Here is a 72,089-nt window from a genome sequence, read left to right as displayed (position 1 = left end):
AGTAATCACAGTTATTGAACATACATTGAACAGTACAAATATAATCTTCTATTGTTACTGAAATAGAAATTACATTGACAAGACTATTGCTAAATCGAGACACGTGCCTAACAATCCGACGTTTTCAAAGGTATAATAAAAATAACAGAGAGCCTTCTGAGCGAACATTTCTGACCTTCTAAATGACCTGAGAATACATGCATTAAGATACGTCAACAAAATTGTTGGTGAGTTCTATAGGTTTTGACACAAAGTATTTTTATAGCCAAAAGTGTTTTATAAAATTTAGCTGGATGACCAGCTTTTATAAATACTTACTTTTCTATCAAAAGTATAAAATAAATTAGTTATAAAATTTTATATTAATCTCATTTAGAAATATCATTTGTTCAGATCCAACAGTACCAAAATTTGGCAAAAATACATATAAGTAAGTTAAACTTATATCAAATTTCTACGGTTCTCGTGACCAAAAATACATTTTTATATAAATATTTTGAATATTAAATTATATAAAAATAAGGTATGTTACCCTATGTGAGAACATAAAATGACTAACTTTACGCTTGAAATTTCGTACAAGAAATGGTATAGTTTATGTGTAGAACTCATAGTTTTGAATTTATAACTTTTGTAAAATTGTGTCGTGGTATTAATTAAGTGCTATCTACTTAATTTGGGAACCGACACTTAATCAGTGGGGAAAATTCCTCCCGCATAAATATGGTGTTTTCGTATAAAAACAAAGGGTTTTTATAAATAACTTATTAACTGTAAGTTATTAGACCTTAATCGGTCGTGTCATGATATTATTTAAGTGTTATATGACTCAATTTCTGGTATTGACACTTATTGTTTTAGTCACAAACTATTCCATTATATACAGTCTATTTCAGCTAGTATAAATGAACAAAAACTCCGTATAAACCCAATATTTATTATATACGGTAACTATACAAATTCGGGATCTATAATGAACTCATAACCGAACTGTGACACTACACTTTTTTTGCACCGGCTCCATGGTAGGGCAAGCTAAAGTCATTCACCTCGTTATAGCACGTGGTAATGTTCATGGAAACTAAACGTCAGTGCCTAAATTCGTCTCGTCAGACGTTAGTTGTAGCTAGCAACACCAAGCGGGCAGTCGAGCCGTATAAGATCAATAGTATGACACTTATACTTGGCGTTAGTAATTCCTTGCATATTAATGGTTATAAAAATAGAGGGTTTTCATCAAGACACACAGTCTTAGTATACCCAACAACATAGCCCAAATGGCTTAGGAAACGAACATAACTCATATGGATTTAGAAACAACGTGACACCTACAGGGAGACCCTAGAGTGTTGGATCTTAACAATGTGTGTAGGCATCCTAGTCCTAAACTTCCCATTATAAGATTGTTGAATATTTATGATTTTGTTGTTTAGGAATAATATTTGATTGAAGTCTTAGTATTTGAGATACATAAGACTTAATGGATTTCCAAATTTCTATTGTCTGTTATGACAAAATTTGGGCAGCATAACGACTGCTTTTATAATATTTTCCAGGTTTCAACCAACGTGAAACCAACAATTCCCATGATATTTATAATTCACGTGATCAATATAGTACAATATTTCGCAAATAACGACTCTTAAGACTTTAAGCCGATAATGTTATTTATTGCAATAGAAACTCATAACTTAGTAAAAATGAGTTATATTTTTATAATTATTATAAAATATATATTAATAAATTTTACATTCATTATTACATAACTTATATATATTAAAAGTTCATTTCGATAATTTTAAGTATTAATTATACGATTTCATAAATTTGACTTTTCTACTAAATATGACAATGTACTTTCATTTTATACGCGAGTAATATTTTTGGTTATTTTCATTTTTGTGACTAATAATATCAATTGTGTTATTATAGCAATTTACTTATAATCTTGTGATTTTTCTTAATAATTATATTCATATTTCACGTAAAGTATAAATATATCATCTTTTAACAATCTACTTTAACTTAATAGATTTATTATCGATTTATCACATTTTTAGATTGTTATTTCATAAACTTTTGACCATTAATAAAGTATGATGCTATTTTGTATATAAAACTTGAAAATCATCAAAACTTTAATAGGCATGCATATATTCTTCCCCAAATATTAAAACCATAAAAGAGGGGCCATAGAAACTCACTTTCGATGCGTGATCTCGATCTATGTTTGTTTTGTTGAAGCTTTTCGTGAAAAACCGAAGTCCAACAATTCTTGATCTTTGAAACGCTTTCAGGACTATTTTGTAACAAATCAAACTAATGGGATTATTTTTGAAATGATTTAAATCAAAATGATTGTTTTAAATCTTGTAATCGGATCGGAAGAGCTGATTTGAACAATAACCACCAATGGAGGGTTGATTTTGATCATCAAATACAAGTGGGGTTGTTCTTGTCAAACAAATCAAACAAGGAGCTATTTCGTAACATTGACACAAGAGGGGTTGATCTGATCAAGTCGTTAAACACAAATGAAGGGCTGACTTTGCCCAATCCATCAAATGAAAAAGGAGAGGTGCCTTCGTTTTCATCAGATCGAGAAAAGAATGGACGAAGCAGCAAGAGAGGTCGTATAGTGGTGGATCAACAATCGCGAGGAGGGAGAAGGTGGTTCGTCGAGATCGGAGACCCTTTGTGGGTTTACTCTTCATCACTGGCGGCAACTGTGGTGGTCGATTTCATATGCGGTGGCGAGGGAGGCTGCTCTGGCGGTTTCCCTTGGCTGGTCTCCTCTTGTCCGGTTAAAAATGCAAAAGGAAAATGGACCAAGGCGGATTAGCGACTTAAGAAGGGGTGTTTGGCTTTGAAGTCGACTGGTAAGGTGGAGGGTGGGACTGAAACTAATCTCGAGTGATCCAGGCTTCAATTGGGGTTGTAGAGATTGAGAAGGATATCAATAGTCGCAGGTGTTGCTCCGGCGGTCTCTAGACTGTTCCCTTCCAGCCCGATCAATAGGTGTACTACAATATCTCATAGATCATTACTTTGACATTTTAGGTGTACTACAATATCTATTAGGATTTATGCATGCGGTTGATGGTTTTGAAGTACTTGAAGAAATATCATATACACACAATACATATACATCAATGCATTATGAGTTTAATCGATATGTATAATCGAGATTTGGAATTAGATATGCTACAATTGTCACGCTAGTATTTGGTCTTTTGAAATTATACATAATACATTGTAACACCCCGACTCTCAGGTACAAACTTTCAATCTTATATTTCCATTGAAAAGGTCGACTCAACTAGTTGGATGCCCTGACTCGTCGAGTAGGCACGGTTTTGGTTGCGGGTCTTAAGTGACCGACTCGACGAGTCGGAGGACAGACTCGACGAGTTGGAGCTGGAATGAGAAAACCCTAATTTCAGGGTTTGCACCCTATTTAAAGGACCTTAAGTCCCTTCCTTCAGCCCCCTTATCACTTGTTTACGGCTAAAAGGAAAACCTAATCGATCTAGACTCCATTCTTGAGTGTGTGAGGAACTAAAGTGTGTTTTGGTGCTTTCATTAAGAGAACTCAAAGATTTAGAGGCTTGGATTGAAGAAGAGGAAGTGGATCTGCCATCTACATCGTTTTGGGAGCTAGCCTAAGGTAAAAAGCTTGTAACTTGACCCTTTTATACATCTCCCATTAGCACCTTGCATGTACGTAAAGTTTGCAACTTTACGTAGGAAGTATGCTCTAGGAACTCAGATCTGCAATATGGAGCTTTGGGGTGGCTTATAAGCATCTGAAAGGAGAAAGGACTGAAGAGACTCGACGAGTTGCTTGGCCAACTCGACGAGTCCGATGAAGATTGGCCTTAAAGGTTTCTGCATGGACTCGGCAAGTCAGTAGGGTGACTCAACGAGCCAGTTAGGGTTTCCTTTACTTCAGATTACGCATAGACTCGACGAGTTTGTGGTAAACTCGGCGAGTCAGTGAGGGTTTTATGACCTTCTGAACCCTTAAGGAACTCAACGAGTTGCTAGCTGCACTCGACGAGTTGGGTCAACATGGACTGTTGACTTCGACTATTGACTTTGACTTTGACCAAGGATTGACTAGTTTGACCTCTGGGGGTATTTTGGTAATTTGGAAATTTATGGAAATGATCTTATGGTAACTATAGGTGGTGGAGTTAGTGGCGGTGGTTCGAGAGTTTGAGCTTTTCATTTCAGTTCGACAGTTGCGAGGTGAGTTTTCTTCACTATGCTCAAGGGTCTAAGGCACCAAGGCCGGCCCTTTTTTATTGTGACTCTGATATGTTATGCTAGTATTAGATTAGCATCCTGGTAGAAAGGATGGTATTATGTTGCTATGATCTGTAGATCAGTATCCTGGTAGGTAGGTTGATGTTATGCTGGCATGATCAGTTAAATCGGTTTGTATGTCTATAGACTATTACGTGATTATCTGATATATGTGCACATGTTGATTGGTGGTTGAGGCTCCTCTGCTTTGTGCGAGAGCCAACAGACATGGGAATTCCAACCCGATGGTTGTTAGCCGTGAGTATTCCATCCCGAGGATGATTGGACTCGTAGTATGAGGGCATTCCAACCCAATGGTTGTGGGCCTAGGGTATTCCATCCTGAGGATGATTGGACCTATAGCATGAGTGGCATTCCAACCAAATGGTTGAGGGCCTGGGGTATTCCAACCCGATGGTTGATTGGACCCATAGTATGTTGTTTGTGTTATATGTATATTGATGTGCGTATAGGTATTTTAGGGGAACTCACTAAGCTTCGGGCTTATAGTTTCAGTTTTGGTATCAGGTACCTCAGATGATCGGGGAAGGCAAAGGCGTGATCATACAGCTCCTCACATTTTATGACTATGTTTCTGGGATACTCTGATATGGAACTATTTTGAAAACAAATTTGTAATAACTTTTGGTTTCTAAATGTTTTAAAAAGTTTAGATTTTGCTTGATTTTTTTTGGATGTTACATACATAATCTTATATGTATATGTATTTAGGTTTTCATATATAAATACGATTATATATCATACACGTATTCGAGTATTTGCAAGAGTATATAACTTATATATGTTTTTATAGAGAACTACGTTATTTCAGTCATCTTAATTTACAATATATCAACTTGATTCCTATAATCATCTCATACATGACTAACATGATGATTCAAAAAATATACATGGGAATGAATTTCCTATACCTGAATTCATGTTTAAACAACAACTAGAGTTTCACGTTTAATTTGGTAAAATTCAATATATTTCACGAAACCGGTCAATCTTCAGGATATAAATGTTATTAAAATAAAATCAATCTTTAGACATAAGTCAGAGTTCAAAAATGTGTTCAAAAATAATTTATGAGATTTGTAGCTATTCCAAACGAAGCAGTGTAGAGTTAGTTTCAGGAAAATCAAATAAATGTTGATTTTATAACTTAAAATGAGCATAACTTCTTCATACGATCTCCGTTTTGGACGTTCTTTATATGCACTGAAATCTGGAGAACGTAATCTATTCGAATTTCTTTTCCATAATCTTAGATATACTTAATGCAAAATTTTGTTTTTAACGTCACAATTAAATATATTTTTTTGGTGATTTTCGATTCGATCTTAAACGATAGATGGTTTGAGCAATTTGAGATGTTCTGAAAGTAATTATGTATATAATACTTTTTAATATATATTATAAACATAATTTACAAATAATTGGTCCTTAATGCATAACGGTTCGCGGTGGTTTTACAGCCGAACTCTAACTAATTTTTACCAATTGTTATAGTAGATCCCATAAGAACTTCATAGTTGAGTGTGTCCGGACAAGAGCAATCCCAGGATGGGTGAACTCCTTGGAAGTCTTGTGTCGGGATCCAAAGCAGACAATATTATAATACGTATTATAGGGTTGTTCAAATGATATTTTAGCTAGGGCGCGAGTCAATGTGTTTGATAGGGACAACAAACCCAATAAAGGAGTGAAGGTGGGTAGCTCCCTGCACCTAATCCCACATCGGTTGGGAATGAGAACTAAGCATTATTTATAAGGGGTGTGAATATCTTCCTTAACACGACACATTTTAAAACTGCGATGGAAGCAGCTCCCATAAGAACATTGCAATTAAGCATGCTCGTGCAAGAGCAATTCCAGGATGCGTAACCCTCTGTGAAGTTTTCTTGTCAAGAGCCCAAAGTAGACAATATTGTAATACATGGCAGAGAGGGATGTTATAGTAATTGTAGCTTATCTTTTGTTGTGTATGTCTTAGGCTTAGGTAGACTCGTTATAGCTTATCCTTTGTTGTGTATGTATTTCAGGTTCAAGTATACTCGGTAGAAAGGTGTGAAGTTGGTAGCACCCAGCTTCGATTCTTATACAAGAATGCCATAAGATCCTTTTGATAACTTCTAGTATCGATTTCGTAATACGAATGTAAACCAGAATTGCTTTAATTGTCGAAGATCACCATATTCAAAACTTGGATAATTTATTCTGATTATCGGAGGTCCAAAATTTGGCATCCCCATATTAGTGGATTTTCAATGAGAATGGAGGTATTAATCTCATTATACAATTTGTAAGCTCATTATATAATTTGTGAAGTTGAAAGCCAAATGAAAAGAATAATTATCTTCTATAAACCATGTTTAAATGGTTGTTTAGTGCCTGTTTTACGTTCATTAAATTATTCAAAAAACCTATTTTTACCCCCAATTTTAAAAAATTTACATAGTTTTTGAGCTTAAAAAGACAAGTTTACGTTAAATTTCCTGATGGATTTCAAATCTACTGGTTGATGTTTCTTTGTCCCATTCAGTTGGGATTGACCTGCTTTGGTGGGTCCATCATCGGCTATTCGATAGGTTGGTGGGAGTTGGGCTTCCTTTTATGAAGTCCAAAGTTATTAAATGGATTGATGGTCCATTAACTTGTTTTTATAAGTTCACCTAAGTCCTTTAGGTCCCCACCACCTACTCGATGGGTATTGGTGGTAGTTGGTTTTCATCTCACGAAATCTAAATATAGCTTTTTGTAAGCTTTTTAATATGAATTGACGGCTTGCATCACCACTTGTCATTACAAGTGCAACCCTTACAATGTGGTTTTCATCATATGAATTGATGGTTTTCATCTCACGAAATCTAAATATAGCTTTTTGATTTTCATCATAAATGCCATTGCGATGATATATAAAGTAAATAAGATAAACAAAAAAGTTCACTTTATTGATAAAATGCGGAAAAATATTTATCCTTACAATGCAAATATATGAAAACTACATATTTCCGAAGCAATCTATTAAACTATCATAACTCCTAAGCAGCAGCTCCAAATTCTGATCATCGAACCATGTGACTGAAATCCATTTCTTACGATCAGAATTAGATTTCTATTCTTAAGCTTCCTTCTTTCTCTTAGATCCTGGAAAAACATCAAAATATGACAATCACATCATGTAATAAGCATCTTCGAATAGGAACTTAATAGAGTTAGATAGTGGATGTACCTGAAGTAGAGTCATACAACTTGACTTTACTATCTCCGCGATCCTTCAGGTAGTCAGGGCAGCTTCGCATCCAATGTCCCTTCAATTAGCAATAGAAACATATGGACTCTTTAGGAATGACACATGGGACTATCTCAGAATTAGCCTTTCTCTTTATCATATGGTCAAACAGTTTGACCTTGGCTGATCCCTTTCCATTGGGAAGAGATACCATTTCTAGATTACCAATGTTGCTATTCTTAAGGTCCATGGAAATTTGGGAGATTGATCCTTCAAACTCATTTTCTTGACCATTGCACTTTAGCATTTCTGCTTCATCAGCAATTAGCAAATATATCAGATAAATAAGGGTCACGTCGTTGTCAGTCAAATAGTAGTCCTTAACAAACTGACTATATGACTCAGGAAGTGAGTGAAGAACCAAGTCAACAGCCAACTCCTTTGGGAAAACGACACCCAACATTCCCAATCTGTCAATGTGCGATTTCATTTTCAGAACGTGTGCACATACAGAATCTCCATCTTGATGTTTGCATGCCAAAAGGGCTTGAGTAACCTTGAACTTTTCAATTTGACAAAAATGTGGGTCGGGGAGAATCATTGGAGGAGGTGGAGGAAGAGTTGGAGAAGCATGATTTCCAATTCCACCATTTGAAGAAGGGAACATTTTTTCACCTAGATCAACTTGTGGAAGATCATCTTCAGAGTGAGAAGGAAAACCATTTCTAGAAATATCAGAAATGCTATTGTTGTCTGAACTTGACATCTATAAAGGGAGAAAAGAATTCAAGTTAGTTGACTTATTTAATCCTTAATTATTAACACAAAATTTTAAATTAAGGCTAGGATCCATATTTTTGATTCGAATTCTGAAGAGGGATGTCGTAATCAAATTAGAATCTATTTTAGGTAGGTAAGCATTTACCAGTTTCAATCTAATGAAACTTCTAGATCTTTTGAGATTCATTGAACTATTCAATGTCATGTTTAATCTCGATTATGCTCTCACTTTGTGACTGGGATGCTGAGGATCACAAACGAGATGTGAATAACCATGAAAATTAGCTTGGTACTCTCGATGTCATTTATCACTTGAAATTAGCGTGCCGGTTAACCACACGTGCTCCATTAACTCAACGATAATTTACGAAACACCCATTGCCAACAATATTAGTCCCACATTAGTTTGTCAGTTAACCACACACACAGTCCACTAACGACCAATAAGGCACAATGTGCAATTTAATGGATTAGCATCAAATTCACATTTTCCTAAAGTAATCAAGATTGGGAATTTTTATAAAACATTTAATTACTTTATATATTTCATTATACTTATTAATGAGAGTTTAGTGTTGTAACACCCCGTTTATTAAATAAATAAATAAATAAAATTAATGGATGAATAGTATGTTGGATAAGGTGTCTAAGTCAATAACTATATTTGGTATTTACTTGACCCGACTTGGCATGGTCCATTTGGGTTGCATGGCATCAGAACAATTTGGATAGACTTTTGTGAGAAGAGGATATTTGAGATTTATTAATATATTATAAGTTCTAATATATTAATATGAATTATTTAATTAGTATTGATCAAGAATTAGTTTGGAATTAATTTTGTGATCAAAAGAGACTAATTAAATAAATGGGGATTGATTTGGTAAATCATTCATTCTTATATAGTGGCCTTATGATCCATAGTTCTTCATGTTGGGCTAAACCCATGTGGTTACCCATGGATACTCCATGGAGTCTAAAACCCATGGATCATGAGGAATATGGAAAGACATGAGTTACATGGTGTAACCCTAATATGCATACTATATAAAGAAGCCTCATCCTTGTAAAATCGGCACTTAAGTGATTCTAGTGAGGGCTAGTCGATTTTGGTGCATATCAATCTTCTCTCAAGTTATTCGAAGGTGTTGGTGGTGTTGTGTGAATCATTTGAGGCATCACATTTGGGGTGCTAGGCTCACAAAGTCTTAAGGAATCCAAGCTACAAGAAAGGTATGTCATTCTACTAGTTTTTTATATTACATATACCCCAATCATATGCTAGTTAGGATGAAACTTTGGAAAAATGAAAGTTTGCATGTATAATAGAAAAAACATAGATCCAAGGTTTCTAGGGTTGCATGTACACCATAGGAGTGTTAGAATGCTCAAAACCCATCATAGTAGCCCAACAATCCATAATATTTATCGGGGTGTTGATTTCGGGGAGTTGAATGGCATGATTTAGATTTTCGGGGGCTAAAGTGTAATTTCGGGATTAAATTTGTAAATATTTTTAGAAGACAGGGGGTTTTGGTAAGTATCAGACTTATTCTGAAAGGATTTTTAGAGCTGGGAGTTGTTGGGTAAATTTTGGACTTGATTTGAAAGGGAATTCAGAAGGCAGGGTTTAAATGGTAAATATTGGATTGAGTTTGAAAGAAAAAGGGAAAGGAGGGACTTTTTTTGGCATTATGGGAACTAGTTAAGGGCATCGGGTATATAAGCATCACCCTTCGTAACCCTAACCCTAAATGAGTTAGCAGTCGTCACCCTCCTTATACCCCCCACCCCTTCCGGCTGTCGCCACCATTGAACTCGTTCGTTCTTCGGCCACCAAGCATGTAACGCCCGTAGATCCGGGCTAGTCAATTTGGAGATAATAGGGGTCGAAAACGACTTTTTGACAAAAGATTATTTAGAATAAATAATCTTAACCAAGTTGTATAATACGTCTCAAGGGTTCCGTACATATAAAGAACGTTGAAATCCGAGCTATAACGAAGAAGATATGGTACGTCGAAGTTTTATGGCAAAACCGGCACGACACCGGAAGACGTAAATAGTGAATTTACGATGGAGGACTTTTTAGCCTTAGAAATCTAAACAAAAGTTGTAGTATACGTTAAACCGAGAACATACAAAAAAAGAACGCCCAAATCTGACTTCGTATGAGCAAGTTATGAATTTTCTAAGATTTGGCTTAGCAATGCACAGCCCGAAACTCGAATTTTAGATCGAGCGGTTTTTGGCCTACGCGACCTAAATGATAATTGAAGATCTCATTAATAGGAACTCAACGGTAAAAAGACAGATGAAAACAGATTCTGTATGTAGAAGTTATGAATTTTACGCGGACATTTAACAGTTTAATCTCCTCGTACTGTTAAATTTAAGATCGGTCGAGAATTAGCCAACGGAGTCAAAATGAAAGTTGTAGATCTTATTTTTACCTACGCGTGGATATAAAGAACGTCAAAAACGGAGGTCGTATGTGAAAGTTACGGATTTTAGAAGTCGGAAGTGTGTTGTGCGAAAATGGGTGATGTGGCACAATCTTGGCCATTGCTTTCTCCCCAAGTCTTGCCACTAGATGGAGACATGTGGCACCAAGTTCATCCATTTTTCACCCTATAAATAGAACCGCTCCCACCCTCATTTTCTTCACACCTTTCCCATTCTTTCTTCTCTTTACTCTCTCTCTAGAAGCTCTCTCTAGCCCCAAACCCCCCCCCCCCCCGAAAAGCCTAGAGAACCTCCCTAGCACGAGGCGGAAGCCCCAGAGTGCTCGACGGCTCTGAGAAGAAGAGCTTTTTGGCTCGAGAACGCTGCTCCAAGCAAAGCCCGATTTTCTATAAAACCCGTTGTAAGTGAGGTACGCCTACGCTATTTTTAATATAGCTTTTATTTAATTATAGTAACGTTATTAGGAACTTATAATAAGTACTTGGGATATTATTATGGGTTATATAAGTATTGTTTAACGCTTATATAATAGTAATAATAGCTAGACTATTAATTAGTCTCGGCGAATAATAGACTAAACTCTAGTGGTAATAATACTAGGTTTCGTCGAAGGAAATTATTTTTTTAAGAAGCGAAGCGCTGTCTGAGTTCGGAATCACCACCTTTTCAAGTGAGTGCATAGTTACTTTCATCTTACACATAGATATGAAGTATTTTATATAAATTACGTGTTATGTGTGCATATTATCTGTATACTTGCTATCTATGTTGGATGAACGATTTTATACGAGTTTTATATGATTTAAACTGTATATGTATTTATATCTACATAATATGTTGGGTAAAACATGGGTAGATGAAATATGAGTTGAATGATGAGTTGAGAGGTGATATCGACCATGAGGTAAGGGTGAGAGGTGGACGATGTGAGAAGCCTTGTTCCCAAATGCTGGCCCCGTCATCTAGCAGAGTATGGATGACAACCACGGACTATTCTAGACAGTCCAGTGGAACACTAGCAGACTCGCAACCTGTAGGTGTTGTGAACGATGTGTTCACCCGATGCACTCTAAACCCTGGCGATCATGCAGACTTGGTGCCTAAACCTTGGCGATCATGCAGACTTGGTGCCAAAACCCTGGCGACTATGCGGACTTAGTGCCTGTTGTATAAACCATGGCGACTATGCAGACTTAGTGCCTAAACCCTGGTGACTATGCGGACTTAGTGCCTATTGTATAAATCCTAGCGACTATGCAGACTTAGTGCCTAAACCCCGGTGACGATGGACTTCGTGCCGATTCCTTAGGATGATCCTTAGGAATGAATGAACGAGGAATAGTTGATTCTTAGGGTAGATCCTTAAGAGTAAAGAAGATAATGGGGATGGGTAATTGGGTTGATTGTTTGATGTTTAAACATAATAATTATATTATTGTGGGTTGAAAACCCTATGTACTCACCAGGTTTCCCAACCTGACCCACTCAAGCTTATTTGTATCACAGGTGTCAATATGAAGCTACTTTAGACTGAGAGATTTAAAAGAGATGTAGATCACTAGTGTAAATGAATGTAAGTTATGTTTATGCTTATGTCTTTGTATTGACGATGACATCCCAAATGTTTTAAAATGAATAAAAATACATTTCTTCGGAAATGCTTTGATAATGTATTTATCATGTTTTACTGGGAACTAATTCCGCAACATTTTTATTAAAAGAAGTACTCTGATTTTTATAAAGCATACACAAAATCGGTCTTTTCTGGCCGTGAAAATGGGGATGTCACAAAGCACCATCAAGCTGTCCTTGTCACCGGAAACATCGAAGACTGACGATGAGTGGAGGGCAGCCTCCAGGCGCTGCTGCTTCGTCACTCGCCATTAGCGATCGCTGCTGCCGGATCTTGTCGTCTTGCTGTTGCCGCTGCTCTAATTTCCGACGAGAATAGAAGTCGGGAATCAGAGCTGGATGATAAGGAGGTTCTATGGCATTCATTCCATCGGAGAGGGCGAATCCTTCTCTTCCTTTCACTGCTGTGGTTCTAATGACTCCAACCGCCGCCTTTAGCCACCGTTGTGGCCGTTAGGGCTGCTGCTGTCATCGTCACGCACCACCAAGTGGTGGTTGCGTCCAGATTTCCAAGCAAGGGCTTACCGGTGTCGTTGCTGCATGACTGGGAAACAAAAGAAACCATCACCACCATCATGAGGTGGTGGCTGCCATCATAAAATCATCACTGTCGCGGTCGTGAGCCACCAGGTGGGTGGTTGGAGTGTATTCTGCAATTTGGAGTGTGTGTGTGTGTGTGTGTGTGTGTGTTTTGTGTGGCTGGAAAACCAAGGAAGTCACCACCACCACCGTAAGGTGGTGGCTGCCACCACGTGCCACCGCCGGCCACCACTAGGGTGGTTGTGTGTGTGTGTGTGTTTAGCTTAGCTTAGTGTGTATGTGTGTGTGTGTTATTGGGATTTTGCTTTGTATGTTGTAATCTGTAAAAGGATAATCAAAGAAAAACTCAAACCACCACTGTGAGGTGTGGCTGCCGCCTTTTGCCGCCACCAGCCGCCGTGTAGGGTGGCGGTGTACCTTGTTTGTGTTTTGACTCGTTTGGGATGTTTGGAAAAAATAGGCTAGAACCATAACCACCACCGTGAGCCGCCGTTGACCACCACTACCCGAGGTGGTAGTGGGTGGTGCTAGACTAGTGAAACCCTAACGAGCCTAGTGAAACCCTAATTGGCCTAATGAAACCCTAATTGATCTAAAGATTTATTTTTGGGCCATTTGGACTATGATTGGGTTGGAAACCCTAATTAGGGTTTAGAAAACCCTAATTTTAGAATCATTGGCTTGGACTTATCGGGACCTGCATTTTGGGCCATTGGAATTGGACTATGTATTAAGCCCGATCACATCATATGATTTATTTAGTAGAGTAATGGACTTAATGGATTAAGTCCTTAATGGTTTAAGTGAGAAACCCTTAACCCTAATTGTCATTTTATGTGAAAACCCTAATTTCACTTGGGCCTTAAGTTGGGCCTTTCTATTGAGCTTTGGTGATTGGGCTATTGATGGGCCATCCAAGAATAATTATATGGACTAAGAATTATGAATGGGATTTAGGGTAAGGCCCATGTGGGGTTTTGGGCCCAATTTGGAAAATTGGGCCATAATTGGGCCTTTATGATTATGAGATATTGGGCCATTAGAAATGCCAAATGTTTGGACTGGACTAAATAGTTGGGCCTTATAATAAGACCATGTAAAGGTTTGGGCCCAATTTGGAAAATTGGGCCATATGTTGGGCTTTGATTCATAGTTTAACTTTTGGGCCTTTGGATTGGGCCTTGAGTTTGAATCAAGCTAAGATAGAGGTAAAGCAGTCTTTTACCCCAAGCATGGACTTATGATTTTCGTGTTGGAACCCAATTATTAATTGGGTGTTGTTTTGATTTAACAGTTCGGGAAGTTGTCATCCAGTAGCCAGAGTTGTGTCTACGGGACTTCAACAGTGTGAGGTGAGTTACCTTCCAGTAGAAGTGGATCTACGGCCATCATACCGGCCCACTACTAGGAGTTATTTGATTAGATGATTGTCTTTGTGATAATTATCTAGGGTTGTTACTGCTTGATATGTTTTATGTGCTACCGTTATATGATGTTATGTTATAGTGGTAGTAGGGGGAATAGTCCCCGTGTCACGGTCGTAAGGACCGAAGGGTAGGTCGGGCACCCCAGAATTTCCTGACAGTATGTTTATGCTATGTTATTATATGGTAAGAGTAATAGGGGTGAAATAGTCCCCGTAGTCGGTTCAGATAAACCGGAGGGTAGGTCGAGCACCCCAGAATGGCCTGACATGGGTAGGTCAGCCACCCCAGAATTGCCTGGCAGGATAGGTTGAGTACCCCCGAATGGCTTGGCATGGGTAGGTCAGGCACCCCAGAATTGCCTGGCAGTATGTTGCTTATATGGTATGTGGTATGATGGGGGAACTCACTAAGCTTCATGCTTACGGTTTTCAGTTTTGGTTTCAGGTACTTCGTTTCAAAGGAAAGAAATCGGCTCGATCGCAGCGCATCACACTATGAATTTCCACACATGAGAGCTTTGGGATTACACTCTGATATTATTTTATGATAATATGTTTTGATTACTGACACTTTAGTTTTGATATGTGATGTTATTATGGATGTTTTTATACTATTGGTCTTATAATAACTTAATTAAAAATGAAATTTTTGGTCTTGAATTTTGGGATGTTACAAGTTGGTATCAGAGCCTTAGTTTGAGGGATTCGGGCACACTCTCGGGTGTGTCTGGACTCAAACTGAGGACCTGGTATGAAAATTTTCATAAGAAAAATCAATTTTATAAAAAGAATTTTGAAAAGAAGAAGGTGTGTGATGCGTGCAATCAGCCAAACTCAAGTAAGTTTTCCCCAAGATACTCATACATGTTATGTTATGATATGAATTGAGAATATGTGAACTGCATGCTAGATTAGGGATAAGGATCTACGAAGGATGCCTTATATGCCTATTGTATGTGCTTGTAGACTTGCATGCTAGTACTGATCAGTTAATGATAGGATAGCCTGTTTAGGTTATGCATGATTGTATGAGCCTTAGAATCTCATGCCAGTATAGAGGACAAAATGATTTGATTGGAATATGTTGGTTAGATTTTCCATTGTCTGAATGTTGCTTGCTTTGTGCTTTGTGGGACTCTTCGTAATGTAAGCTAGCTATTAAGTGAATATGTTAAGTCACATGTGGCACAGGCTGGATAATCTCAAAGTGATAGATTTTACCCTATTGCGCAGCTCTTGTTTGAGTCCAACCATTCTAGGGATGGGACTTTTACTCGAAGGATTATCTTATATCTGTTGCATGTGGCTATATTCATGAGGTAGCTAGTTGACATTACTGAGAATATTTCAGCAGCTGAGGACGGGGTTAGTTTAGGAACCTAGGAAAGCCTAGGATATGTTTCACTGGGTTAGTAGTGATGATTAGTGAGACTTGGGTGTACCAGTTTGAGGAAGTGACTTGGAGGATTCAGGAGGATTGTTGGGGAAAGTATGGATACGTGTGGAAGGTAGTATTGGGCCCGTACTATTGAAAGAACAGGATCCATACTCGTATCGGTGAAAGTCTTGGAGAATCTGAGAAGCTTCGGGGAGAAGTTTGCGACCCGATTTGGGGACAGAGGATGTTCCAGCTGTTGCAGCTCAGCCGTTGGTAAGTGAAACAGTGAGCGTGACAGGGTGTCAGACCCTGGAGGATATGACTTCTAATCCCGAGGATGCGAGATCGATTTGGAGCACTTTGAGAAGAGAGGGGCGTGCCAAGTGCATATAGTAAAGGGTCCCGGAGAAAGACCCAAGACTTCTGATCATTGGATGAAAGGCCAGCAGGGTCGGAGTCAGTACAGCACGTGTGGAAAAGTACACAAGGGAGTTTGACATTCCAGGGGTTAGGCTGTTACAAGTATAGCGGGGTTGGTCATGTTAGCAGAAGGAGTCAGACCCTGCAATGTCAGACAGGAGAAGTCAGAACTCCAGCAGGTGACGTTGCGGGTATGTAACCTTGCCTTCTTTTAGTTTTATATGCATATTGTTGTGGGAATTGTAGTGTGGTTTGGGATACTGTAGTAGGATGAGTAAGTGTATCCCTGGTTTATTTCTTTGCTCCTGTTGGGTTAGACCATCAAATATCGTCATATGCCAATTGCATACCTTGAATTACTAGTGGTTAGTGTAAGACCGAATCCCTTTTTCTGGTTCGGTGTTCAGTGTTCTCTCGGGTCATAGTATAGAATTGTCACGGATCAGTTAGGGGCCTATCGGAAGCCCAAAGCCTGTGAATCCTTAGAGTCCTTCAGGAAGGAGGATCCTATTGTTAGTTCCTGTCATCGGGATCGAAAGGGAGTTTTGCACCATGATCTCAGGATAATCGAAGTATCTTTGGAGAAGGTGATCAGGATCCCTCCAGATGTTGCGGGTATATCATCTTCTACTGCTACTAGGTGGATGTCGGGAATCTGTATCGCTTTGGAATTTTGATTGACTTCAAACCAGTTAGATTGCGGGTCGGTTTCTGCTATTGTCTGGGTTATCGAGGATTGTTATATGTCATTCTGCATGCCGATAAGTCCTTTATGAACCTACGGATGGGCGTGTCCTGCAAGCTGGGATTCCGCGTGTACCGTTATCATTCCGTGTCTTTCCCGGGATCTGTTCAGGAGTACTGCTCAGGGGATCCTTGGTCATAAATTCATGGGATAGTTCTCTAGTGAATTCAGAGTCCAATGGTTCTATTATTGTTTGGGTATGGTCGATAATTACCTATGGAAGAACTTTGTAGTTCAAAGCACTAACATTGCTAGGAAAGGGCTGGTAACATGAAGATGGTGGTGTCAGTTGTGGGTGTTCGATGCATGAGTGTTCGATCATTGGATGTTCAAGATAATTACATTTCTCGCATGGGTTGTGTTCGGTTAGAGTTCAGTGATCCTGCGAGATTAGAAGTGAGAACGAGGATTCGTCAGCCAGGGTGAAGACTAAGGCCTCCATTTGTCAGCATGGGAGGTGGACTGAGGTGTCAGACTAGACCAGATTTCAAGAGTACTCTTCAAGATTTCAGAGGATGAGCGATCTTAAGGTTTGACTGCTAATTGCTCGCTAGCATTGGTAAGCACAGATTGTCATCGGTGGATTATTAGAAAGCAAGAAGGATTGGGAATCCTTCGATTCTCACGGGTCGTGAAGACTTAGTCGAATCTAAGTAGGCGAGAATCGACCAGGTACTTAGGAGCAGTAATAGGTGTGAAACTAGGATGAGTTTCGCATCCTCATCAGGACGGAAGGCGGTCGAGTGGCCGTCTAGGTTGAGGATTGGGTAAGTTCGGAGTTTAGAAAACGTTCCAACTTTTGGTTCGTGTTTTTCCTTGGCAACAGATAGCAGGTTTCAGAAACCATGTTAGGGCTCCAGTTAGGACTCAAGTTCAATTGGGTGTTAGGTCGAGTGCGTGTTTGACCCAATATGGAAAGTGTTGTAAGACTACAGGGGTAGCTGTAGCATTCACTAATAGTCAGACAGTATGGAAAGTGTTGTAAAACTATGGGGGTAGCCGTAGCATTCACTAATAGTCAGATAGTATGGAAAGTGTTGTAAGACTACGGGGGTAGTCGTAGCATTCACTAACAGTCATTTAGTATGGAAAGTGTTGTAAGACTACGGGGGTATCCGTAGCATTCACTAACAGTCAGATAGTATGGAAAGTATTGTAAGACTACGGGGGTAGCCGTAGCATTCACTAACAGTCAGATAGTATGGGAAGTGTTGTGAGACTACGGGGGTAGTCGTAGCCTTCACTAACAAATAGTTAGCATGGAAAGTGCGTAAGTCTACGGGTGTAGTCGTAGCATTCATGAGGTTGGAAGATAGTGATAGAGTGTCGTGAGACTTCGGGTGTAGTCATAGAATTCACTAGGTTGGTAGATGGCATGAGCGTGTTGTTAGAACGCGGAAGGAACAGTTGTACCCACCAGTTCGGGTGCAACAGTGAGAATATGGAAATCCACGGATCGAATTTCGAAACTACCCAAATGGATTATATCTGGTTGAGCCAGTGATAAGACTGTAGGTGCGCCACTACAGTTATGGGATCAGGGAAGCAATGGAACGTATAAGGTCGTTTGTAATATAAGGCTACCATTGGTCAAGTAGCAATCACTTTTAGCCTTGGATTTGGTGACGTTAGGATTCGACGCATGGACCCGATCGGTTGGAGACTCGGAAGGTCTCGGTAGATTTTAGAAAGCAGCCATGTGGCAGCATACTGCTTCAGGCAGTTCAGGGTTCGGGCAGTTTCAGCGTTTGGGAAGTGTTAGTATTTATGTTTTAGGTTGCAAGTACGGATGGAATAGCTGTTGATTGGGAAGTGACAAGTCACTCACAGTGGGATTAGCTGAGCCTTGGCCAAGTATAAGTGATCTACAGGGATAATTAGGTTTGTGATCATGTTTTATAGTGGGAACCTCAAGCTATTAGAAGTTGAGTAGTCAGTTGAGGGATAAACGGACTGACTTCAACGATAATGATTCAGTATGAGTGGTCTGTTAGGGACTCAGACCATCTCGAGACAGCAAATTTCAGACTGAGTAAATGCGACTGTTGCAAGGGGTTCGTTTATTTTCGGGTTTTAGAACCCTGTGAGGGATGATTTGGATTGCCTTGGAAAGGCTAGGGTGTACCCAGGATTGTGGCCATGTTACTTGAGTGGTTTGGCGCGTAAGGAATGGTAAGGAATGATTTCGAGGATGAAATCTAATTTAAGTGGGGGAGATTTGTAACACCCCGTTTATTAAATAAATAAATAAATAAAATTAATGGATGAATAGTAGCCCTAAAATCCATAATGTTTATCGGGGTGTTGATTTTGGGGAGTTGAATGGCATGATTTAGAGTTTCGGGGGCTAAAGTGTAATTTCGGGAATTAATTTCTAAAGATTTTTAGAAGACAGGGGTGTTTGGTAAGTATTGGACTTATTCTGAAAGGATTTTTAGATCTGGGGGTTGTTGGGTAAATTTCGGACTTGATTTGAAAGGGAATTCAGAAGGCATGGTTTAAATGGTAAATATTGGATTGAGTTTAAAAGAAAAAGGGAAATGAGGGAATTTTTTGGCATTATGGAAACTAGTTAAGGGCATCGGGTATATAAGCATCACCCTTCGTAAATGAGTTAGCAGTCGTCACCTTCCTTATACCCCCCACCCCTTCCGGCTACCGCCACCATTGAACTTGTTCGTTCTCCGGCCACCAAGCACCATCAAGCCATCCTTGTCACTGGCAACATCGAAGACCGAAGATGAGTGGAGAGCAGCCTCCATGCGTTGTTGCTTCTTCACTCGCCATTAGCGACCACCGCTGGCGGATCTTGCCGCCTTGCTGCTGCCGCTGCTATCATTTCCGACGAGAAGAGAAGTTGGGAATCGGAGCTGGACGATAAGGAGGTTCTATGGCATTCATTCCATCGAAGAGGGAGACTTCTTCTCTTCCTTTCGTTGTTGTGGTTCCGATGTCTCCAACCGCCGCCATTAGCCACCGTTGTGGCTGTTAGGGTTGCCGTTGTCGTCGTCACGCACCACCAAGTGGTGGTTGCGTCCATATTTCCAAGCAAGGGCTTACTGGTGTCGTTGCTGCTTGACTGGGAAACAAAAGAAACCACCGACACCCCCGTGAGGTGGTGGCTGCCATCGTAAAATCGTCACTGTCGCCGCCGTGAGCCACCAGGTGGGTGGCTGGAGTGTATTCTGCAATTTGGAGTGTGTGTGTGTGTGTTTTGTGTGGCTGGAACACCAAGGAAGTCACCACCACCACCGTGAGGTGGTGGCTACCACCACGTGCCACCGTCGGCTACCACTAGGGTGGTTGTGTGTGTGTGTTTAGCTTTGTGTGTGTGTGTGTTATTGGGATTTTGCTTTGTATGTTGTAATCTGTAACGGAATAATTAAAGAAAAACTCAAACCACCACCGTGAGGTAAGGCTGCCGCCACCAGCCGCCGTGTCGGGTGGTGGTGTGCCTTGTTTGTGCTTTGACTCGTTTGGGATGCTTGGACAAAATGGGATTGAACCATAACCACCACCGTGAGGTGGTGGCCGCCGCCGTGAGCCGCCATTGACCACCACTACCCGAGGTGGTAGTGGGTGATGTCGAACTAGCGAAACCCTAACGAGCCTAATGAAACCCTAATTGATCTAAAGATTTAGTTTTGGGCCTATTGGGCTATGATTGGGTTGGAAACCCTAATTAGGGTTTAGAAAACCCTAATTTTGGAATCATTAGCTTGGACTTATCGAGACCCGCATTTTGGGCCATTAGAATTGGATTATGTATTAAGCCCGATCACATCATATGATTTATTTAGTAGAGTAATGGACTTAATGGATTACGTCCTTAATGGGTTAAGTGAGAAACCCTTAACCCTAATTGTCATTTTATGTGAATACCCTAATTTCACTTGGGCCTTAAGTTGGGCCTTTCTATTGAGATTTGGTGATTAAGTTGTTGATGGGCCATCCAAGAATAATCATATGGACTAAGAATTATGGATGGGATTTAGGGTAAGGCCCATGTGGGGGTTTGGGCCCAATTTGGAAAATTGGGCCATAGATGGGCCATAATTGGGCCTTTATAATTATGAGATATTCGACCATTAGAAATGCGAAATGTTTGGACTGGACTAAATAGTTGGGCCTTATAATAAGACCATGTAAAGGTTTGGGCCCAATTTGGAAAATTGGGCCATATGTTGGGCTTTGATTCATAGTTTAACTTTTGGACCTTTGGATTGGGCCTTGAGTTTGAATCAAGCTAAGATAGGGGTAAAGCAGTCTTTTACCCCAAGCATGGACTTATGATTTTCGTGTTGGAACCCAATTATTAATTGGGTGTTGTTTTGATGTTGACAGTTCGGGAAACTGTCATCTAGTAGCCAGAGTTGTGTCTACGGGACTTCAGCGGTGTGAGGTGAGTTACCTTCCAGTAGAAGTGGGTCTACGGCCACAATGTCAGCCCACTAGTAGGAGTTATTTGATTAGATGATTGTCTTTGTGATAATTATATAGGGTTGCTACTGCTTGATATGTTTTATGTGCTAGCGTGATATGATGTTATGTGATAGTGGTAGTAGGGGGAATAGTCCCCATGTCACGGTCGTAAGGACCGAAGGGTAGGTCGGGCACCCCAGAATTGTCTGGTAGTATGTTTATGCTATGTTATTATATGGTGGTAGTAGTAGTAGTAGTAGTAGTAGTAGTAGTAGTAGGGGTGAAATAGTCCCCGTAGCCGGTTCAGATAAACCGAAGGGTAGGTTGAGCACCCCAGAATGGCTTGACATGGGTAGGTCAGGCACCCCAGAATTGCCAGGCAGGGTAGGTCGAGCACCCCATCATGGCTTGGCATGGGTAGGTCAGGCACCCCAGAATTGCTTGGCAGTATGTTGCTTATATGGTATGTGGTATGATGGGGGAACTCACTAAGCTTCGTGCTTACGGTTTTCAGTTTTGGTTTCAGGTACTTCGTTTCAAAGGAAAGGAGTCGACTCGATCGCAGCGCATCACACTATGATTTTACGCACATGAGATCTTTGGAATTACACTCTGATATTATTTTATGATAATATGTTTTGATTACTGACACTTTAGTTTTGATATGTGATGTTATTATGGATGTTTTATACTATTAGTCTTATAATAACTTAATTAAAAATGAAATTTTTGGTCTTGAATTTTGGGATGTTACAAGTGTCCTATCAAACCCGTTCGGCTAACGACCCTCCACTAGTCACGAGTATGGTGGGTAAGAATGGATACCCAATGGCGGTCATTTTACAGGCCGCTTCCTTAAACACCCCTTATAGATCAGCTTCGTGAATGAAGCCTACTAACGGTAAGACTGACTTTTCTTATACGTACATATATATATATATATATATATATATATATATATATATATATATATATATATATATATATATATATATATATATATATATATATATATATATTAAACTTTTAATTCTATAATATTGTAAGGGTGTATTTTAAACTTTTAAAATACTAGGGTTCTAAATTTTAAGATTTCAAAATTAAACTATTTAATTAAATTTTAAATTACAAAACCACAGGGTGTATTTTTTAAAACATTTCAAAAATACTAGATCAAATTTTAAATAATTAAATAAACTAATTTTGTCTTTATCCATAAAATTTGACCAAATCATTTATTTTGATAAGGATATACAATTACCTTTTCAGAAAATTCTATTTTAAGCAATAAAAACAAAATAAGGTAATTATTGTAATCAAATCAAGATATCAAAATCGAAAAATCATGGATCTAACGAGTCAACTCGTCGAGTCAGGCAGTGAACTCGCCGAGTTGAGACAACTCGTCGAGTTCCAGTATGAACTCGTCGAGTTTGATGAACAGAATGAGGATTCTGCTCCCTTCTCCTTTGAACAATTCACAATTGCATCATATTCAATTGAAAAACATCCTAGGCTCTGATACCACTGATGGGTTTAGAGCATAACTACAAATCACATGTGTTCATGCAGCCCTATTGCTTTGGATCTAGGTTGTCACTAGTTGAACATACAAATTTGAATACCAAAGCAAAACCCTAGAATCTAGTACATAATTCGAAATTTGAACAATGAAATTTAGATGTTTACCTTACTTGTTATGTAGTAATAACAAGGACACCTTTGAAGATCTTTGACTCTTGAAATCAAGTGCCTCAAATGTGACACCTCTAATGGCTTACAAACACTCTTTGCAAGAGGATGAGAAAGAGAGGGGAGGGAATGCTCTTAGAAATTTGGCTCTTCTAGGTTAGAAGCATACGGCCGAAAATCCAAAGGGTTAGATCCCTTTTATACATGAGGTAACTTAGTCCCAAAGCTAGGGTTTGCAGATGGAAACCCTAATTCCCTGCATAAGGCCTAAGCAGCCCATGGACTCCTCATTAGAAGGCCTTGGACGAAAACTTATAGGACCAACCTATAGTTTTCGTCCACTCCTATCCAAGGAGTCCAAGAGCCCAGTTTCACAACTATCAATGATTTGCAAAACAGCCCCTGTACTTTTAATTAATTCCTTTAATCCCAAAATTAATTCCAAATTAATTTCTGATTAAATATTAATCAAACAATATGATTTCTAATTAATATATTATTTTCATAACACATTAATAAATTATTTATATCAGTTTATTATTCCAAATAATAAATTCAACTTCTCTCCAAAATTCATCATGTCAAGTGTTTCTATCAATTCAAGTATATACCAATAATAGTTATGGGATTAGACACCAATCCAACAGTGCTTCCTTGTGTCTTTAATTCAAGTGAGTTTCCTCACTATACTATGTGTTACAGTTTATATCCTTGTATGGTAGGATATAGGAGTAGTGGTGTGCTGGTTAGAGTACTAAAAGGTCGGTAATCGTTTAATTGAGTATCCTAGGGGTTGTATTGCCACACCCCCGAACCGTCAGAAATAACGGCGGAAACGTTCGGAGGCGGGTGACGTCATACGTAGTATCACAACAGTTGTATCATAGTAAGCAAAGTAAACACAACCATTACATTGCAAACTAACCTCTAAACAACAACCTAGGGGTTGTGACTTCCTAGACACGCGTATGGGTCATGTGCTTTCAGTAGTACGGGCCCATACTACCTTCCACACCTACCCATATTTGTCTCAAGTATCACCACAACGCCTTAAGCACAAACATTCATAACAAGCACTCAATCCTCACTCCTTGAGGAATACTGAAAATCTCATATCAAGAAAACCCTAGGCTAGCAGGCATCACAATCAGGCAACTCTATCATGCAATTCCTGAAGATCCCTAGCCTAGTACTAGCATGCTGTTCTATCATATCACATAAACAAATAGCTTGTATGGTATTTTGGGGTTACTTACTGGCTCCGGCTGATCGTACCCTTTGCGTCCTCCTTTACTTATTTTGAAAACCATTTGGAAACCACTTTTGAAAATCTCCCCTTGATTTGAGACTGGATTCACACGAATGTTCCTCCAATTCACTCAACCCAAGGCTCTAATACCAACTTGTAACGACCAAAAATTTCAACCAATTAAAACATTTTATTTCATTCAAAAACCATTAAGTTCATACATCTTGTTTTCAAAATAGTTTAGACATCAGACTATCCCCCAGAACCATATCACATAAATCATAAAACATGAGGAGCGGTACGATCACGCATTCGCCTTGCCACGATCTCCTGAAGTACCTGAAACAATAAACCACAACTGTAAGCCCGAAAGCTTAGTGAGTTCCCCCAAAGTACCCATACGCACATAAACATACATACAGCAAAGAACATCATGCTATGGGTCCAATCAACCTTCCGGTTGAAATGCCCCTGGCCCTCAACCTTCGGGTTGGAATGCCAACATACTACGAGTCCAATCATCCTACCGGGATGGAATACTCTCGGCCCACAACCATCGGGTTGGAATGCCCATACACCTATACATACTACTACAACCACTATGGGTCCAATCATCTCGCGAGATGGAATACCCCAGGCCCCTCAACCATCGGGTTGGAATGCCAATCTACTATGAGTCCAATCATCCTACCTGGATGGAATACTCCTGGCCCACAACCATCGGGTTGGAATGCCCCACCTCCTATCATACACTAGCAACTACCATGGGCCCAATCATCCCTCAGGATGGAATACCCCAGGCCCCTCAACCATCGGGTTGGAATGCCAACCTATTATGAGTCCAATCATCCTACCGGGATGGAATACTCTCGGCCCACAACCATCGGGTTGGAATGCCCATCTACTAGCAACATGAATACATAACAGGCAACCACATAACATTCTACAGAATCAACATACTAGGGCCCTATCATCCTACCGGGATGGAATACCCTCTGCTACGGATCAACAAGCACAAGCCACAGGTAACCTCCTACCAGCGTACATAAGGCAAGACCAACTACAGGTCTATACTCATAACCACTACCCAACTACCAGGGTGTTGATCCAACAGAACTAGCCATCACTTAACTACCCTATCCTCTAGGATACTAAGCTAACCAAGCATATCATCATATCATTATCCTATCTACCAGGATACTAGCAAGCATATCATCACAAAACATAACAAGCTCTAAACAACAATTCGAAGGGCCGGCCTTGGTGCCTTAGACCCTTGAGTACAGTGAGGATAACTCACCTGAAATGAAGAACCGAACCACGGAAGCACACACCCGAAGCACTGCTCCAAACTCCAACACCTATTGCCATCAATTGACCATTGACATAAATAACCAATTACCAAAACATCCTTGAAGGTCAAAGTCAAAGTCCAGGCCAAAGTCGAACTTCCTGACTGACCCTACTCGTCGAGTCAACCCGTTGACTCGTCGAGTCCTTATACTCTGAAAACTCTTAGAACACGACTCAACTCGCCGAGTCACCCCAAGACTCGTCGAGTCCAACGATCTCCGAGTCCCATCCTGTCCAACTCACTGAGTCACCCCTCGACTCACTGATCTGCGTCTTAACCAGAAGAGGTTAGGGGTTCTGCGACCTGACTCGCCGAGTCCAAGAACGGACTAGCCGAGTCCAAGGCAATCTTCAACAGAGTCGCCGAGTTGTTCTTCCAACTCGCCGAGTCCATGCACATGTTCATACAACTCGTCGAGTACACCCATGTGACTCGCCGAGTCTCTCCAGTTCTCAATCCATACAGTGGCTTTTCGAACCATGCAGGGGCTCCAATCCATAGATCCACTCTTCCACAGTCTAACCCTCGCATAAAGTGGCAAACTTTACGTGAAACCAAGGAGATATAGGCCCAAAACACTCTAGGGCTAGGGTTAAGGACTAGGGGGCTTCACCAACAACTCTTAGACGGGAGCTTTATGACATTTTGGATCATCTCAAGCCTAGATCTGAGGTAGCAACCTCAGATCTAAGCCTCTAACTCGAAATAGCGCTCAATCATATCAAAAATGCCCCAAATCTCAATGATAAAAGATTTAGATGCAAAAGATCCCAAGCAACAGATTCTTACCTCCAATATAAGCTCCAACTGAAGTAGATCCCGGATCTACACCACTCCTTTGCAGCAAGCCTCTTAATCTTCAAGCCCCTTTCCAAGATTTCCTCCTCCAAAGCTCTATCCTCTCTATCAATGGAAGCTCACTCGATTTCTAGGGTTTACAGGCTCTCAAGAGTGGTAAGGAGGCTGAGGAAGGGATATAACATTCTTTATATAGGGCACAACCCCCGGGATTAGGGTTTTCTCCCTTCAGTACCAACTCGTCGAGTCCCAGTCTCCGACTCGGCGAGTTGGCCACTTATTCCGCGACCCAAAACCCGCTCCGACTCGGCGAGTAAGAAGGCCTACTCGTCGAGTCCCTTCCTTCAATTACACTTTGAGCCCTTTGATGATACTTCTGAAATTTGGGATGTTACATAAGTATTTAGTTCTGGTGAAATATGTTTCTTTGCCCCTTTGAAAAGTGTTTCCCCAAGAAAATCCTATATTGTCTTATGAAAAATGTTTGATTATCCATTAGTTATTTGTTAACAGTCTGGTTATGAAAGGTTGAGTTATCCCGGGAAAATCCTATATTTTCCTTAAAAGTTGATAGTTGGTTATCTGTTCTTGCCTGAGGTGTACAAGTATGTACCATACTTGTGTCGTTAGACGTACTTTTCTTGAAAAACCATGTTTGCTCCCTGTGAGGTGTATTAGCCTTATTACATAAATAAAGCTAACAAATAAGTGGTGAACTAAATCCTCAGGGTGTTATTAATACCCTCTAGTAATCGAATCATTTATTACTTTGAGGTTACTTCACTTGATTCATTATTACAAAAGTAAATTCCTGTTATCTGGGTTGTGGGTGTCATAACCGTACTTAAACTTGATATGGCACGTAACGGGGCCAGTATCCTTTTATGACTTTGTCACCCCAAGCACGTATGTCTAACTGTAGCTAGCAGTTTAGGTGCGGGATAGTCAGTCCCGTATAGATCTATACACAACAGTCACGCTCTCCCTACAAGAGATTCTGGTTACAAGTGCTAGTCCTACACTCTCGAATTCGGTGGGAGTGTTACCAATGACGTGTCCCCAACTTTAGACTAACAATTTACAAGTAATAACACTAAAAATCCCGTTTATAATCTGTATGATATACATTTTACGAAATGTTTCACGAGTTCATTGCTTTAGTTTGAAAACTGTTTCTACGAGTTGATTTCTTAATCGTTTGGTAAAACTGTTTTCTGTGTTTAAAAGCATGCTAAAAATATAATTATCTTATACAAAATAATATACTTTGAGCACAAGTTTCCTTGTACTTTTGCTTGTATTCCCCCCTGAAAACATGAAAAACTCGGAAAAAGCGTAGGGGTATGAACTCACAGTTCGTAAGATTCGAGCGTAAGGTCGGTGTGGATGCTGAGTGTCAACTGATGTTTCGCACGCAAGTGGATCCTATTAACATATGGTAACACATATATGTATTAGATGAGGACATAACACTATTTGTTATGGAAGGAACCCACCTTAGGGACTAGGAAACACTTGAAACTAAGTGTTAGAATCACACGTGATTAAAAATGGGGAGTTTGCGGCCGTAGTCAGGAGTTTACGGTCCATGAGTTTGCGGCCCAAGTGTTTGCGGTCCATGGGTTTACGGCCCATGGGTTTACGGCCTGTGGGTTTACGGCCCATGAGTTTACGGCCGTAAACACTTGGTGAGAGGTGTGATTTTTGGTTCCAGAGTCCTTTCTAGCCTCTTGGAAATGTTCTACGCCTTATGCACGGCTCAAAGTAGGGTTTAAAGGCCAATAATCGACCAAAAAGGGAGTTTACGGCCATTGAAGGGAGTACGGCTGTAAACCCATTTCGTGTTCATGTTTTGGGTCGATTTTTAGGTGATAATCAATGATTTCTAGTAGATATCAAGCATAGGGGTAGATACTTACTCTTAGGAGGCTCGAAATGAGGTTTTTAGCAACCAAGAACTAGTGTGTGTTCTTGGTGTTCTTGGTGAGAGAGAAAATCTAGAAAAAGATGAAATTTATGAGATGAAACATGGATTCATCACTAGAAAAGGGATTGAGACACAATAGGAGTGAAGAATTCACTTACATTTTGAAGATCCTTGAGCAAAAACTCAAAAATTGTAGAGAGAGTAGAGAGAGAAAGCTTATGGGATGTGTAAAGTGTGAAATGAAGGCCACTCATCCTTTATATAGGGGTGAGTTTTTGGCCAAGGGGGTGGGGTGGGGGTGTACGGCCGTAAACTCGAGTTTGCGGCCAACACTCCTCTCGAAGGGTTGTTTGGCCCGGATGCTATGCTTTGACTTAGAAAACTTTGATAGGTCAAAGTAACTTAACATCATTTGAGAAGATGGCTTTTTTTTTCTAATTTTATTGACCACTCAATATATATTGAATTTTATTGACCACTCAATATATATTGAATGGTCAATATTTTTTAATGGTTTGAACACTCAACCCCTTTCTTTTTAATAATATTTAATTTTATCCCCTTCATTTAATTTTAAGTATTTATTATTTATAAAAAGTTTATATATAAACAAATATATAAATATATACTATAGTAATATGTGAATCGTATTAAAAAACTACGTGTTTAAAAAACAATTACTTAAACGAAAAGATTTTATATATCATTTCAGATAGATAAAGAAAAAAATAGTTGAATTAATAAAAAAATCATAAAAGAATCAAACATTGGAGAAACAATTTAATTTGAGGTTAATATTAACAAAACTGTGAGGTGACAATATTTTTGACCAATAATATAGACTTAAGGGAAAATGACTTATGAGGGTAATGAACTATTGATTTTGTTCATATTTAGTCCCTTTTCATTTTTTGTACACTATATACCATCCAACTTGTTGAACATATTCATATTTTATCTTTGTGCCCTGCTACCATGAGTAAAAAGGTAATATATTCATATTTTATCTTTGTGCCCTGCTACCATGAGTAAAAAGGTAATATGTAAACGGTTCAAGAAATTAAATGATATATAGTATACAAAGAAAAATGACTAAATATGAAAAAAAAAATCTAGACTTATCATTGAAAATGCTCTTAAATAAATACACTATTACATAATGCTTTCAATCCGTTAAGGTCCTTCTAATGACAAAGTCCACCACATAAAATAGCATTAAATAAAACTCTTTTATTTAATATTAAACCAGAAAAGTGTCAAAACGGGGTCAGAAGCCTTCAATGTTGTTTTTCTGGAATCTTTCAATGTTGGTTCTTTGTTTCTACTTTGGAAAACTGACTGAATGTATACGCAAAATCTAGAGTAAGTATTGTATAAACCAAATCTCTTTCTTTTTTGATAAACTGTCTGTCTGTATGTGAGTAAATGACCATTTTACCCTTACAGAAAAGTTTATAGTAAAGTAAACAGCTAACCTCATCTTTTGTAGCCAAATAGATTTCATTAAAAATAGCATCATACAACGATGGCAGAAACTGAGGAGGGAGATTTACAACACGTTGTCAGATCAAAAGATCAACATCCACTGTTTTTTCCCCTAAATATGATTTTAAATTTTCTTTTATTTCTTTTTAACGACACTTTGATAGAAAAAACAATTTGACTTCCATCATGCAATTACAATCCTGGATTAAACAACCACCATATACTCAATCATTTTTCAAAGAGAAGTGGAATGTGAATCTTGATAAACGAAGAATCTTGTGAATGAATATTTTTACCTTATATCTTTGTAAATTTAAAACAGATACAAAGCCATAAACTGATTCATGTTCATCATCTTCTATTTTAACAACTATTCCCACCGAAGTTTGCTGCAATATAAAGTCAACAAAACTGGTCAAATCCAATTCACATCAACATCGATTACAGTTAAGAGAAATAAGAAAAATGTTACGGTCAACATAAACATCGGATGATATATTTAAGTATATTAGTGTTGGAACTTGCCCTTATTATCTAATCATTTCAAGTAAAATGACTATAATGCCCTTCATTTTACATTACCCTTCATCTAATTTTCTTATGTAGAATGACTATACCATCCTTTATCTATATTATAACATGTAATTATAAAAAATATAGAAAGGTAATTTAGGCATTTTATTTGGAGCATGACAAAAAAAGTTAAAAAAAACTAAAATGAGGACCAAATTGCTCTAACATGAGGTCGATCCATATTTTCTTTCTGCAATTATTGTTAACCTTCCATCGAAGACACATAACTTTAAAAAAAATCAAATTTAAGAAAGGTGAAATGTGAAAGCATTCAGGACCTGAAAAAAATAAAAAATTAAGACATAAATTAATTGTTTTACATAAGCTTTCACTTCCATTCTTTTGTCGTTATCTGTTTAGTTTGTACATTTATCAAAAGAACTCGAATGAAAATTATGCTCCAACACCACACTACCCTTTACTATTTTTTTGCAGTTTCTTCCTAAGAATGGACAGAAATTACCTTTGATAAGAACTGTTGCAAGTATCCCAAGAAAATTGAATATAGCACCATACCCATACAAAAACAAATTCTGTAATCCAAAAACATGATATAAAATTAGAACAGAAATTCACTTTTTCAATGCATATTTAACAGGCAAGAGCCTCCCACTAAAAAAACATTTTTACTAAAAACTAATATCAAATGTTTTATGATATATAAAGAAATATTTACGGTTTGAATCTCCTAACAAACCTGAATAATGGAATGACATATTAAATGACAGGAAAAGGCGCCATCTTGAGTTTTTTGCTTCATAGTATAATTGTAATACATGAAACGACATCTCTTTGATGCATTTTGTCGAACAGATGGCATGCTTTGTCGATGTTTCCACTTTTTGAGTAAATATCAGTCAAAGCATTGCATACACTTATCTTCTCCACGAAATGATTTTTCTCTGCATAGAAATGGATCCATTTTCCTAGGGATTTGTTGACAAAACAAATCCCAAATCACTGCCTATAATAGTGAAGAAAAGGTGGTGACAAAAAATTATTGAATTTTCTTAAAAATCAATATCACAAACCAAGTAAGCTTGTAATCTAGATGGAGACAAAATGTTTTAAATTATATAATCTCCTTAACTCAGGTGGAATGGTTCCTAAAATATAGTTTGCTTCAAAGTCCCTGAATAAGAAATTGAATTGGATGATTATATAAATCCAAAAAACAAAAGTTAAAGGGTAAAAAAGGAATCTCATATACAACCTTGTGACCGGAGATATAGTTTCCAAGAATCAAGCTGCAAAATGAAAGGATAGACAAAGATTGTTCAGATTCTACTTCTGATAAACAAAAGATTATATATGAAAGTAAAAGGTATGAAAGTAAAACGTGAAGGCGTTTAATGACTTCAAAGTCGCGATTTGTGGGTTATTGATCAGTGTAACGCATCTTAAAATTGATTATTAAGAAGTGAATGAGATAATTAACTGATTAAAGAAACAAACTGGAAGTTAATTCAATATTTATTTCCATAATTTTTTTTTCAAATCAGAATTATATAAGAATTTATTGACAAACCTCAAAATCAACAGATTAAAGGAACGAATACCAAGTGGTTGAACCATTCCCTCTTAGTTGTTCATTCCAATCCTGGCCGGATTACACCCTGATGAAAACATAATGAAGTAGCAAAAAAATCAAAAATACACAAAGAGACAATACGTCAAACACCTTACGTGCAAGAAACCAAACAAATTGGAGGAAAACTGTCAAATTACCTTGGGAAAAAAATCCGGTACTCAGACAAGTTGTCCTGATTGTATCGATCATATTCCTTGCACAAAAAGTAATAACAAAACATAAAAAAGTAAAAACTTTACCATAAAAGAGTTGCAGGTTTCTGATTTGTAGTTGATGACGTAACCTATTTTTTCCCTACAGATTGAAGACCGGAGACAACATCTGTTCAGTTGGATGTAGATGACGAAGCATCAGTCGACGCAAAACCGAGGAAGCACTAATCGATTGGAACAAAACCGGTCAGTTGAATGAATGTAGGGTTCGCTGCTGATGTTTGACACTGACCTAATAACCTCCGTTAAACACATGCTAGACGGGACTGGTGGCAGCAACAATGTTGATTTTCCTTCCGACTCCTTCTAATATCTGCACAACTAACAAAATCGTAACTGAATACTATAATGAAGTCAACGACGGCGGTTCCGGTAGAGACCCCTGCTCGTTGATCACCACCAAGACCAACGCCCTTAGAAAGCAAACTGGGGTGCCGGTGACGGAGAGGGAGACGGTCGCTTCTTTTGAAACTGGAAGGATCGATTAGAAGCTAAAATAAGCGGTGGGAAACAGAGACAAAAAGAAATTGGCTAATGACACTGATCTTAATCCGATTGGATTACACGGGCGGTGAAGTACAGATAGAACTTACATGTGCATCTCCAGTTTTAAAAATGACCTAAAGGACCCCTGAAAAAGAAGGAAATAAACAGACCAAATAAACAAACGATCTACAGGTAACAACTAAAGGGACCAAAAGAGACAAATCTTCTCCAAGTATACTGTTAAAATTCTTCAGAACTTTAATATATATATAATAATAAACTATTTAGTCATAAATGTCCAAATCATTTTTATGTTAATAGTACGCATTAAAAGATAAAATACTTATAGTGGAAAATCCTTTTAATTATTAACAATTTGGTGTGAATGATCGTTTTTTATGCTTTGACATATTGCACTAAACTTAAATCAAATAGTCTTTAATATAACGTCTAGTTTACTTTATTTTGGAAAAGTAACTTCCCTAACGAGGGTTTTCGGGCCAGCTTTCGCGCACCGACTAATCTCCCATTGCAAACATGAGGCTTTGACTCATGCCCTGGAGTGACTGTAGGCGAACCTCCATGGCCACAAGGGCTGACTGGTGCCAGGATTTGAACATGGGTCGATAGGTTATCCACCATATATTCCACATGTCTTACCAAGTCACCACAACCCAAGTGGTTTCTAGTTTACTTTATTAAAGTGATGCATCATGTTTTTAATTTAAAATGGAGGCTAGAACATGTATTTTTTTAAAAGACACCAGGGTATCCTAAACCGGAAAAAAAAATTCGTTATGAATTGTTGTAAACCCAATAAGATACCCAAAATCTGACCGAAAAAACCTAAAACCCAAAAATTTCAAACAAATTTAAACTTTTAAACTTTTAAAACATGTCAAGTTCATCAAAACATTACAACTTTGTTTTCAAAATATTATTTATCAGAGTATTCCCAGAAACATAAACATAATATGAGGAGTTGTATGATAATGCCTTCGCCTTGCCACGATCCCCTGATGTACCTGAAACAATAAACTGAAACTGTAAGCTCGAAAGCTTAGTGAGTTACCCTCAAAATACCGATACACATACAGTCCACATAACCATGTCAGCAATAACATATCATAACAAACTGAACAGAACAGCATGCAATGGGTCCACAGCTTTACAAGCTGGATTACCACTGGGCCCTCAGTACGAGTCTGGAATGCCTATCGGGCCCTCAGCTCGTATCTGGAATACCATCGAGCCCTCAGTACGAGTCTGGAATGCCTACCGGGCCCTCAGCTCGTATCTGGAATGCTCCCGAGTCCTCAGTATGAGTCTGGAATGTCTACCGGGCCCTCAGCTCATATCTGGAATACTCTAGGGTTTGTTGGCTACCGCACGGAACAGTACAACCTCAACCCATCCCACATAACATATCAACATGTAACAGATAATGCACATACAGGTAATCAATCAGTATCACAGGTAGTCCTACAGACCCACCCTCTAGCATATCAAACTAGCATGCATAACCAACTCATATTCAACATAATACAACTACTAGGATATCATATCCAATGGGCCGGCCTTGGTGCCTTAGACCCCTTAGTATAGTGAGGATAACTCACCTTGCAACTGTCGACTGAAACTAGAAAGCTCAACTCCCGTATCACCAACCCGAACTCCACCACCTATAGATACCATAAAACCCCTTTTTCATAAATCTCCGAATTACCAGAATACCCTCAGAAGTCAACTGGTCAACCCTTGGTCCAAGTCAAAGTCCACAGTCAAAGTCAACAGCCCATGTTGACTCGACTCGTCGAGTGCAGTTCACCGACTCGTCGAGTCCTTCCTGAACTCGAGAAGTCGTGAAATCCTTGATTGGCTCGTCGAGTTCCCCTTTAACTCGCCGAGTTCATACGTGTCCAAGAATTGGGAGAAACCCTAGTCGACTCGCCGAGTCTTCGAATGACTCGCCGAGTTCAAGGCAATCTTCAACGGACTCGCCGAGTTGTTCATCCAACTCGTCGAGTTCATGACCATCTTCAACGGGCTCGCCGAGTTGTTCCTCCAACTCGCCGAGTCCTTGCAGACCTTCATCCATGCAGACGCTTTTTAAGCCATGGCAAGGTCCCAGATTACAGATCCAAGCTCCTAAGGCATGTTTATTACGTAAAGTTGCAAACTTTACGCACATGCAATGCTCTAAAGGCCCTAAATGACCAATCTAAGCTTCCAATGGAGCTTTGCACCTTGGGAGAGTCTCATTCTTGCACAAGCTGGAAACTTTATGGACTAAGAAGATCAAGGGAGCTCAGTTCTGAAGTTACAACTTCAGATCTTAGCTTGCACACAAGAATAGCTTCCAATCATACCATGAAAACCCTAGAATTGTCCAAAGAGGGGATCTAGAATGAAATGAGGTCAAGGTAACGACTATACCTTCCAGAAGATGCCCAATAAGGTAGATTTCAGATCCCACAAGCTCCTTGCTTCTGAATACTTGCTCTCCAAGTTCCTTTCTCCACAAAATCCTCTTCCAAGCTCAAAATACACAAATGGGACACACACACTCGATTAGGGTTTGAGAGGGACAAGAAGCAATAAAAGGGGAGGCTGGGGGAGGCCAATGATCCTTTAAATAGGGTGCAAAACCCCGAGATTTAGGGTTTCATCTGCCAGCTCCTACTCGTCGAGTCCCTTATTGGACTCGGCGAGTAGGTCATTAAAATACGCGGACCAACCCGCTGCTACTCGACGAGTAGGACAATCAACTCGTCGAGTAGCCCTTGAAATCAAGAAATTCACACATTAAATCAATACCTGAGAAACGGGGCGTTACAAAATTACAAACACTAATTTTTTTAATTTAATATTTGGTTCCCTTGGTTTTCAAACTAAACCAAACCGAATTAGAATTCAGTTTTCGATTTGGTCTAGAGAATTTGAATTAGAATTGGTTCGGTTTTCGAATTGGACCAAAAAAAAATTCAAACCGAAGAAACCGATTCGAAGAAGCCGAAGAACCCGTAAACCGAGTTGATTCCCACCCTTAGTTTTAATATATAGTTTGTGATTTGACAATACAAGAGTCTAGAGGTAACAATCTATTATTCTATTTTAAAATTCAAATTTCCCATATACGAATGAGAGATCCTTAATAATCCCTATTAATGATACTAATATGACCATTTTACCCTGACCTTCTAACAACAATTTCACAATATTCAAAGGGAAGAAGGGAAGTATTGATGTCTTGATACATTAAGCCACGTTTTTTGCTTAACCCATTAACTCATTCTATCTAGATCTCTGGATTAAGTAAAAAAATAAAAGAAACAACCACATATAACCATATAGATTAAGTACTTAACCTATTAAGCTCATTAAATCCAAAAGAAACAAACCCTAAATTGGAACAATTAGGTAAAAACCAACTTCATCCAACAAAAAAGACCCACAAAAAACAAAGATCACAAGCAAACAAAAACCGATCTTTTTCATAATATGATCAAGAACCAAATTCCCATATATCTAACAACAAATAATTGCAATCATATGATGCTAAATGTACACCTTTAAAGTATTCTCAAAACTCAACCAACATGGTCTTATGCATAAGAAGCCATTCCAACAGTTGAGCTAGATCGGTTGCTTTTATGAGCAGGCTGAGTTGTAGCCTTAGTGAAATACATGTAATAATACACATTCAGAACCATTGTCACCACCACAAACACTGCTCCTGCAACAAAAACACCTTTCCTTAATGTATCACATGAAAAGCTTTCTGTCATGCCCTTGTATTTTGTATGGTATGCATTCTTCTTTGCCCCTGCTATCAAACAAGCTTCTGCAACCACAAAACACAGCCTACAAATCATGCAAAAACACAACACTTTTTAGTTTCAAGTTTCAAGTTTCAAGAATTGGGATAAAAAAGTTTGTTTCTTTCGGATATCTGTTGAGAGAATGAAAGATTTACAATGAGAATGTGAAATAGATGATGGTCCAAGCTCGATTTCCACCAGGTGCTAATGGCCTTCCAAAACACATGCATTTGGTTACTCCCATGAGTAAGGATTCACCTGAGAGAAGAAACAGAAAGGCACCAACGCCATAGCCTGTTGCTACATCTGAATCATATACGCAGTAAGTGGAATTGGTTGCATTATCTGTGCGAATGGTCCCCTGTCATCAATAAAAAGCACAAATTCAATAACCTAGTGTTCACGATTCACGATCATCATGAGTTTCGATTATTTGAAAATGAACTACATAAACAGAAAGGAAGAACTCTAAGAACAGTCACAAGCTAAAAATCACTTAAAATTGTGTACAAGTTCATAGCAGCTTAAGTGTTCAAAAACCTAGATCTCAGGAAGCAGAAGAATGGAATTGAAATGACGAACTCGTTTAGCAAGTCAGCAGATATAATCGTCGCTAAACATGAGAAAATCAATGTGAACAGAGGAATCGAACAGAAAACCCTAGCTTACAGATGAAATCGACAAAAACAGTTCAAATTTTGATGAGAGAAAGAGAAAGTACAGTGCTACGGCGGCGTTCGGCGGCAATGGCGAAACCAAAAGCAACTAAGCATAAGATGATAACTAGAAGATGAACTAGGGATGAGCCTTTTCCTTCGCCCATCTTTCTTCTTCTGCTGCTTCTTGGTTGTTTGTAGAGAGAGAAAGAGTGGAGTGAAAAAGGGTGTGCTGCTATTGATTTGGACGGAGTAAGAAATGAAAAAGAGCGGCGAAATGCTTGAGAAACGCGAAAAAGGAGTTATCGCGTTTTCGAGAATTTCAGTTTGCTTTTGAATACCACCGATAAATTGGTAGATTTGTGCCGTTAGTCTCGATATTATCATTAAATGTATCATAAATTTCATACTTGCTATGAACTTGTGCATGCACTATACACTAGGGTCTTATACATTAGATGTGAGAACATTATATTATACGGATTAAAAAATATTATATATATAGTATTTTTTAGAAAAAATTTAATTATCAATATGTAGACATTAAATATTTTTTAAAGTAAAATTTTGAAATAAATACAAATAAAATGATGAATAAATAAATAATACAAGTTATACTAATAATACAAACTAAGGAGAAATAATTATATTTTGGCCATATAACCTTTTTTTTAGTTTTATCAATAAAAAACAACTACTTTGATTATTTTTCCTATCTAAACCATTTTACCCTAAAATGACAATAAATTTTGAAAGAAACATACAAATTTTAAGTTATGTAGATTGAAGGAAACATATTAAAAATTGAAAATATAAAGAAACAAATTAATGACACATTAATTACTTTTTATAACCCAAAAATTAAAATAGTTAATTAAGAAAATCAAAAATTACCTAAAAATGACAAGTGAAAATTAATTTTTCTAAGACCTAGTTATAAAATAACATATGTCAAAATACATAAGAATGTGACAAGTGGTAGAAATTGTTTTTATTTATTTATTATAGTAGAAGTAGATATACCAATGGGTATGTTCCATATAACTAAAACTATATATTAATATTATATATAAATAATATATTAAATTTAAAAGTTTATATAAAACTAGTAAAAAAACATGGGCTTCCGTCCTGATCGGTATTTTTTTTTAAACTTTTTTCCAATTAGAGCATCGTACTTTGAAAGGTTTATTTTTATCTATAGTAGCAACGTTCTTACACAGTGATACAAATACCTTATTTGATATTAGTTGCTATCATTGGTAATTAAATATATATATATATATATATATATATATATATATATATATATATATATATATATATATATATATATGTTGTTATTTGAAGAAAATAAGACAGTATAGGAGAATATCGAAGGTGGGGTGGGGGGGGGGGGAAAGCAGCAACTCCACAAACTAATGTGGCAAAAACTTGAGGTGTCACATTTGGTAAATGTCAGGGACCAAACGTGGAAAACTCTTGAACCATTCATGGCTAACAGTAGAGAATATCCAAGTTGGGGGACCAAAAGTGTCAACTTCACAAACTAATATGGTAAAAAGTTAAGAAGGGACCAAAAGTGGCAAAGTGTTGAAATTTTTGTGTCAAAACTTTGAAAAAGCTGAGGATAGACCAAAAGTGAAAAAGTATTGAAACTTTTGTAGCAAAACTTAAAATAATAGAAAATATACTATTCCTAAGACCTTTGTTATATATATATATATATATATATATATATATATATATATATATATATATATATATATATATATATATATATACTCACAAAGATCGAGAAATATGAATTGGAAACTGGATCTAGGCTTATAACAAAGCTCTTTAGCACTACAATGACCTTCCTCTGCCTTCAAGCTTCACCAAAACACGAAAGAACTTCAACAACGCAAGAGAGATGTTAGGATTGCAAGGTAATGCTCTCTAATGATGGAGGTGAAATGTCGAAACCCTAGGGGTAAGTGCCCTTAAAACAGGTCAAAATCCTAAGATCTAGGGTTTGGCCCATCAGTCTCATTGCACCGTGAGTTTCATTAGACGTCATGCCGCTACATGGCGTGTATCTACACTCAAAACTAGCATTGCTACCAACAAAAATCCCTAAAACTTAATTAACTCAAATTAAAGGATTGAAAATACTATCTGGGAAAATAGATATTACATATGTATGAGCAATATGGGACAAATTAAAAAATAAAATTGATGTGATAAAAGATAAATCATTTATTCAAAGTCATATTGATTTTGATGGCATCCTTTATAAGAGATATAAGGCGAAACATCGCATATTGCACAAAAATTGAAGTGTGTGTGTGTGTGTCTATATATATATATATATATATATATATATATATATATATATATATATTATACAAACCTTACTATTTCTAAAAATAGATTTAAGACGTCCAAACCGTAAAGCTAAAAGTACAACAATTCATAAATATAATAATATTCTAATTTAAATTGTACAACCGTTTAAACTGAAAGTGCAATTAACTAATACATAGTTTAACTTGACTCCTTATTTTCCCTTTTTTACTTTTTATCTGTTCTTTTGACTCGGCTCCTTGTTAATTTGAATCAGTCAAATAACCAACTCTGCCAATTGAATCGATTGATTCCTTCGTATATATCTTGAGTCAATATTCAATCCTGAGATATCGGCTACTATCTATGGATTCTGGCCACCTTCCCTTATGTATGGGGTCATACAACAAACCTTTCAGCACCAAACAAACTATCGCTAACTGGATGTCATATTTGTTCATTCTTCGTGAACATCAGCTTCCCAGTCTTCGACGAACACCCCCTGTACTTTATGTCGACTCAAAAGCGGCAAAATACCCCGATTACACTTTCTCTCTGTGTGTGTTTGCAAAAACAGAACCAAACCACTTTGATTTCAAATTTCACAGATCGAGCAGGGGCTGAAGTTCCCAAGCGTTGTCCTTCACGATTTTCTTATCTGAAAGTAACGACCTCCGACCTCCTATTTGCGCCTTCTTCATCGATGCAAACGACCTCCTCCTTTCGCCTTCTCCGTCGATGCAATGACTGCCATGTGAGCAATGGGAAAAACATGTGATGAAGAGGTAAACCTGAGTAAGCCAAAATGAATATGAATGGTCTACCTTACTGATTAAAGGCAAAAAAAAAAAAAAAAAAAAAAAAAACGAGTGTTGTATTTTCTGAACTTTATAGAAAACCTTTGTTTCTTTTTAGTTATTTTATGGGATTAAAAGCCTTTGATTTGTTATTTTTCTCAGGTTATATACAATAGATGGGTATATGACTTTGTACCAAGCTGATACAACAGTGCACAACATGTGTTGGATAAAATGCCAGAAAGATTGTTCATAGTTGAATGATGATTGTTGACTTCCGTTTTTGTGCAGATGATTTTTGTCGTTGGCAATGGAAGGTTAGTTTATATCTATATCAATGAGAAACGCTTAAAGGAAAAGGGTGAAGACTTTAAGGAAAACAAGTTTGTTTTTATTGTTTTGAGACCTCGCTTTTTATCTGTACCCCTGACTTGCTTCTATCTCTGCCTCTAATCGTTTGTATCAGGTAATGGATATCGATTGTTTGTATTAGGTAATTTGTCTCACAAATTTTTTTCTCTTTTGATAACATCGATCTTTGTTGAAGGGCTGATTGGAAGTTGGTGGTGTTAGATTTGTTGTATTGTTTGTTGACCGTCTTTAGTTAGGAATCAGTAAGCTTCATGTGATGTCTCACACTGGTAGATCCTTGCCTATCAATGATGTTTCCACTTCTTATAATTATTTTTTCAATGGTTTGTTACCATCATTTGTTGCTCCACTACCATCACATGCTTTGCTCACTGCCATCGCTTTGTACCTTGCCATAAACCACGATTCAACCACACACCTGCGATATTATGATTTACTAGGCTTGAATATTGGATCTATCTCCCCTCTTCACCCGGATCTAGGTAAGAACACATTTGCTTTTGCGTTTTTTTACTGTATTGTCTTTTTATTTTGGCTTATTTCCATTAGATTCAACGGAATTTGGGTTTTATTTGTTATCTCACGTTACTAACTACACAAATCTATGAGTTTTATTTTGGTCTTTTGTTGGGTTTTCTATATTCATAGATCTGTACTGAAAATCATGTTGAGAGAACAAAGATTTTTCATGGCTAAGGTACATTTTTTTTTGTTTTTTTTTTTTTGCAATAATGTAAGGTTAATAAATCTCTCAAATCAATTTAATGTTTTTTTACTAATCGTGTAGGAAATGGAAAAGTTTATGCTTTGATTCAAAGGAAAGTTTATAATTTTTGACCTAGATTTCCATGATTTCGCGTCAACTAGGTTTTTTTGGTCATAACATGTAAAAAGCGTCACCGTTTTACCTTGATTTTATTCAAAATTTGACCGAGAAATCGTTGATGCGAGTGTTTCTTAGTTTTTTTAGTATGTAGGTTCTTATTTGCACTTTTTGATGCGAAGTGTCTTGCAAAACCCAAGAACCGGATGTGAACTTATTGAAATTAATGTAGGTTTTTCATCTCACTTTACAAGGGTAACAAAGGCGTTTGGAATGACGAAATGTCTATGTTATGTTGAAAGTTCTATTAATTGAGAAGGTGCAAGTATCAAGTTATACTCAATATAATTAAATAATGAATTAGTTTTTGTCTTAAATGCAATTGGTAGATAAATATCAATTTGTCTTCTTTAATGAAACATGTAGATAAATTTTTTTACTAGAACTTTCACCAACCACCTGGGTCCGACTTCTGTAAGGAATTTTTTTTTTACTTTTTGGAAATTTATTTAAAAAATAATGTCTTTTTGATATGTTATTTGCTCTAACACTTTTTTATCCATTTTAGTTCCTTTTTCCCTCAAAACACAGTTTCCAATTTTATTAACCTTTTGTTCCTCCTCAATGTAACCTCTGACTCTTGGTTGGTGAATGTTTCATTGTTTTGAGGATGTTTATAGTTAGGTTTAATTAAATATTGATTTTATTATCTTTGTTGAATGTTAACTGTTATGAAGGAAAATCGATGTTTTCATAATAATAGATTGAAGTTATGTTTTTTTGAGTGAATTAATTTTTGTTTTGCTATAGGGGCAAGGTCTGCGACAGGCTCTAACTAACTAGCTTAAAAGATCGAGGGACTTTGGCAACATAACACTATTTGCATCCTTTTTTGCTCCAGTGGTTAATGAAACTGGTTTGACAAAGAAAGATATATTAAGTGCTTGGGTTTACTCGAAGAAGGAATCAAGGAAAGCATGGAGTCATCACATAATTGCTTTGCTAATAGCAATGAAGGTTTATATATTGATCTGTTTGACAATAAAAAAGGATAAATTGAAAAAAAATAGAAACATAATTTTCTCTCTTGACCAATATAGGAAATGCATTTCGTTTACCCTTTATATCGATTTACTTACAATTATATACCAACAATAGCAATCTACTAAAAATTGTTTGTCAGTAATCATAGTTTACTTACATTTATCGGTAAAGAATAGAAGTATGTTGCTATGATGTGGATAGATAGATTAAACCATACTCAGCCCCCTAAAACTGTAGTCGATGTCAAAAGCTCTTTGCTTATTTTATTTATCAAGAAATATAATTTACCATCTTATCTGTTTGTAGGTTATTGAGAAGATGATGAGAAGGACATTGAGCTCCTGTTTGTAATAGGTCTTTAGTTTTCTTTATTTTTACTCATTTTTTCTTGATTTTCTCTCTTTTAAGCCATAGCAGTTTGAATTTTACTACTAATGTCGCTTTGTTTTCTTTTATCGGTTTGTTCTTTTCAATTTTGGAATCAATCTCCAACAACTTTTGTTGGACCCCCTTGCATACAAAATTAATGTCACCTTCAAATCTACGAAGGAGTTACATTGAACAAGCAATAATTATGAAACCAGCGGCAGAAGCCGGGGGAATTGTCTTTGAACTTAGAAACTTATAATTTTTCTATTTGGAAATATCTATGTTAAATTTCCGCCTTCATACCCTTACAGATTTCATGCAGGGTTGTACTTCTTGAAACTATTTCATATAGAAAGTCTTCAACAGAGGTTTTCATCTTATCAAGGCCCGCCAACTAAGGTTATAAATCGATGTCTTTTCTTGTAGGTCTTTCAATCTTATCTTTCATCATGTTTATTAATGCTTACATTGTAACTAATTAGTTACTATTTTCTGATTGTCAAGTTCATGAAGATAAGGAAAAGACTTTTACTTCTATTACATCCATAGGAAGTGTCTTCGAATGACTAAGAGGAAGATGTGTCAAATATCTAGAAATCTGCTACTATGTGGCTAACGAATATTATGAATAATGAATTGTCTTTTATCATTCATCTTGCTAATAGCTCTAGATGGTTCTCAGGATTTATTAGAAAACTTGTAGTGTCGCTCCTTCATCATTTGCTGTGTGTCTCATAGTAGGGCATTCATGGTGGCCCATGTTTCATGTGAAGCACTAATTTTAATATCTTTATTTTTAGGCCAATTACATGAAACGGAAAGGTACTTCCGTTTATTTGTTTATTATAACATATTAATTTCATTTTTCCTATAACAGTAATATATTAAACACAAATGATGTGAACGGCCTAAAGACTAAATATTATGTTACTATAAGTCACTTTTTACTTGTTTCATGAATCTCCTCACAAAATATCTTACATGCACAAGATATGATAGCATAGATTGAAGTCATTATATATTAGTTTTTTTTCCTGTAAAGATTGATCTACTTGTGTATGGTTGTGGTTAGGGCTGTAAATGAACCGAACGAACACGAACGAGGCTTGTTCATATTCGTTCGTTTAAGTTAACCGAACAAATGAACGAACACGAACGGATAAACGAACGAGTTTTCTTGTTCATGTTCGTTCGTTTAACAAATTGCATTGTTCATGTTCGTTCGTTTATGTTCGTGAACGTGCTAAACGAACATAAACGAATGAACATAAATGAACAAAGATAAACAAACATATTTTGAACATATATAAACATAAATGAACATATAATATAGTAATGTGATCAAATACAATAAAGCATATATGAACAAAAAAGGAACTTTTATGAACGAACATAAACAAACATAAACGAACGTTTGCGAACATAATTGAACGAACGAGACCATTGATCATGTTCGTTCGTTTAACTAAACGAACGAGAATTTGTGTTCATGTTCGTTCATTTATTAAATAAATGAACATAAGCGAACTTCCCGCCGAACGGTTCACGAACAGTTCGCTGAACGTTTGGTTCGTTTACAGCCCTAGTTGTGGTTGTATTTGTGTAAAGTTATATAAAGTTAAAATATATGAAAGTATGTTGTTATTTTTTGCTTTTATTCTGATGAGGTACTTTTAACATTTGGAAGCATCTAGAGTTCGTAAACAATAATTTGTTTTTTTTGCCAATTTTATCTATGTCATGTATATAGAACCACCCCTAATGATGTTATGCTACGTTTGAATACTACCTCATTATTATATAAAAATTATAATATATACAAATTGTTTGACATCAATTTTTCATTTTTAATTCCAACTTTATAACAAAATTAAAAACAACAAAAAGAAATTGATTTATTCTATATTTTTATGGTTATCTCATTTATAGATATATAACTTTTTGTCATAAACTATCAATATTTTATAAAAATTTGATTTAATAGCATGGCATGATCGAATGAAAAGAAAAAAAAAACTTATTTAAACCGGTCCGGAACCGTAAGAACCGAAAACTAAATTTGAACAAAAATAGGAACCAAAAACCGGACCGGTTATTCCGGTATGAAACCAGTTCTGGATTAGGTATATTACTGGTTTCGGTTTGGGTAGTAACCGGGAAGAACCAGAAAACATGTACAATTTGCTATGGAACCGAGAAGAACAGATTAGGTTCTAGAACCAAAAAAAACCGTATTGTCTTATTAAAAAAAATGTATTCATGGGTTGTTTCGTACTTTTTTTAAGGTCAAGGACTGTTTGGTACTTTTCTTAAACTAAACGGATATTCTTTTGTAATTATTACTTTCATGCAAAATGTTCATACAATCAATGAAGTTCTTATAATTTAAATATAAGTCATATATAAGTCTAAGAAAAAAAAAACTTTATTTGAACGCACATATTTTGCAACATATTAGTCTTACATAAGAAATATCAAACAAATTGGTGATCGAGTCGACTGTAGAGACTTTGAGTTCGTGTCGTATGTGGTCAGAAGTTTATTTATTATTTTTTTTAATGTGTGTGTTGTGTGATAGGTCCATACTCACCAGACAAGGAAAACAAATCTTTTCACATTCTCAGTTCCGATTTTGTAGAACTGATTGAGGCCATAAAGAGGTAGAATTGACTCGATAGAAACGATGACCGATTAAACCTAAATTACATATCCGGGAACCAAATTGGATATACTTATTCGGTCCTAACCGGTTCCGGTCCAGGTCTAAACGCCCATCCCTAAACCCATACGCATTTTATAGTAAAAATGTATCATTCGATGCATCACGTGTTACTTGTAAGCACAATGTTTTCTAATAAAACTTAATAGCCGAAAAAAAACTATATGAACACCCGTCGCTTGGCGCGGGTAAACGACTAGTATATATATATATATATATATATATATATATATATATATATATATATAATATTAAGAATTGTACCATTTAAAATAAGTTATGGCATTTGGTTCATAGGCCGTTGTAATATTTGATAGAATTTTAATGGGTGGAAATTAAACATAATTAAGGGGATGGGGGTTAGGTTTAAGTAAGGTGTCAAGTTTTCTACTATGCATTGAGAGTAAATCACATTTACCAAATGAGGTTGCTTTTTCTTTTACTGGGAGTACAATGTGTGTGTTTGGTGTTGTATTTAGGGTTCTGATTCATTTATAAGGGTGGTTTAATTCATGATTTTGCTATATTGGCAAGGACTACACATTGATATATTTTAAATGGCTCATATAAAAGTGGTGTTCATGATTTAAATGTGACATAATATCAATGTTTTAAAAACTCGTTTGAACCGGACGATCGAACCGGTTGGACCGGGAATCAAGGAATGAAGCAGTTCAACTAGCACCGGTTTTAAGTCTATTTCTAAACCGGAACGAAACGTTCGGTTTTTACAAAAACCCGATTGAATCGGTTAAATAGAATAAAAACTCAGGGAAATGAAGCATTTTCCGTAACAAACTTGGGTGGTCGTTTTAACATTTATTTAGATTTCTCTGAATAAAAACACTTAGTAATACTATGAAGGTTTTTTTGATGTGTTTGTATTCATCTAAACTATATTCTGCTTTGATATTATACTTTATTTTCTTTTTGTGTACGTGGATTAATGTAACATTTATGGTTGTTTGTTTTTTTATGTATTTGGATTGATATACAAGTGGTTTTATGTGTATTTTTAATGTATGAACTTATGAAAGTCAAATTCTTGATTTGTGTATGTATGTATGTATGTATGTATGTATAGGAAAATAGAAAAAAATATATGAAATTTAAAGAAACCGGTTGAACTGGGAACCGGTCATCATATATGTTGAACTAAAAAATCGATTTTTTTAAAACATTACATAATATCTAATGATGTTTGCTTATTGGTTATAATTTGGATTGATAGACTGGACAATTAAAATGAAGCTTATTATTATTATATATATATATATATATATATATATATATATATATATATATATATATATATATATTAAAGTTGTGGAAGAAAGGAATAGTAAACTTGGGATACTGTGTCCAAGTTTGGTCCCTTGATTTACATATCCGGTCCCTGTACTTCTTTAATTAATTTATTCATGTCCTTTTATTTGTGTTCCATTCAACTTCCCATTTTTTTGGTAGAATTGGTCCCTTTATTATATTTGGAAGTTAGGAATACTAAATTTGGATGTTTTTTGGCAACTTTGGTCATTATTCTTTACCCATTTTGACACTTTTGGTCCTTGCAATCAATATTTTTACACTTTTTTGGAACCTTTTAATATTTAAAGTTTGACCACAAAACTTTAACGGTTTGACAACTTTGATCCCTTTTCTAAAAAGTTGCTAATTCCTACCCCTTTAATTCTTTAGCCATTTTCACACTTCTGGTCCTTGCAGTCAAAACTTTTACATTTTTTGTCCGGGGCAAAGCCCGGACTTTTCATCCTTGCACTTTCTATGTCTGTCATATTTATCAATTCGGAAACAACATTGAAAGCTTCTGGCCCCCGCGTAGCGGGGGTAACCTTTCTAGTTATAAATCAAGATCATAACTAGAATTTTGCTTTTGCATTGGTTTTAGAATCTAACTTTTTCTATTCAATTAAAATACATCAACAATTTTTGCCCTAACGAAAAGTGAGTGTTTCTCTCTTTATTTTTACATATAAATTAGTTATAAATGTAATTAGGTGAGAGAGACGGTGACATATCGGCCTGGTGGAGAAGAGTAAAGAGTTTTCATCTCGATGCCTTCAATTTGTTATTCCACTCAACCAATGTTACGTGATCAATGGTGAGAGACTAAAGCAAGGAGTCAGTTGATATATGTAAGAATGTATGTGTATATAGGATGGAAGAAAGAGCGACTTTGATGTTGAAGGAATAGGTCACAGCGGTGATCGAAAGGGTCACAATGACGTTGTGTGTGTTGTTCGTTTAGATGATGTTCGATTAGAAGTAAAGCATTAAGAGAATTGGCGGTGACAACAATGTATTGGAAGACAAAGTCGATAACTATATTCATCTTCAGCCATGTAAGGCATTAAGGAAGGCCAGGGACTAAACTTGCCAACCCTACTGTAGCAAAACTCTGAATAATAATAAATATATTATTCCTAAGTGCAATGGGAATATATATATATATATATATATATATATATATATACACACACACGCACGGTCTAAAATAATGTAAAGATCTATGTTGAAATTAAACTTTAATAAGCTAAATTAGACCTTCATCCAGTTTAATATGTATAGTTAGTTAAGGCGTGTAGTTAATAAATAATTATTAGATGGGTGGGAGCGGGCAACGCCTTTAGGCGTTATTCCGACGTGGCTCGAAAAAACGGCGTTATAACGCCCCGTACACCCCCCCCCCCTTGCGTTTTTTGGTGTTATGGTAAGAGATGTTATGGTGGTAACGGGATGAAACGAGGCATTTGATTGGAAGGGTCACATTTTCGACCGTTTACAAACGGTCACAAATAAAAAAAAAAATCCCTATTAATATAAATACACAACTTTTTTATCTCCATTTTACCTACAAAACTCAACAAATTATTTCAACAATTCCTATTTCTTTCAATTTCATTTTCTTTTCTAGTACTCTATTTAATTAAAAAATGGATCCTTTTGATCCGTTCCATCCATATAATCATGATATCGACGAGGATGATATGTTCGTGGGTATGATGTACCGATATGTTACGGAAATGCTACCCCCAGAGTCAACTCCACTACTGACCAGACGTGCGGCGTGAAGAAGGGTGTAGACGTCTATTACACGATTATTTTGCGGATAATTGTGTCTACCAACCTAGCGATTTTAAAAGAATCTTTCGTTTGTGGAAAAATGTGTTTCAACGAATAGCCAATGCAATGGAAATGAGGTATCGTAATTACAGTTGTTTTAAAAATTAAATATATGTTCCTTAGATTATTAAATAATTGTTTTAAAATTTTAATATATGTTCTTTATATTATTAAATAATTGTTTTAAAAATTAAATTTATGTTTAGGTATGAATATTTCCAAATGAGGTATGATGCGAGAGGTAAACAAGGTTTTACAGGGTTGCAAAAATGTGTTTTTTCTGCAATCAAGTTTATGGCTTTGGGGAGTCGTCTGATTCTATTGATGACTATATGAGAATGTCAGAGCGAACTGCATGAGAAAGTTTGTATAGATTGGCGAGAGGTGTTATCGAAACATTCGGCGACAAATACTTGTGCAAACCTTCATTGAATGACATACAACAACTATATGCAGCACATGAAGAACGTCATGGGTTTCCGGGTATGCTTGGAAGCATTGATTGCACAAGTGGATATGGAGAAATTGTCATGTGGCGTAGAAAGGTCAATACACAAGTGGTCATCTTGGATCGCCTTCGTTAGTATTAGAGGTCATTGCGTCACAAGACTTATGGATTTGGCATACTTTTTTTGGAGTTGCGGGTTCTAACAACGACGTAAACGTTTTGATCAGTCACCAATATTTCAGGACCATTTGACAGGAGAGGCATCGGATGCTCCTTTCACAGTAAATGACCATAAATATAAGTTCGGGTATTACCTCATGGATGGAATATACCCACCATATTCCACGTTTGTGAAGGCATTTCGACACACAATAGAACCAAGAGACAAATTTTTCAAGAGAAGACAAGAAGGAGCATGTAAGGACGTGGAACGTTCTTTCGGAGTTCTGAAAGCAAAATGGCACATAGTTGAGCATGTAGCACGACCATATGAGTTGGACACTCTACGAGATATTATGTATGCATGTATCATAATGCATAACATGGTGATTAAAGATAAAGGATGAAACATTATGGAGTATTCACCTACGAAACCTGGACACATTTAATTTCAACCAGGAACAGCAGAATACTTACATAGAGTCGTTGATATTTAAGACCAACGAAAACACAAACAACTTCGAGATGACTTGGCAGATCATATCTACTATGACACTGAAGATGAATAATTTACATCAAAAACGTAATTTCTTTCGTCTTTTTTTTATTTTAGGTTTTTAAATGTTTTTATCCTTAGTTGTAATTTTTTATGTTGTTTTTAATCTAGGATTTTTTTAATTTTTTAATTTTATTTTTAATTTATGATTTAATTTATATGATAATTATAAATATTATGACATAAATAAAAAAATGGAAACATCGAAACTAAAAACATCAAAAAAAAAATAAAAAAAAATAAAATAGAAAATAAGGGGTGTTATTACATGTTATTTGGTGTTGTTCATTTACATCTTAGATGTTATAACACTCATAGGTATAGTAACATGAAATAACATGTTGCCCACACCCAACAGCCTTAGTAAAGTTTTGGATAAAGTTTAGATAAAATTATTTATTTAAATAATTTTTTTTTGGAAATTTTACTTTTCTAAATTAAACAAAATAGACAGTAAATGAAGGTATTTAGTGTTTTTTATAGACTCTACTGGTTTTTTTTTGTGCATCCATATTAATATTTTATACAAAAACATTCCAATTCAGCATTGTATCTATATTTCTTTTAAAAAAAATCATTTTAGAAAAATAAACATAGACGGAATCAAGCGGCGTCAACAACACGTCAATAGTGGTATCCGCGCTACCACCAGCAAAACGAATCAGAGCAATGGTTGTGCCGCCAATTAGGAGAACTCATGAGTTGTATAAACTCTCTCTCTCTCTCTCTCTCTCTCTCTCTCTCTCTCTCTCTCTCTCTCTCTCTTAACCGTTTGAAACGGTCAAAAATTGTTTTTTTAACTTCTTTGCCCATTATAAATACAACATTTTCCCATTTCAAAAAATACACATTCTCTCTTAACCGTTTGAAACGGTCAAAAATTGTTTTTTTAACTTCTTTACCCATTATAAATACAACATTTTCCCATTTCAAAAAATACACATTCTCTCCAACTTTATTCTATCTTTCTTCCATTTTATTTTTTGTTCTCTCTAATTCCATTTTCTTTTTTTTGTTGCTAATATGTTAATTTTTGCTATGATTAAAATGTTGAATTGGTGGGGGTTTCAATTAACAAATGTATTTGCCACACAAAAGACCCGTAGACCTATCTGATATATATATATATATATATATATATATATATATATATATATATATATATATATATATATATATATATATATATATATATATATATATATATATATATACACACACACACGCAGGTTACATACAAAGATAAATCCAAGAGATAAACCTTATATATACAACATTTAAATATTTGAATATTATGTTCCTATCTAATCTTCTTCTGTTTACATTCCTCCTCAATCGTAACCGTTTCAAGGTTTAGATTGTATTTTAATCTTTCCAACATGTTTCGAGTGGCTGGCTTAGTAAACCCATCAGCTACTTGATCTCCGGAAGAAATGAACCTGACATCCGGTGCATCCATAGCTACCTTCTCTCGGACAAAATGAAAATCAACCTCTATGTGCTTAGTTTGTGCATGAAATACTGGATTGGCTGTCAAATATGTTGCACCTAAATTATCACACCATAACACTGGTGCTCTTGGCTGATGAACTCCCAATTCTTTAAGTAATGATTGTATCCAAGTTGCTTCAGCTGTTCCGTTTGCCAAAGCTTTGTATTCAGCCTCTGTGCTTGACCGTGATACAGTTGGCTGCTTACGAGAACTCCATGAGATCAAATTTGGACCTAAAAATATAGCATACCCTCCGGTAGACCTGTGATTATCTAAGCATCCTGCCCAGTCTGCATCTGTGAACACACTTAATAACGTGGAGTTTGATTGTCTAATTCTTAACCCGGTAGATACAGTTCCTTTAACATATCTCAAAATTCTTTTGACGGCTTCCCAGTGCAGATCGGTAGGTTTGGAAAGGTATTGGCATACCTTGTTTACTGCAAAGGAGATATCGGGTCGTGTTAGCGTGAGATACTGTAAACCCCCAACCATGCTTCTGTATTTGAACACATCTTCTTCAGCAAGTGGTCTTCCATAGTTAATAGCTAGTTTTTCCGTGACAGACATAGGGGTTGAAACTATTTTACAATTCTCCATGTGGGCACGATATAGCAAATCAGTGGCATACTTATGTTGAAGCAATGTGATTCCCCCTGAATTGTGAACTACTTCAATCCCTAAAAAATAATTTAAACGACCGAGATCTTTAAATGGAAATGAGGAAGACAACGCGCAGACAAGCTTATCGACCACTTGTTTTGATGAACCGGCAATGATTATATCGTCGACATAGACCAACATGTAAATAACAACCCCACCAAGGTTGAAGAGAAAAAGGGAAGTATCAGCCTTGGAGGATTGAAAAGCAAGGTGATGCAGTTTTTCACTCAGACGGGAGAACCAGGCACGAGGCGATTGTTTAAGACCGTAGATCGCCTTTTGAAGCTTACACACATAATGAGGTCTGTTGGAATCTTCAAATCTAGGGGGTTGACTCATGTAGACGTCTTCATGTAGAATACCATGAAGAAACGCATTGTTGATATCGACTTGGCGCAGATGCCACTTGTGAGAAACAGCCAAAGAGAGAATCAGTCTTACCGTTGCGGGTTTGACAACGGGACTAAACGTTTCATGATAGTCAATACCATATCGCTGAGTGAAGCCGCGAGCAACCAAACGTGCTTTGTGCTTGTCAATGGAACCATCTGGATTTTGTTTAACTTTAAAAATCCATTTACATCCAACTATATTGACACCAGAAGGTCTGGGAACAAGAACCTATGTTTTGTTTGCATGCAAAGCATCATATTCTGTTTTCATTGCTTCGTACCAAGATGGATTAGACAGAGCTCGCTTATGAGAAGTGGGAATAGTGAAAATGCTCTCCTGTTAGGATTATAAAGGATGGTTCCATCATTATACTTTTTAGGAAACACTTTACCCAGTTGACCACGAGTGACAGCACCTGAGGGAGCAGTTGTTGGGATCGAAACAGTAACCGGAGCTGCTGGTGATGACTGCTCAGGAGAAACTGGTTCAGAGGGAACCGGAGCTGTAGCGGTTGTAGGTAAGGTTGCTGGTGTTTCTGGTGGCGTCGGGGCATCTCGTGTCACATTTGGTTGAGTTGGAACAGTGTTTTCATTGGTTTGGAAGCCCTGGATCGACGGTAATGGAGTTGTAGCTACATTGTAGTTATTAGTGGACAACATAGATAAATCTTGGTTAGTCATATGATCATTTAAACAGCCGGTTCAGATTGAGGAAATGACACAACACTTAAGTTTGGAAGATGAACAGATGTATGAGATGAATCAGTAAATGGAAAACGTGATTCATCGAAGACAACATCACGAGAGATGTAGATGCGACCTGTGTTTCTATCTAAACATTTGTAACCTTTGTGCATGGAGTTGTAACCAAGAAACACGCAAAGTTTTGATCTAAGTTCAAGTTTGCGCGTGTTATATTTACGTAAACTCGGCCAACATGCACACCCAAAGTTCTGAAGGAACGAGTAGTCAGGAGTGATTTTAAGCAATCGGGTAATGGGTGCAAGATTGTTTGTGACACGACTAGGTAGTCGATTTATCAAATAACAGGCAGTCAAGAATGCTTCATCCCAAAAACGCAAAGGAAGAGAAGAGTGAGCTAGGAGAGCTAAACCTGTTTCGACGACATGTCGATGTTTTCTCTCGGCTATACCGTTTTGTTGAGACGTGTGTGGGCAGGACACACGATGGGAGATACCTAATCTTTGAAAATATTGATGGAGTTTGTGATATTCACCTCCCCAATCGGATTGTATAGCACGAATTTTACTATTCAAAAGTCTTTCAACATGATTTTGAAAATTATAGAAAATTTGCTCAACATCAGATTTTGTTTTAATGAGATATATCCAGGTATAACGACTGTAATCATCGACAAAGCTCACATAATATTTAAAACCACCACTAGACACTTGAGCAGGTCCCCAAACATCCGTGTGAACCAACTCAAGTGGAAAAGAAGTAACACGAATAGAATTATTGTACGGGAGTTGATTACTCTTCCCTTTTTGACAAGCATCACAAACAGAAAAATTACTATCAAAAGAACATCCTAAATTAGTAGACCTCAAAATAGACTTGACTACTGCTGAAGACGGATGACCACGTCGTCGATGCCACTGAGAGGATGAGACAAGAACACTAGATGAAGCAAGGTGAGGTGTTGAAGATTGCTTGAATGGCACCGGATAGAGACCACCCTTGCTTTTACCGACTAGGAGGATTTTCTTTGTGAGTTTGTCCTTAACAAAGAAAGCATTGGTGTGAAATTCAATAAAAACATTGTTATCATAAGCAAACCTGTAAGCAGAAAGAAGATGTTTGTTTATATTTGGGACACGTAAAACATTTTTGAGAACAAGAGGTTTTCCTAAACCGGATATTTTAGAATGACCAATATGAGAAATGTTCAAACCTGTTCCATTTGCAACTTGTACCTGATCCTTGCCATTGTAACGTTCTTGGACAGAAAGCCGATCTAGATCACTTGTGAGATGATCTGTAGCCCCAGTGTCAATGTACCAATTTTGATCTCCATTGTAAGGACTTATAGTGACACTATTACCCCCACGATAGTCATCAGCTTGATAAGCATGATTAAACTTGTTTCGACAATTTAGTGCACTGTGACCAGGTATGAAACAGACTTGACATCTTGGGCCACCATTACTCCTGCCTCGGCCCCACGATAATTAGACAACTGGTTATTGTTGGGGTTATTTGAGTTTTATCGTGGTTGATTGAACCTTGGTGAGTCACGCTATTTGCTGAAGAGGTGAACTCAGTCATGTTGTCGGTGGCAGTGGCCTGTGCTTTATGAGCTATTAGATAGGAGTAAAACTCAGGTAAGGTTACCTTATGCTGATCACTGAGAACTGTGATGGCAGTGAAAAGATCATCGTGACCTGGTCCTAGTCCGGCTAGTATATAGCCAATAACCTCCTCATCAGTCATGGGATGGCCAATGTTCGCCATCGTGTCAGAAAGTGTTGTCATTTTTTGATAATATTCAGCTGCACTCAGGTCTCATTTCCTGGTTGTTGATAGTTGAGTGCGGATTTGTATAGAGTTACCTCTATGTTGTGCTGAAAACATAGTGTGAAGAGCAGTCCATAATTGACTTGAAGTTTTTGTGCATCGGGTAAGTTGAGCCAGCACTTCTTCTGTCATAGAAGACAGAAGACCACCAAGAATTGCTTGATCTTGCACCATCCACGAGTTATACTCGAGATTATCTGTTTCCCGTGCTTCAGTGCCAGCCCCTGTGGTTATTTTGGCAGGGGGGAGATTTAATTGAGCCATCGAGATAATCGAATAGCTGAACACCCTTAAGAATGGGCACCACTTGTGCTTTCCAAAGCAGAAAATTCGATCGATTTAGCTTACATGTGATAGTTGTGGTGATCTTAGAGGAGTTGATGTTTGAAACAGAAATAGACATGGCGAGACTGGAAAGGGGTTACCAGCAGCCGAAGATGAAAGAGGAGATGGGAATGAGAGCCCTAGGATTAGCTCTGATACCAAATTAACAAATGTATTTGTCACACAAAAGACCCGTAGGCCTATCTATATATATATATATATATATATATATATATATATATATATATATACACACACACGCAGGTTACATACAAAGATAAATCCAAGAGATAAACCTTATCTATACAACATTTAAATATTTGAATATTATGTTCCTATCTAATCTTCTTCTGTTTATAGTTTCCCTAGAAGTGGGTTTTTTAAGAGATGTTGATAGATTGTTTCTTGAAAATTCATATGATTTACTAAACGTTGGAGATATGTCATTCTAAAGGTTTATAGTCAATACAAATGGAAGAATAATGTAACTTTGCTATGATTTGTTATTGCACCATCAAAACAAATTTGATTATATGGTTCTCCTTTGGTTACATTCATGTGGTTTGATTTCAATTCATTTGATTATATAATAGATTTATTAAATAATTCAAGTTGAATTAAAATAGTTGTGTGATCTGATGATGAAGTTGTTATTAATGGTTCGATGTAATAACTTGTGAATACTATTGAGAACTCCATTGGTGATGTTTTTGTTAAATCGGTGAAATTGGCAATATTGTTTTTGTTAGAAGGTTAAAATGATCATTTTCTCATTCAACAGATTTGTTCAACAACCTTACTAAACAACACTAAATCATTCGGGCCTTTAAAACATTTAACATTGAATCATTTAGTACTTGATCATTCAGTTTCGACCAACCAACGCCTAAAACATAATCTAACAACGTCATAGGATAAAGGAAAATTTGTTTTTCCTTATGTAAACTTGTGGTCCCTAGAGTTATAGTTTTGAGCCACTTTTACCTTCATTGATTCATATAATAAATAAAGATAACAAAATTTGACTTCCAATGCAAGAAAAAGAAGCAACATTCATCATAAAAATGGAGTGGCGACAAATAAAGGTCGGGAAGGTAGGGTAATGAATCTTTTATATGACCGACAATAGAAGGGTAACGAAATCATTTGTTGAGTTACACATTAATAAAACCTCTAAATCCCTTAACATACAAAATAAAACAAACCATTTGAAACTAAAAGCTAAAAACATCTTAATTGTATTACTTGTGAATGTTAGTCTACTCTAATAATGTATAGCCCATAGTATTTCTCGGCCCATGGCTTGTATTGCTTTGTATATATTGTGTTCATCATCCATTTATGGACGGATATATTTAACGTCTTAACATGATATCAAAGTCTAGTTCTACATTTGTGTTCTACTGAAATTGTTTCTCTCCCCATGGCCTATATTGCTTTGTATATATTGCATTTATTACCCTTTTGTGGAAATTCAATGGAATATATCATGTGACACCTCATCGAATAAAAAATAAGTAACCAACAAGAGATGTTTAAGAAAAAGAAATGCCCCATTACTCTTAAAATAAACTTATCATTTCTCTAGAAAAGGGTATCAAAAGCCACGAACTTTTACCATACACTTCTAAACAAACCATCAAACATAATGAATATCAAAGAGAACAAACATCCAAACTTTTTATTAGTAGTATTTATATGAAAGGAGAACAAAATAGTATCATGGTCATTAAGCCACTATATTTAAGGTAGAAGTTAATCTTTTACTTTTATCAAATTGATCAACTTGAAGGAACCATTTGCTTTTTTCAACAATTGAGAATCGGTGCCGCTTTTCACGCAATCAGTCCCAAATCTATTTTGCTTTTTGATGTATGGCCATGATGGATTGATGGGTATAAAATGACCCAACATCTTAGCTGTAAAGAAACCCACTACTTTGACTTCAACACGCCTACCATCATCAATTCTATAATATGATTCAACAAAATACCATATTTACTATTTTCATCTTAAACCATACGTCTATTCTATCATATTATAATTTCATTTTTTTTTTATCAAAATCACTTCATAAAGACAACATTAACTAACATACAATTCCTTTTTGTAATTTTTCATATTACTCTTTTTATCCCAAAAGCAAAAAAATGTTCTATGACATTTTGAACCAAAGTTGTCACTAATTTTATAATCAATTACTAATCATTGTAACCTTCGTTTTCTTAAAAACTATTTCACATTTCACAATCAATTGTTAGACAACATTATAGAAAACTTTTAGCGGGATGTCTTTTTTAAAAATATTGATAATATTGTCTTTACCACAAAAAATACTTATAGCAATGAACAAGCTTTTTTCAATTTCCTTTTGTTTATTTTGAGAAAAATATATTAAACGTTTGCTTCTTTGTTTTTGAGAGAGATTGGCTATAATTTTTTATCTATTTGAATTTTACTAAGCTCCAAATTTTCAATAATATTTTTTTATATTTTTAATTATATTTAAATTGCAATTTAATACTATATTCACCCAATTAATTGATTTTAATCTTTGATAAAGAATTAAATTCTTTTTACAATCATTTAACCTCCTTATTATCCTCTTATTTTTTACAATACATATATTTTATCAAAGAAAATAAAAAAAAATCTAAGAATAAAAATCAACTCTTAAAAAATATTTTCAGAAACGGCTTTCTGCCCTTTGAAACAATATAAAAGGCATCCAATATCAAGTATACACGATACGCATAATAATACCTAAATCTCATCATATTAAAAGTTAAAATCCAACCACCATATTTTGGCTGGCGTGCCAAATTCGGTCACCTTTTAAAAAAAAAAAACCACTCCAAAACATTTATATGAGGATATTTAATTTCTCTACCAAAAAATAATAATAATAATAAACAAGAAAACAAAACGAGAAATATAACCTTTATAAAAAAGATCACATATTCATATTTACAATCTCAAAATGCTACAAATAAAAAGATCGACCTCGATATGCGACCTTACAATTTTATACAAATTTCTTCTCTTCATAAAGTCGCAATATCATCTCTCTCTCTCTCCTCTTAATTCTTACATAATAAAAAACACCAAAAAGAATTCTTCTTCAACTTTTGGTAATTACCCCTCTCTTGATCTTCTTCTATACTTACAAATCATCTCCAAAAGGGTAAAACCGTAAATTTAACCAAACAAAAACACCATCATCACAAACTCCCTCACTCTCCATTCTCCAATTTCCCCCATTATTTTTAACCATTAACTTCTAATTAATTACATACAGATTACAGACCTTCCTATTTACACTAAAAGTAACCAAATCTGCTTCATATATCTCTCTCATATCTCTTCAAAATTGCTAGAATTTAAACTGGTTGCTGAAATTATCTGATTTTTTATGTACTTGTATGGATTTGGATTCGGATTCGGATCTTTAAGGATTTGATTTTTCAGGCGAGGGCAGGGATGCTGCAATTGCGGCGGTTGTCCCTGTCGAGGCAATCAAACCCCTCAATCCTGACCGCCGGTTTGTTACCAAAATTGGCGCGAAGGCACCCACCTTTTCTTGCGGAAGAAGATGAAGGAGAAGATGATGACATACCGGAAGATGAAGGATTGGGGATCATTGAACGGGGTGACACCGGAGAGACCTTGTCGTCTCCGAACAGGGCGTCTTGAATAAGGGGGTTAGAAACTCTACTCGGCGGTGACCCACTGAAAAAAGGGGGCGACGAGGCTATCTGTGTACATGTTTGCTCCGATGATCCGCCGTAACCACCACCTTTTGCGAAGATGATGTCCAACAGTTCAGGTCCGGCTTTCGTTTCGTAGCCTTCCGATTGATAACTGAAGATAAAATAGAAAATCGGGGTGAGTTACTGAGTTTAAAGATCCGAGATTTATTGAAAATTGTAGAGTTTTGGAAGGAGGGCTTACCACATCTGCCATCTCAGAGGCCTGACGGAGTCGTTGGTGGTGGTGAAGAGACCGAGGCGTCTTGGCTTTGGACAAACCATCGGCTCGCCGTTGCCGAAGGTTACGGAAAGTGAAACGGAACTTCTCATTTCTTCGCGGGAAGATGCAAAGGTGGTGTTCTGATGGATTCCACAGTGATTCATTTTTCTTTCTTCTGATGGAATAAATCCTGTGTTTTAAAGATAGATCGTTAGAATCAAAGCACGTATACGCGAAATCAGAGCGAAAAACTTTAGATCTGAGAGAAGGAAATGTTTTTGTACAAATTGAGAACTAAACTTCTTAATTTAACCAGATCTGATATCGAAATCACAACGTTTGTCGATCAGATTATGTAAATTTAAATCTGGAAGACGTTAAACGTCATCTAGAAATTAGATATCGTTCAGTTACGAAGCAAAATAGACAAGTTTAAAAAACAGATGCAGATCTGACGTAAAAAATCAATTATTTGTTCTCGATAATTCGTAAAGAACAAATAATCAATTTTAGAGTTAAAAACGAAATTACCGAAACAAATTAAGAACAAACAAAACTTCGAAAAAGGATGAACAATCTTAACGAAGATGTCAAAATTTGACTTTTTCGCTAATTAAATTCATCATACGTTAATAAAAAAACAAATTTTCTGATATAATCAATCGTGAAAACCAAGTTGTCCACTCCAAAACAATTCCAAAAAAATTGCACTTAGATCAGTAGTAGCCTTCAGTTCCGAAAAAACCAGTCGAAAAAACTTGAAATCCACAACAGCCCCATAGATCAACCTAACAAAACCCCAAATCCGAAACACTTTTGAACAGAAAGCGAAGAAACTGAAACAGAAAGCGAAGAAACTGAAAGAAATCTAAGTAAATCCCTCTCACCTGTTAGAACTGGAACGTTGAAACAGAGGCTCCTGTGGCCTGGGTAATTAGAAAAAAGCAAAAAAGGACGGAAGAAAAGCAGAGGAAGACGAAGAAGAAAGGAGAGAAGGGTTGAGGTGGGTGTGATATATAGGGGAGAAAGGTTGAAACTGAAAAGCAAGAAATTGATTTAAAAATTGAATGAAGAATTAGGGTTTGAGGGGAGAGAGAGAGAGAGATGGTGGTGGGAGACAAGAACTGGGAGGCCCGCCTGCAAAAGAAAGCATTTAAGAAATGGGGATCACGTTGGCGGTGCCTGTGGCCAGCAATCTCATCGGTATTCTCACCCGCTCTCTGTAAAATACGGAATCGTAGTATTTTATTGTATTTTTACTCGTTTTTCAGTTGTGGTCCTCTTAGAATTTAATACATAGAATAATAGAAAATAATACAAATATTTAAGAAATATGTTTATTTATTTTGTAACTTATGTAGTCCTCCTCCATCTTTGGCCCATCAACATCTCTTTGAATGTGGGTAGAAGTGTTTTAAATTCATTTTTAGGGATATTCATAAAATATGATCATAGAAATGGTAACTTATTTTTTATGATCAACTTTTTTAGGTATTTGTAAAAATAATTATGTGATCTTGAATTAGGCTATTTTTTAAACTATATATATCTTGGACAATGTTTTTAGGGATATTCATTAAAAGTTTCGAATTTTGCACAATGTTTTTCACATAAAAACCATAAAGGATAAATAATTTTGACCACTTATTTTATATTTTGATGTTGATGTACTTTCGAAAAAAAATCAAACATTTATGCACAAATAATTCATCCTTTTAGTAGATGATTGTGGTATTCATGTTAACTTTTAGTTTTTTAGAGCGATAAACCTTATGTAAAAATAATTTTGGTTATCTATATTTTCTAAATAAAAACCAAGATTGCAAGTATTTTAAATGGTTATTAAGAATTACCTAAAAGTTAGTACTAAGGAGAATGTTTTTCAAATCATATTAGTTGATTAATATGATTAAGCATCATCCTAATGTGCAAAAAAACTATTGAAGCAACCAATAGTAATATGGTGAATCCGACAAACTTCAGTTTTTTGTGTTTGTCGTTTTGTTACAAATAATGTACAAAAAAGAATGAATCAATTGTATTGTTATGGTATGTGAACATATAGGGTAACATATTAAAAGGGTGTTACAATAAAACACATAAATATGTGTATAACGTATAATTTTATTATTTTACCATTTAAAAAAATATATTTTTTATTATTTAGTGGTTAAAAGGTTGAATAAATAAATAAATGATTTGTTTACAAATCAATTGTGACTTGGTTTATGTGTTATGTCTTTTATGCTCTACTCATGTTTAAGACTAAGTTTGTAGTCTAAGTGTTAGTTGGTTGTGATGTTGTAAAGGAATTTGGAGCAAAATGCTTAAATTATTTGATCTTCTTTTTTCTTTGTTTGTAAATGTTACATAGATATTGGAATGGGTGAATGTCATTCCGTAACGCCCACGTTTCCCGCTAGATTAGTCATAGTATGTAATCACTTTAGTCAACTATTGTAATCTTTACATAAATGAATAAGAAATGATTATTCATATATTGATATGCTAGAGTGTTTTATAGGATATTATGTGTAAATTATATAAGTATTTAATAATAAAATAAATAAGATTAAAATATGCGTCGAAGATAAAAGATTATTTAGGACAAATAATTTTAACCTAGTTGTACTATACGTTATAAGGATTCTGTAGATATAAGGACCGTTCAAATCCAACTTTTTATGCAAAAGTTATGCTTCCTTGAAGTTTCGCGATTAAATAGGTACGACTCTGCGTATCGTAAAAAGTAAATTTTTGATAAATTACTTTTTAGGCTAAGTGATCTAAACAAAATTTGTAGTAGTCGTTAAACCGAGAGCGTGCATATAGGAAACGTCCAAATCTGACTTCGTGAGAGGAAGTTATGATTTTTCTAAGATTAAACAAGTAGTATACATCTCAGAAATCGAATTTTAGATCGGTCGATTTTTAGTCAAAACAATCTAAACGAGAGTTGAAGGTCTCGTTAATAGTAGTCCAACGATATAAAGTATGTCGAAAATAGACACCGGATGAGAGAGTTATGCATTTTATACGGCCTTTAACATTCTAAGTCTGTGTGAAAAAATATAAAGTCAAAATTAGCCGACAAAGTGAAAGTTGTAGATCTCGTCGAGAGCTTTCCGGAGATATAAAGAACATCACAAACGGAGATCGTATGAAGAAGATACGTTATTTTGAAAATCTAAAAAAGGTACGCACGCGTCAGGAGCGCGGCGCGCCCGACAAGACCATGCAACCCCACCCAACTTTTCGCCACGTTTCAGGCCAACACTTCGCCATGTCACTATGCTACAACCAAGAGCGCGGCGTGCCCTATGGCATGCGCGGTGCACATTTCTTTTCTGGTCTATAAATAGTCGGCTTCGTATAACATTTCATCCTCACACCCCTACAACACTTCTCCCTCGAGTTCTACCCCGTTTTAGCCCTTTTTCCTTCATTTTTGGCCTGCGGTGAAGCCATGTGACACCCCTAAGTACTCAACTGAGTAATAGACTTCGGTTAGTTAAGCCCGAGTCAGTATTTTGCTCGCTTAGATCTCGGTTCTCATCATTAGTACTCTGTATGTGAGCTACACTTACTCTGCTTCCGTATAAATTACGATTATAGTTATAAGTCGTGCTTAGGAACTTATAATTAAGATTTATCGATGATCCAAATTCATTATACTGATTAATCTACTTGCGGGAGAGGTGTCTATAATGGTCACGTCGGCTTGATTGTTGGATTTCAGAAAAGTTATATGTTGAAATGGTCTTGCCTGGTTGATCCTTACTTGATAGATCTTGAAGTAGACTTTGGGATTGTCAAGGAATATAATCGCTTAGGATAATAGTTCCATGAAATATGAAATTAGACAAAGACTTAGTGTTATATACATCTAGGTCTTTTTGGAAAATGTGTAAGGCGAAGCTCTGCCCAATTCACCAATCACCCGACACTTTGTCAAGTGAGTGCGTAGTTATTATCGGGAACATAATCTAAATTTAAAAAGTATCAATACTATTAAGTAATATTAACTGTTTACCTGTAATATATGTGTTATGTGCTATTTGTGTAAACATGATAATTGGATTAGAAACTATATAGGAAATCGATCGCCTTTAATTATAAGTCTTGCCTTAGGTTTAAGAATAAGACTCGTAACGGGTGCTTGGGACTCATAGTTAGGATAGAATGTGAGATCAGAACAGAGTTAAGTCCTCCTATTTTTTGGATGACCAGGAATGGTGGGTCCAGATCAGACAACTAGCAAGTATGTCTGGGTCATCGACCAGAGTAGATGACAACACTTGACTATTCTAGGCAGTCTAGTGAATTACGTTGCTAGCATAGACTTATAACCCATGGACGTAGATAAAATGGGATACCATATTTTTCAAATCTTTGAACATTGGTTGTCTTATATGACTTATAGTGGCCAATGACACCCCTAACTGTGTAGTCAATCTGATACTCAAACAATTCATCATGTAAGGTGATTCTTCCAGATTATGTCGAATTAGGATCTGTGAGGATTGTTTGGGTTAGGTAGTTGGTCTTAGGTAAGATTTTATATACGTATATTATCTGATAACGTTGTTCCGCGGGATTGATATTATTTATTATCATTAAATTTTTATGGGCTTGAAATTCCTATGCATTTCACTAGGTTTTTCCAAACCTGACCCACTCATTTTCATATATCACAGGTAGTGGAACCAAGGCTGTTGTAGTCTAGATAGGATGTCGAGTGGAATAAAGAGATGCGCATGTAATAAGTAGTTTCATGACCTTTTATACTTTACGTTGTAATGTATGTTTGGATATGAACGAATGACATCCTCAAGGTTTTAATAAAGTAACTTCCGTTATCTTAAAAATGTTTTAATTTAACTGGGAATTTCCGCATCTCAATTTATAAAGCGTAAAGAAAAATGTTTTAATTGGTTCTGAAAAATGGGGGATGTCACACATTCCTTCCACATCGTCAAAAAGTAGAAAGCTTGAAGTTATTATCATCATCGCGATCTGGTTTATCTGGTATTATGACAGGAACATTGAGGTGTCCAAGACGTACATGCATAAAAGTCATATTTTTAAAAGCATTGTTATCCATTCTTTTAATCGATTCTTTATCTGGTATTATGACAGGAACATTGTTATCCATTCTTTTAAAAGCATTGTTATCCATTCTTTCAATTGACGACTTTAAAGCAATAAGCAAAGAAGATTGGTTTCATTGTTGGTCAATATAGCAATTTATGTTCCTGTTTACTTGTAAAGATTGTCCATTTTGATAATTGTTCTCCAACATCAAATGATCATTACCTTATTATTGTCGTAAGTTTTAATAGTTTATGGTCGGTTATTGTTGATCTAGGTATTGTTATAATTTTATCTAGGCTTTTGGGTTATAAAAAAATAATTGTAATTTTAGCTTTTGTAGTGCATGATTGTAAAACGGTTTTCTAATCATCAATCCTCAACATGGTTTTTGTTGTTTTGGTCATTTTGATGTTCTTTAAGTCTAATCATGTAAAGCTATTTTACCTTAATTAATTTTGTAATAGGTTTGTAAGGTACTTGTGTTTTGTTTTGTATCTCTTATGGGTATAAGGAATGGAAATGAAATAATAATTCATGTTAGTATACAAAATACATCAGATTACGTTTTATCATAAAATATATAAGATATGTTACATTATTCAACAATGGAGTTCTAATGCTTATAGCACACCAACCTCATAGTGAACATCATAATTATCCATGTGAGTTATAATTAAGTTCATATCATTGTTGGTCAATAAAAACCGATCACGTATCGCTTGAGTGGGAACACACGTGTCTTCGATTCTTTAAATTGACTTGATGAACTACTATAAATTGTGATAAAGAGCATTATCATACGATAATTTGTTGAGTGTAGACAATCATCAGTTTCTTAGGCTAGTTATAGGGTATATGTATTGTGCAAGCGCTCTCGTAGATGTTTAAAATGAGAATTAGAGTTATATGCAATATTGTTAACAATACTGCATTTTCTAACATACACGCATAACACCTTAACTTATAGTGTCAGCTGTGACAAATGTGACATAGTAGATTCTTATGAGTCGGAAGCTTCAAAACATCCAAATTAACTAGTAGATTGAATACTTCACTATAAATTTAACATATGATGATACAATCAAAACTCAAACCATGAAATAACACTAACTTAACCTTTGATTTATATTTGGATGAAACAGTGAGCGATTGATTAAAGTTAGTGCTCAAAACACTCATAAAAGAATACAAAACCCAAATTAATGCATAAAAATTAATCAACATCAATAAATTATTGTTCTAATGTCTAAAACCTAAAGGGACAACTTAATATAAAATCAAATAACTAAAGGATTTCATATTTTAAAAAGATCCAAAACCCTAAGTTTGCTAAACGAAAAACATGAGAAGAAATTGATACCTCCAAGAGTTCTAATTGATGAATTAAGCTATATTTCTTCAAATTCACCCGATAAATACTCAATTCCTTTCATTTTCTTCCATCATGGACATAACTCTCACTTATTTATCTTTATTTCTAAATCAATTTGAACATAATGATGTTTGGAGAAGATGACTAGCTTCTTATACGTTTGACAAGTGGACAATTAATGCCCTCTGCTTTCTATTATCACACTTTGACCACTTAAATGACTATTTTCTTCCTATATTTACATATCTAACCTCTTTCCCATGATGTTTTTAACCGTTTGGTCCACAAGGGATTAATTTTACTAAATCTTGGTCGAATACTAGTTTTTCTAATTTATCAAATTAACCCCTATTTTATGTTATTGGCAAAATTAATTATTTATTTTTATTAAATTACGGATTTTTCCTTTCAAACTAATAAATAAATGTATTTTATATTATCTTATTTACCTATATTATTTTATTTATTTAAACTTGTATTAGAAAGACAAAAATTTAGGTCCACACTATTCATGTTACATTATATTTCTATATGGTATACTACAAAATATTATAATATATTATTATTTATAGTTATTTATAAATTATGCTCATAATTTGAACATTATGAGAACTACTAATAAAGATATAAATGGAAGTTTTAATTTATGTTTGCATGTTAAAAATATTTTTATAGTCACAACAAATTATTGTTTTTCTTTATAATTAGTAGAGTTTTTTAGGTTACACGTAAAACATGATTTTGAGTACAAAATAAATAGAAGAAAATTAATAGGATTGCTTTATTAATTTGTTGTCTTTATCTTTATGGTGAACTAATTAGAAACTAAAGGAAATTGAGGGTTTTAAGTGTAATTATCTTTCATTCAAATTGGTAAGAATTTATCCCTTAGTTTAAGGGATAAATATACCAATTTTAAGGGGATAACGAGTACACAATAAAACCCTAGCTTTTGAAATACTGCTTATATTTGTTGAATTATCGAGATCAACACCAATATTTTGTGCGATTGAATTATCGAGATCAATTATTTAGGTTTCGAAACACTGCTTCTTGTAACACCCCGAATTCAGAAGGTCTAGAAAGGAAAGAAAACCTCAAATTAAGGAAGGGACTCGTCGAGTAGATGGAGTGACTCGACGAGTAGGAGCGCGGATAGGGTCGCGAGTTAAGTGACCTACTCGACAAGTCAGAGGACTGACTCGACGAGTTGGCCAAGTTTGGGGAAAACCCTAAATGCGGGCCTTGCACCCTATTTAAGGAACATTATAACCCTTCATCAGCCTCCTTGATGCTCTCTCAACTCCAGAACGAAGCCCTAGTGCCTCACATGAGTTTGTGAGCCTTTGTGAACATTCTTGAGTGTTGTGAAACTTGAAGAAGAAGGTGAAGCCTTGGGGGTTCAAGAAGAGACTAGTAGATCCAGAAACCTCTTGCATTCTCCTCCATTTTATGGTAAGAAAGTTTCCACCTTGATCATTATGCATGTAGATCTCTCTTCTTTTTCATTTTGGGGGTTTTTAGTCCAAGAACCCTAGCATGAGAGGAATGGACGTCCCAAGAGCTTGTGTTTTCAGATCTAGCACTATTAAGGGTTGTTATAGCATAAAGGTGCAAGCTTTATGCCATAGGAAGCCCCATGCAAGCATATGAAGTGTTCTTTTGGCCTTTTTAGCTCAAAAGGTGTAACATACACGTTTACTTATCGTGTTATGCAAAATTTAAAAGTGAATACTATTAAGAAATATTATGTAGCTTTGAGTGTTGAGTTCTAACGGATAGTTTTTACTAGAATTGAAGTAAAACTATGTTTAGAATCACTCGGAAAAAATATTGGAAGTCTTATGAGATTCCAATCTAATGTGAAATATTGAAATTTAATGAAAATATAAAATTTGAAATAAGTAAAATTTTATTATTGAAAGTTGTAAAGAATCTCGTTAGAAACATTTAGGCGAAAACCTCATCGAAATCTGAGTTATAACGAAGAAGTTATGACTTATTGAAGTTTCGCGACAGAACCGACACGATGCCGTATGATGTAAAAAGTAAGTTTTCGATAAGCTACTCTTTAGCCCTAGTGATCTAAATGAAAGTTGTAGTATTCGTTAAATCGAGAATTTTCATAAAAAGAACGTCAAAATCTGACTTCGTATGAGGAAGTTATGATTTTTCTAAGTTTCGGAATAGCAGTAGACAGCTAAAAACTCGAAATAAAGATCGAGCGATATTTAGCCGACATAACCTAAACGAGAATCGAATATCTCATCGATTGAAGTTAAACGGTAAAATGACAGAAGAAAACGGACGTCAGATGAAGAAGTTATCTATTTTTAACGGACATTTCTTGTCCCGTCCTTTTAAAAATATAACATTAAAAATAAATTCAAAATTAGCCGACGGAGTCTAAACGAAAGTTGTAGAGCGTAGTCTCACCTACGCGTGGATATAAAGAACGTCGAAAACGGAGTTAGTATGCGAAAGTTACGGATTTTTAAAGTTTGGAAATTCGGAGTACGCCCAGCGTACATGAGTACGCCCAGCATACTCGTGTTCACGGTCCGAGATTGGCCACTTCGCCTATTCCTCGCAATTGACACGTATCATGCAAATTCGACACGTCCGATGCCAATCATCAGAGTACGCCCAACGTACTAAGATGTACGCCCAGCGTAATGGGTAATTGAGTAGTATGCCCAGCGTACTAAGATGTACGCCCGACGTAATGGGTAATTGAGCAGTACGCCCAGCGTACTCATAATTTACGCCCAACGTAATCCGGGTTTCAGCCACTATAAATAGAGAGCAAAGCCTTCAGGTTTTTGTTTAGGAAATTTATTCCCTCTCACTCTCTACTCTCTTTAGCCTACTTTTAAACCCCTGAAGTCACGATATCATCCCCAACACCCGAAGCAAGTCCCGACGCCCCGCAGTTTCCGAGAAAATCATATTTTCAAGTCGAAACTCTGCCCGCGTAAGGCCGGTTTTCAACACAAATCCCCAGTTTCGTCACGGAAAGTCATTTTTAGAGTCGAAGTGCTGCCCAAATTAATACTTTAACCCCCGGTTAATTCACGGTGAGTTCAATATATAGGAACAATTGTATGTTATGTGTTATATGTGCTATATGCTTTCCTGATTTATTTTGGTTTTATACTGTTGATCATGTAGAGCATGTCTCGTATCACTTCTGGTATTGGCTTTGAGCCTTTGGCCATGTAGAGCATGTCTTGTATTATTCTGGTATCGGATTTGTGCCTTTGGCCATGTAGAGCATGTCTCGTATCACTTCTGGTATTGGCTTTGTGCCTTTGGCCATGTATAGCATGACTCGTATAACTTCTGGTATTGGCATAGGGCTATGTAGGGCTGAAAGCCTGTATATTCTAGCAAAATGATAATCCAAAATTGTATGTCTTCTGTGCCATTGGGGTCGAAGTGTTATTAATGTATATCAATTATTGAAATTGTTATGTCTTATTGATTGATATGGAAAGCTTGTCGCATGATTCACATATGCCTTTGTTGTTCCTTGTACCTCTTTGCTTCTGCCATATTAAAGTATATATATATATATATATATATATATATATATATATATATATATATATATATATATATATATATATGGCATAACGTTATATTGTATCTATTATTGAACTCACTAAGCGTCACCGCTTACCCCTCTCAGTGTTTAACAATTGCAGGTAATGAGAATCCAGTATAGTCATATACTGTTGGAAGAATTAGAATAGTTTATACTAGTGCTTTTGTACTTGGGTTTACGTATGTATAAAACTATAATATCCTGGGTAGTTATGTAATAAATATAACACTTTGTAATATACTAAAACTTAGTCGGTTTGTATCCAGTCTGTTGTAATCACACTATCAATGTAAAATATTATTTATAAATATGCATGTAGCATGTTTTGAAGTAATTTAGAGTGACAATGTCTTTAGTACGAAATTTAGGGTCTTTCAATCATGGTATCAGAGCGGTAGTTTAAGTGAACTAAATACCACGGATTGGTATTTAGACTTAAACCGTCAGAAGTTCAATATATGAACGGATTCATTGTAAGTATATGGATACAAACCATAGGAAAGATTTAAGTGGGGTATTGGGTAGTGATAAACCTTAGTATTCTAAAATATTAAGTTATTTCAAAATTTTTAGAGCATTTGTTTAAGCGAACTAGGAATGGTAAGGAATTTCTAGGCTTAAACTTAAATTGCTAAGTAATGATGGTACGATGTGTGCCTAGTATACTTTAGGTTGAATACCTAAATGGACAAGCACTAGAATATTAGAGGAGATATGCCTTATATTCTAATATGTGCTAAATGATAAATGAATATAACGTGTCTTAGGTTGCTTACTTATATTGCTATTACTTGAGAAATATTAAGGTCTGTTGCCGACCATAGTATGGGAAAGGAAATTTTATGATTTAAAATTTTCTGTATTAGAACTGATATGAAACTTTTCGAAGTAATAAAAAGACTTATGATAGTCGACTCCGATAATTTTATAGATAAACGATCGAGGGATATCGTAAAATAATATTTAACAAGTGATATCGTAAATAGTGTATTAATACCTATAGAGTGGTGTTGTACATTCAAACTGTGTTTAGTGAAATAATAACACCGTTGGAAGAATGTTGTGTATTCGAAATACATTCGGACGAGATGAATGTTTTCGCATAACCGATGAAGTTGTTCCACCGCTGTCCAGAATGAAGCAATGATTGCTTATAGAGTAAGAAGAACCGAAGATGGTGAATTAAGTCATTTAGTGGTAAAAGGCTAAGTAACTTACTTGTCTAAGTAAGGTAGAATGCTTAGTTGAAGAAGCAATACACCCATAGTATTGTATGAGAAGAGATATTGTAGTTAGGAATGACAGAGAACCAAGTTGAAGCTAGTAGAGCTTGCTGAGATACAACTATAATGCGGACTTCCTAGGATAGACTCCTATGAAGAAGACTTAAAAGATACACCCATGAGAAGAAAATTTTCGCATATAAATGAATGACGATGTCATGAAAGGTTAATGAAACGAACAAATGTGCATGGTAACTTGAATGAGCTAGAAGATGATGCACGAAGTTGGAAACTGTTTGTCTCCACACTGCTAGAGTAAATTTTGGTGTAGTATGTCTTGCAGAGTAGACACTACCCGAGAAATAATTTATATGAAGAATTGGAAGTAAAATTTCTATCGACCTATGAAAAAGTATTAGAATATGCTAGATCGAGCATATTCATGAGAAGAATCCTAGAAGACAAGTATAGGAAATCCAAGATATGTTTGATAGAAACGCGAAATCCGCAGTAGAGTCTAGGAGAAATTGTCGTATGTACTTGTTTGAACACATTCATGTGTGATAAGTTCCTTTGTAAAAATTCTTGATATGGTGACTTGGGGACTGCGAGACAATTCTTGGAACGAGTATGAGTAATTGTGAATGGTAGTAGAGGCCTATACTACCAGAAGCACATGACTCACACTTGGATCAGAGAAAGTCACAAGGTTACCAAGAAACTAGAAATTGATTACGTTCTTGTTCGAGTATGTCATTACCTTCGTTTCGGTGATGACTAAGAAGATGATTTTCGTTAAGACCTTAATGGTCGTAAAGAATCGAGTCCGACTAATATAGATCTGTGAAGTGAATTGATTGGTTCAGAGAACCATGTCTCGTGTAGTGACGAAATTTTAGTCAGAGAATTGAAGAAGGAGATGGCCAAGGTAGTCGATAGAAATATAACGATCATCATTAAAGGATTTAGCAACTATTAGCTAGAAATGCTACTAGTTATGAAGATATTATATCACATTAGAACATGAAGGAAGGTTTCTTCTATGATAGTGTTTAACTATTAGAAATAAGAGTATGAATTGTTGTTGTAGCAAAAGTGAAGACTTTATCTTGAGTTGAGTCTATAACCCAAATTCATGAAGGAGTAAGAGTATGCAATGAGAATTGATTTCTATTTAACTCAGAGATTAGGATCGAGGCCCAAATTATACTTGGGAATATAAGAATGAGATAAGAGCGAAATATCTCCAGTTATTTAAATCGAAGTGATTTCGGGGACGAAATCCTCAAAAGGAGGAGGTATTTGTAACATACATGTTTAGTTATCGTGTTATGCAAAATTTAAAAGTGAATACTATTAAGAAATATTATGTAATTTTGAGTGTTGAGTTCTAACAGATAGTTTTTACTAGAATTGAAGTAAAACTATGTTTAGAATCACTCGGAAAATATTGGAAG

General features: G+C 36.1%; 3 protein-coding genes across 19 annotated transcripts; all 3 read right to left on the bottom strand.

Annotated features, from left to right (window-relative positions):
• Positions 1 to 29,474: 29,474 nt before the first annotated feature.
• LOC145166496 (uncharacterized) lies at positions 29,475 to 32,845 on the bottom strand. 16 transcript variants are annotated; one of them, XM_079085496.1, is made up of 9 exons: positions 32,162 to 32,845; positions 31,993 to 32,049; positions 31,647 to 31,680; positions 31,524 to 31,565; positions 31,131 to 31,397; positions 30,897 to 30,966; positions 30,157 to 30,249; positions 29,851 to 29,910; positions 29,475 to 29,713 (listed from the first exon to the last, which is right to left on the bottom strand). In XM_079085496.1, exons 6-9 carry the CDS (start codon positions 30,951 to 30,953, stop codon positions 29,606 to 29,608), a joined length of 318 nt encoding a protein of 105 aa, XP_078941622.1. In that variant the 5' UTR covers positions 30,954 to 30,966; positions 31,131 to 31,397; positions 31,524 to 31,565; positions 31,647 to 31,680; positions 31,993 to 32,049; positions 32,162 to 32,845; the 3' UTR covers positions 29,475 to 29,605. The 16 variants fall into 16 exon arrangements, 15 of the variants coding, with proteins under 15 accessions (XP_078941622.1, XP_078941619.1, XP_078941618.1 ...); XM_079085493.1 differs by having other exon boundaries at positions 31,131 to 31,359; positions 31,465 to 31,565; positions 31,962 to 32,049; positions 32,162 to 32,844; XM_079085492.1 differs by having other exon boundaries at positions 31,962 to 32,049; positions 32,162 to 32,844.
• A 3,349-nt stretch (positions 32,846 to 36,194) lies between these two features.
• Positions 36,195 to 37,487, bottom strand: LOC145166495 (sodium/hydrogen exchanger (DUF1218)). Its single transcript, XM_079085482.1, has 3 exons — positions 37,265 to 37,487; positions 36,699 to 36,904; positions 36,195 to 36,586 (listed from the first exon to the last, which is right to left on the bottom strand). The coding sequence occupies exons 1-3, from the start codon at positions 37,364 to 37,366 to the stop codon at positions 36,328 to 36,330; spliced, it is 567 nt and encodes a 188-aa protein (XP_078941608.1). The 5' UTR covers positions 37,367 to 37,487; the 3' UTR covers positions 36,195 to 36,327.
• A 20,803-nt stretch (positions 37,488 to 58,290) lies between these two features.
• On the bottom strand, positions 58,291 to 60,473 carry LOC145166494 (uncharacterized). 2 transcript variants are annotated; one of them, XM_079085480.1, is made up of 3 exons: positions 60,224 to 60,473; positions 59,319 to 59,526; positions 58,291 to 59,228 (listed from the first exon to the last, which is right to left on the bottom strand). In XM_079085480.1, exons 2-3 carry the CDS (start codon positions 59,498 to 59,500, stop codon positions 58,832 to 58,834), a joined length of 579 nt encoding a protein of 192 aa, XP_078941606.1. In that variant the 5' UTR covers positions 59,501 to 59,526; positions 60,224 to 60,473; the 3' UTR covers positions 58,291 to 58,831. The 2 variants fall into 2 exon arrangements, with proteins under 2 accessions (XP_078941606.1, XP_078941607.1); XM_079085481.1 differs by lacking the exon at positions 60,224 to 60,473 and having other exon boundaries at positions 59,319 to 59,895.
• Between the last annotated feature and the right edge of the window lie 11,616 nt (positions 60,474 to 72,089).

The sequence above is a fragment of the Lactuca virosa genome, chromosome 3, assembly GCF_052849685.1.
Source record: "Lactuca virosa cultivar CGN04683 chromosome 3, Lactuca_virosa_CGN04683_v6, whole genome shotgun sequence".
NCBI classification, from domain to species: domain Eukaryota; kingdom Viridiplantae; phylum Streptophyta; class Magnoliopsida; order Asterales; family Asteraceae; genus Lactuca; species Lactuca virosa.
This window is presented reverse-complemented; position numbering and strand designations above follow the sequence as displayed.

Coding starts and splice junctions, on each gene's coding strand:
- LOC145166496 (XM_079085496.1), bottom strand. CDS start 30,953: ATGGGTATGGTGCTATATTCAATTTTCTTGGGATACTTGCAACAGTTC. Junction 30,250..30,896: donor TGCAACAGTTCTTATCAAAG/GTAATTTCTGTC, acceptor TTTATATTGCAG/CAAACTTCGGTGGGAATAGT. Junction 29,911..30,156: donor TAAATTTACAAAGATATAAG/GTAAAAATATTC, acceptor CTCCCTCCTCAG/TTTCTGCCATCGTTGTATGA.
- LOC145166495 (XM_079085482.1), bottom strand. CDS start 37,366: ATGGGCGAAGGAAAAGGCTCATCCCTAGTTCATCTTCTAGTTATCATC. Junction 36,905..37,264: donor CCGAACGCCGCCGTAGCACT/GTACTTTCTCTT, acceptor TATTGATGACAG/GGGACCATTCGCACAGATAA. Junction 36,587..36,698: donor ATCTATTTCACATTCTCATT/GTAAATCTTTCA, acceptor CATGATTTGTAG/GCTGTGTTTTGTGGTTGCAG.
- LOC145166494 (XM_079085480.1), bottom strand. CDS start 59,500: ATGAATCACTGTGGAATCCATCAGAACACCACCTTTGCATCTTCCCGC. Junction 59,229..59,318: donor CCTCTGAGATGGCAGATGTG/GTAAGCCCTCCT, acceptor TTTTATCTTCAG/TTATCAATCGGAAGGCTACG.